Below are 72089 nucleotides of genomic sequence, written 5' to 3' on the forward strand. Positions count from 1 at the left end.
CTTTTTAAAGTGTCTCAGGCTTCAGTAAATACATACATTTAGGTTTGATATATATTTACAGGTTGTGCCTTCTTATGATTCAATGAGTTAATATGCCAGTACAACGGCTTGTTTTAATATCAGGGTTGAAGGTTCTAACTTCAGCTGGGCCTACTGAGAAGTTCATTAATTTAAAGTTGATGAAATGTGTACCATTGCATAGGATTGCAACAAGCATTTACTCTAAAAACTGGTATGTGTGTTATTAAGTTTTGTGAATTATTCACAGTACATGTAGTTTAACAATCTGGGAATAGGGATAATTTTTTTAGCGCCTAAAAAGGAGAAATTATTTTTCAAAATAGAGTGAATTATTGCAAGTTAGGAGGAATTAGGAAGGCCTTCTGGCTTTGACAAATTCAGAGTGGCAGAAGCTGGGGACTGGGAGAGCTGCAGAGGCTGGCTCGGTCACGCTGCTGAGATGCTATCTTTCCCGTAAACAATGGAGTTGACATTTATGACCTTTTAAATTAGGGCCTTGCCTCTGTGGAATGCAGAATGACCTTGCTACACGGGCCTCTAAAGCTGGGGTTTCTGGTTTCTCCATAACAACATCACTAAAACTAAAGAACTTAATTCCAAAGGGAAAATATAGAAAAGGGGTTTTCTTTGAAAGCCCAAACATCATGTTAAATGCTTTGCAGAACTGATACATTTGTGTTATTTAACAGAAAACGAAGTGTTGCATTAAGTCTTAGACAGAAAACAAGATGCAGCCTTTTTCTAAAAAATTTTTAAGGCTACATGCCTACGTGAGAACGCATTGCCAATTAAGACCTTTTTTTTTCACAGTGGAAATTGTAGGTGCCAAATTAATATGGAGTGTCATGTAACGATTTTTACTTTCAGAAAGGTAAAACTACGGTGGCTTGATGTTGCAACAAGATGGTAACAGTTAAGTAATGGAAATTTATTTTTGTGTATTTGGTCCTATCATGAATTGTTCTTGCTGGTCCTGTATGTTAGAAGAGAGACAGTAAAGTTATGTTTGACAGCAGATTTCCATTGACTGGGGATCTACTGTCAAAAAGGAGGGTAAGGATTTTAAACCTGACAAATTAAACAGGCCCAAATATTGGGTTTTGGGCTGTAGTTTTACAGTGCATAAAGTACATGACATGGTGTTTGTGTGTCACCGCTTACTCACATATGCTATTGAAATTTGCCTATGCTTTTTGTGCTTGATATACAGCAAGTATATCTGATGGCTTGACGTTTTGTGCGTTTTTTTTTTTTTTTGCATGTTTTCGTTGTTTTTGTTGCTGCTTTTGATACTATTACAAGTTTACCTGTGTTGTGAGGGGATGGTCATGACGATGCCCATCGCTACGCAACAATTGGTTGAACTTGTTCTGGTTACTAAATTCCACAGCTAATGATATTTCATGCTGTGAACATGAGAGACAACACTTTACCAGTGCATGTCTATTTGGCTATAATTGTATTGAAGGGAAATAAAAGAGATATACAGGATCAAAGTGTGTCACCTGTAGTTAGTCACGTTACTGCCCCTTCCCTTAAAGGAACAGGCAGCCTTACATTTATGTATCCTTGATTGGACCTAAGGATGAAATTATAGATCTGTGACTCAAGGTGGCCTAATTTCTATATTACATTAGTTTATGATGTTCTGTTTCCTAAGTAGCATATGGCTCTTGTTCCTAAAAAAAAAAACAGATTTTCATTTTTTTCTGAAGAAGGAACTGGAATATTACCTAGGAGTATCGTATATGGTGTAGTCACCAGCGGTAGAGTTAAAATGTGTGTAACTCCGGCCTTTTGTGTATCATCCGTACTCTTGATGTTGTGTCACATGCCTGACTATCACCCAAATAATTTTTGTTCTTCCTATAGATTTTTTTTTTCTTCTTTTGTTGCTTCTCCCCTGACCGAAGTCGCATCATGCTTAGTTATTGTGGATTTTAGTTGTGTCCTAGTTCCAATTCCCTTTTCCGTATTCCTTTCACCAGTCAGCCCATTTATTATTGTAGGTGTATTGTACACACTTCCAGACGGCAGTGATGCACCAGGGCTCCCCATATTATGTATAATTCCCTTTTGTATGACCAGACTGGTTTCCAAGAATTTTCCTTAGGCCTGCTTCAATGTTTTCCAGCCTGACTGTCAGAGTAGCGATAGACTGGTTAACTGACTCAATATTATAGTAAGACAAGTTTTCCATCTCAAAAGGAGATATCTTACGTTTACTTTTTGAACATGACGAATTTTCAATGTCTATTTTTAAAGTGGTTTTTACCCTTTTGTTCCTGCTGCTTTAATTTTTGGTGGGATCAGATGTGTTCTAATCATGCAAATATCAGGACCCTCTAGTTCTTGTCTTTTGTTTGCATATTTGACTATTAGCCTGTGTATTGCATATTGCACCTGATGTGAAAGTTTTCTACATGCCCATGATAATCTGTACCATGTGATTTCTCTATTGAGATGTTCTAGATAAGGAATTTAGGAACACCTAATCATTGAAAAAAAAAAAATGTGTTTGCCCCATTACACAATGCCACCATATGTGAAGACATCCATGTAGACAGAATTCTCGTGTAGTTATCTAACCTTAAATGATGGAGGCTCTCACACCGAAACCCAATTGAAAAGATTAGAGACGCTGTTTTACCTACTGCCTTTATATTTGTATTGCTTTTTGAGAATGACAGTGTATTCTAGACCAAAATTGTCCCATGGCATGTGGCCACTCCTTTGAAAGACCGCAGGCCACCTGTTTGTAGTCCCCTTGTTATACAATGAACTGTTTAAAGCATTGCACTTGCTTCATCAGAAGGCGTTCAACATCAGAAAAGATGGAGGAGCTGGTTTTGCCACAGAACCAGAATTTCAGTGCACAAGAGCGCCTGTCATGTGCTGGTAACCTCTGACAGTGTGCAGTCCCTTGAGGCCCTGGGCCTGAGTTTTTGGCCACACACCCCCCTTTCCTTTGCTCCAATGGAAGTGCAGTGCACCGGCGGATCCAAGATTGACAAAAGGCACTAATTCTAGGGCCCATGGAAGAACAGCCCGAGCGTCCTCTGACACTGAATGATGAGTGTTGGAGCCTGAGAATGGTCCCAGGTCTGCACGAGATGACCTATGCCCTTGATCAATGGAGAGCACACTACCTGTAGTGCCTGCCGCAAAGGAAAGATACTGGCGCACTGCCTTGAGACATTGAGACTCTCGAGTGAGCTGTGTGTGTTTGCCAGGAGGGCACTCCAACTAAGCAGTACTTTTCTCATGTAAGGCTTGAATGAAGAGGCCCATGCAAAAGAAAACAACAGAAGAAGATTTGATGGACAATAGAAGCCTGCCAGAGAGGCTTTTTGAACGGACTCTGGGCATAGGTGGTTTCACAAGAGGTTTCCGTGTGATTGTATAGAATAGGTGTTAAGGAGACAGATCGTTTTGCTGGCATTGTTTTAAAGTACTATTCTGTTTAGTATAAGCAGAATAAAGTCCATTCTCTGTGGAAAGAGTACCCCCTTTTCACCTTAGAGCATTGATGAGGGTCACCACTGTTTCACCTGAACATACAAGAATTACTGAAATTACTGAGCCCTAAAAATGTTACTAGATAATTTTGGGATTTGCTTTTTGCTTAGGGTTGTGAAAAACTATTATTTCATTTGCAATAGTGGTTACTACTTTCTCCCGTTGTTTATATGTTCTTAATAACGTGTTTTCTAGTGTCTTTTCAAGCATGACATTGTCATTTATGGGTGGGATCGTTTTTCTCTACTCAATTGACTTCTGCACCCGCTTCCCAACCTATGTCTTTTCCTACCACTGCTTCTTGGTACTCTTTTCACCCTATCCTGAACATGGGCAGGTTAAAAGATTAGAATTCGTAAGCAATTCTTTTGTACAGCTTCTGCATCAACATTAGTTAGTAGTGAACATCACTAATTATTGGGTGTGTGATCTTATGCCACCTACTACAGACAGAGGTATTCCTTATTTTGTCCCGCCATATGTGGCCTTTGTGCTACTACATGTGTAAGGAAACATGTATCAGAAAATGAGCCAAGTAATAGGATGATGCTACAGCAACATCTCCATGACTTCATGAATATTGACCTAGACTCGGATTGATGAGAGTATAGTTATTGCCTATGTAAGGGCAAAAGGAGGGTCTGTGGTACTTTAAAATTTGGGACCGCGTAGGAGGCAGTGTCATGCCCCGGGATCCGAATCGATAGACGGTCCAGTATATAAGGACCAAAGACGCGTACGAACGCGCTTAGCGTTCTAGCTGGATGCCTGGTTTCCGTCCTCGCTTAGCTTGCCTGACTTCCGGATAGTACTTCCTGTTTCCGTTGTCGCGCTAGTCGGCGCCGAGCCTTCTCGGGTTCTGCCCGTGTGTTTTGAGTCTTTCTGAAGAGACGTTATTGCCGTCATTTGCGAGCCTCTCTGTCATCTAGAGGCCCGCGTTTGCTCACGAAGCATACTGAGGCGATTCGCGAGCCTCTCGTCCATCTGGAGGCTCGCTCCTGCTTAAATAGCATTTTTTGATTCCCGCCAATTGCGGCGGATTTCGGAGTGAGTGCCAGTAATCTACCTCCCCCAGAGCTGCTGTGTCGTGGGGGTGCTCACTCCTGGGTGGTGGTTGGGTGTAGACACAAGCATATTCCCCGCACTGTGCCCTCGGTTCCCTCACTAAGGAGAAGCGTTTCCAAACTCCTCTACAGTTCATTACGCCCAAGTTGGTTCATATCTTCAGTTGAGTCCACACACTTCCTTTCCCTCCTTGCACCTGTTCAGCCATTTACCCACCTCCCTTCAGTGGTGCTGGTCTCCCCTGGAAACAGAAGACCGACTTATCCATAGGGGACGCTAGCGTGGACCACGCCATAGTGACCAGAGTTCTTCTGAAGCACGGTAACAGCGCTGTGCGCTACTCTTTTGTTCTTGCACTTAGGAATTTAACACGGGGTGGGTGAATATAATTATTATTGTTTTGTCTTTCTCCCTAGGAGTTATCCTATTCACACTACACCTTTTTGCTATTACATTCCATGTGGAAATAGAGGGACGCAGTTGTATATCTTCCTAGTGAGTAAGAGGGGGAAAAGAATTGTGTATCATCATTAATGTTCTAGGTAGACCATTCACTGTATTGTTTGTCTTATAGGGTATATGAAGTAGAAGTCGGTTTGCTCCACGCCTGCCCCCCTCGTCCTTAGTCCCTTACTAATCCAGTGGAGGTGGCATCTCTTATGCTAAACAAGACCCCCGTGGTATGTGGATTAGGGACTTGTTTCTGCCTGGGAAATGCATAAGGTGATATGTAGTATAAAGTAGAATTTTCTATTACAGCACGCACAGAGAAGAACCACGTCCTTGGTACCAACCAGCCACACCTCTGAAGTCACACCCTCCTTCCCTTGTTTTGTTACCCTGTTTTCCCCTGGCGTGCCATCCGGTTCTCTAGGGTTTGATAGAGACGGAGGGCCGTAGGGGAGGACGGAGACTTACTCTTCTGATTCCTGACGCTCCTGCAGAAGATCCTGCGAACCCTTACAGGCAGGGCCCTACCCCTGTCTCTTCCGGTATTAGCAAACCGCGAATGGCCAATGCGGTATGTACAAGTGCTTTATATAACGTTTCATTGATAAATGCACTATGCATACGATATTATACATCACTACGTGGGTTCCATCTTAGAGCGGTGGCCATCTTATGGTTGCCCTCACATAGGCTACATATTATGAAGCAAATACGAGCCTTTAGAGCACATGTGCCTTCCTTTGACTTCTCTATGACCTGGGCAGCTTGGCTCTGCTGCCCCAGGTCAGTCCGGTCTCACGAGCTCCCCGTCCTCTGGCCACCTGTGATTAGCATCAGGGCTTGACACACCATAAAGCCTTTACATTAAACACGAGCCTCCAGCTAATCTCTTTCACACCTGACTGTTCCTGCTTTATGGCTTGTTTCCCAAACAGGAGATGCTCATGTTTATTGGGGCCTATCGATATCTGATGTGGGAACTGAGCCTCGCTGGGTAAATAATTGTGGGCTGGTTGAACAGGAATATGGGATTGTCACCATGATTCTGCCTTTTCTTTGAAGCCAAAATATGTGAATGACCACTTGTAAAACAGGGGCGGTGTTGCCCAAAGCGTAATATTCTGTATAAAATAGAAGACTGGTTTTTGTTCTGCAGACTGCCTCATTCAGTTGCTAAGGCTTCTGTGCGACGTAGTCTCACTCATTTGAGTTTTATAAAGATGTCTTTTTCATATTTCAGCTTCTTCTGCCAAGTTCTTTGTTACATTAACATGAGAGCGTCTTTTATAATACTACAGCAACAGGATAACCCGAAGTCATAGGGTGCTATCCCTGGCACCGCTGGGGTCCTAAAATCCCCGGTACTTCAGAACGCGATAACCATTAAAAAACCGGTACCCCCTGCCTCTCATAAGCGTTCTCCTGGAACAGGTAAAAAAGGCCCAAATATACACAAAGCTTGATCTCAAGGGGGCATACCATCTTGTGCGCATGAGGGACGGCGACGAATGGAAAACCGCCTTTAAGACCAGGTTCGGGCTCTTTGAGTACCTCGTCATGCCGTTCGGACTATGCAATGCCCCTGCCGCCTTCCAATACTTCCTCAATGAGGTGTTCCGGGAGGTATTGGATATCTACGTGGTCGTTTATATAGACGACATACTCATCTACTCCAACTCAGAGGAAGAACACGTACAGCACGTATCCGCGGTTCTCAAAAAACTGAGAGAAAACATGCTATACTGCAAACTCAGCAAATGTGACTTCCACGTCACATCAGTGGAATTCCTTGGGGTGATGCTGAGCCCCAACGGACAGGAGATGGCGGAACGCAAGATCAGACCGGTGGAGGAGTGGCCGGTGCCCCGAGGAGTAAAGGAAGTCCAGAGATTCATAGGCTTCCGCCAACTTTTATAGGCGTTTTATTGAGGGGTTTTCTGGCTTGGTTGCCCCGATCACGCAACTACTAAGGAAGTCTCAGGAGTTCGTGTGGGGACCGGAATCACAAAAAGCATTTGTGGCCCTCAAGAAGGCCTTCAGCACCGCCCCGGTGCTAGCTCACTCGAATCCGGAATTACCCTATGTGGTAGAAGCGGACGCCTCTGATGTGGCGCTGGGTGCCATTCTATCTCAGAGGAATGAGGTGTCGGGTTTGCTCCATCCTGTGGCGTACATGTCTCGTAAATTGAACGACGCGGAACGCAATTACCATATTGCGGAGAAGGAACTACTCGCAATAAAGGACGCATTTGCTGAGTGGAGGCATTTGTTAATGGGGGCCAGACACGTGGTTACAGTGTCTACGGACCACAGAAACCTCCAGTTTCTGACGGCGGCGCGGCATTTATCTCCCCGTCAAATGAGGTGGATGATCTTTTTCTCCGGTTTCAATTTCCACATCACATACCGACCCGGTACGGAGAACAGGAAAGCGGATGCGCTTTCGAGGCAATCGAATGCCAGGGATCCGCAGCCGGTTGCCGAACATTCCATCATCCCTCCAGGAGTTGTGATAGGGGTGATTCAACCACAGACGTTCCTCAGGGGGGTCCAGAAGGGGACCCATACCTTCATGTGGCGGAGGTGGCTTCACAGTCACAAGGAGTGGCAGATGAAGGACGGGATTCCGGTGAAAGGACGATGTATGTTGTTACCCACGCCTAGGCTTCGAAAACAGGCCTTCACCTGGTGCCACGTGTCTCCCTGTGCCGGCCATCTGGGTGTCGAAAAGACGGTAGCGAGCCTAGGACGGCAGTTCTGGTGGCCTGCCATGAGAACAGACGTCCGGAATTGGTGTTCATCATGTACCGTTTGCGCATCCATGAAATCGGACCACAGAAGATCGCAAGGACTCCTCCAACCCCTTCCTACACCGACCAAACCCTGGGAAAACATATCCTTAGACTTCATTGTCGGGCTACCAATGGATCAAGGAAAGACGGCCATACTGGTGGTGGTGGACTATCTCACGAAGATGGGGCACTTCCTCGCTTGCAAACAGGTACCTTCGGCAGGAGAGCTGGCGTCATTGTTATTGAAGAATGTAGTGAGACTACATGGCCTACCCAATGTGATCGTGTCGGACAGGGGGTCTCAGTTCATGTCGCACTTCTGGAAAACTTGGTGTTCGGCGTTACACGTCAAGTCTGCCTTGTCCACGAGTTATCACCCGCAGACGGATGGCCAGACGGAGCGCCTGAACCAGTCGCTCAAACAATATCTACGTTGTTTTGTAGAGCAAGGGAAGGATGAGTGGGTGGACCTACTTTGGATCGCGGAAATCGCGTACAACAACGCCACACATTGTTCCACCAAGGCCTCCCCTTTTTATAGTAACTACGGCCATCATCCCTGGTTCTTGCCGTTTCTGCACCCGGTCAGGGAAGACAGATTGCCGACAACAGCCAAGAGGGTGGCCCGCATCAAGGAGACCTTGATGAGTTCTCGAGTTGCCCTGGAGGGGGCTAAAGCCACGTATAAAGCCTTTTCTGATAGGAGGAGAAGGCCTGGACCGGTCTACAAACCTGGAGATTATGTCTGGGTCTCTACACGGCACATGAGATTCAAGAAAAGTAGCGTGTTCCATCCCCGCTTCATGGGCCCATATAGGATCCTTCGATGCATCAGCCTGGTGAACGTGAAAGTGTGCCTGCCCCAGTCCCTGCGGATCCATCCCGTGTTCCATGTTTCCCTCTTGAAACCCGCGAACGCGGTGTGGCCTCGTACGCCGGTGTCGGTGACTGTGGATTCGGAGGTGGAGTACGAGGTGGCTGGTATCTTGGATTCCAAGTGGCGCAGGGGCAAACTATGGTATCTGGTGGCATGGAAGGGGTACCGACCCGAGGAGCAGTCATGGGAACCTGCGGCGGGGGTTCACGCTCCTCGTCTGGTATCGTCGTTCCATCGTCGATATCCTTCCTCTGCTGGTCCTGATGGGGGGCGCTGATGGGAGGGGGATGTACTGTCAGGAATCCCCTCCCGCACATGGATTCCCTCCTACGATGCCACTTCCGTGAACCTGGTGCGCTTGGAGGAGAGCGGACTACAACTCCCAGAATGCCCTCCGGCAACAATTGCCTTATGCAACTCAAGGGTTCTGGTTACATAACACCAAGGGTAACGCCTAGTTTTCATGTTATGCAACTCAAGAGTTCTGGTTACATAACACCAAGGGTAACGCCTAGTTTTCATGTTATGCAACTCAAGAGTCATGGTTATACAACGGCGAGAGTACTACTTAAGGAGAAGATCACTGGGACTCGGCGTCTGATATTCTGATCTTTGCCGGAGTACCTGGTTGAGGTACACGGACCCGTTGGAGAGTGGAGCGGTGGAAGGAACCTTCTAAGGAGTGGAGGAGAGGTGCTGGCGTGTGCTTCCTGCCCATGTCCTGTCCCGTTCTGAGAGCCGTATTCAACGTCATTGGGCACAAGTACCGTTGGTAGAGCCGAAGCTCCCAACGGCCTGACAATTTGGAGAAATCGAGGTTGGTGCGAGCCGAAGCTCCCAACCCTCGTTACTTGGGTATCATCACTTAAACCCGGATACAAGAGACGCACACTAGGAGGTGTTCCCAGCGTCTTTGTGTTGTGGCAGCACTCTGGGGGAAACTGGTAGAGCGGCTGTTCCCAGGTGGTAGAGAGCCCGGCCGGGTGACTCCCACGTGCCCCCCCCCGTAGATTCCACAACCTTGGAACTACCCTTCACAGCGGTCGAGTGGCATTGTCGGCCACTGCTTAGCACTGTGCCCTCCGTTGGAGCATACCGGGACCGGTGTGCATGCGGAGGATGGTTAGAAGAGCTGTGAATGGGTATCGTACTTTAACTGGTGATTCCAGTACCGGTATTCTTTGTTGTCTGTAGTTGTTTATCTGTTTATTAAATCATCCTTAACCTCCCTTTCTCTGGTCCGTTGTCTGTTTGTCCCAACCCCGAGAAAGCCAGGACGTTACAATTTTATCATTCTGAGTTCAGGCATACTAAATTTGAATTTCTACCATGTTCCCTGAGTCAGTTAGGATTATAAGATGTAATAATCAAACTGCTCATTCTGGCCTATGGAGAACAGTAACCTTGCAATAGTGGAAAACGAAAATGGTTGTTATTCACTATTAGAACATGCCACACACACCGGGGCATGTCCTACCTTATACATACAATGCACCATGCCCTTGGGCCTACCATAGGGGTGTCTGATATGAAGGAAAAGGGAGGTTTAGTGACTGGCAAGTGGGTGCACTTGCCCAGTCAGCATGACAGTACCAGACTGCATGCAGGCTCTGCAATGGCAGACCTTAGACACACTTTTACAGGCTGCTTCTGTGGGTGGCACAACCAGTGCTGTAAGCCCACCAGCAGTATTTGGATTACCAGCCCTAGGCACTCCTGATGCACTGTACTAGGGTCTGACAGGTAAACCAAATCAGCCAATCATGGAATCACTAATCCATACATCAATTTACCATAGAGAGCATATGCACTTTAGCACTGGTCAGCAGTGTTAAAGTGTCAAGAGTCATAAAACAGCCAACAACAGGTCAGAAAAAATACAGAAGGAAGGCAAAAAGTTCAGGGATGACCCTGCAAAAAGGGCCAAGTCCAACAAAGATAAAAGTATTTCAAAGAGAAATGGAGGGAGGTGTCAAAAGATGCTTGGGTTCTAGAAGCTGTAGAGGGTTTTCGAGTAGAGTTCATAACAGTTCCTTATCAGGAAAAATAACCTATGGAGTTAAGGTTTCAGAAGGAATTATTGTTAATAGTGGAAAACGAGGTACATATGATGTTAGAAAAAGATGTAGTTATTCAAGTGAGGGAGCAAAGTAAAGGATTTGTAAGTGCTCTTTTTCTAGTAGAGAAAAAAGGAAAAGGTTGGAGACCTGTAATAAATCTAAGAAGTTTGAATCAATATGTGACTTGCCGACATTTCAAAATGGAAGGAATTCATTTATTGAGAGATGTTCTGCAGGAAGGTGATTGGTTGGTGAAGTTAGATCTGAAGGATGCTTACTTCATTATTCCAATTGCAGAAGAGAGTCAGAAATTTCTTCAGTTCAGGTGGAAGGGTCAGTTGTATCAATTCAAAAGCCCTCCCTTTGGACTTTCATTTGACCCTTGGTGTTTCACCAAGTTGATGAGGTCAGTAGTGTTTTTTTTGCGAGAGAGAGGAATAAGGATGATAGTTTATCTAGGCGATATTTTGATAATGAATCAGGATTTTGTTGTTGTAAAAGAACAATGGAAGTTTGTAATGAGCATTTTGCAAGATTTGGGTTTTTTAATAAACTTAGAAAAGTCAGTTTTGGAACCTGTAAAGAAGGTGGGTTTTATGGTAGACACAGTTGTGTGTCAGTTATGTCTCCCGGGGAAAAAGGTGAAGAAAATAAAACAGGAATTACAAAAGGGTTTCTTTGAGGAATCTGACAAGGGTAATTGGTCTGTTGAATTTGTCAATTCAGGCAATTTTTCCAGGACCTCTACATTACAGAGCTTTACTGCATTTGAAGAAAACAGGGCTGTCAAGAGGTTTGTGGTATGGAGACATGGTAGATGTTTCTATGGAGACGAGAGAAGAATTGATTTGGTGGAGAGAGAACATGGAAGGCATGGAATGGAAGGGTGATTTTTGGGGTTTGCCCAGATTTTGTTTTGGAGACGGATGTGAGCAACTTAGGTTGGGGCACAGTTGGTCTTGGAAAAGAGACTGGTGGGGTCTGGTCTCTTTAAGAGAAGGAAAGTCATATCAATTCTCTAGAGATGAGAGCGGGATTGTTTGCCTTGAAGAGTTTCAAAGAAGGTTTGGTAGGAAGATCGGTTCTTCTAAGGATGGACAATGTATCTGCTGTATCTTATATAAACAGACTAGGTGGTACTCGGTCGAGAGATTTGGCGGAGTTAGCGAACGAAATATGGGAGTTTTGTTTAGAACACAAGATTGATTTAAAAGCGGAATATCTTCCAGGTGTATGGAATGTAATGGCAGATTGGAATTCAAGGAATATGATAGACTTCAGCGATTGGAAACTGAGAGAAGAGGTTTTTATTCAATTGATGGAGAGCATGGGCCCCTTGGAAGTGGATCTGTTTGCGTTGAGATTGACAAATCAGCTAAAAAGGTATGTGACTTGGAGACTGGATCCAGGTGCAATAGCAGTGGATGCGTTTCAACAAGATTGGAGAAGATGGAAATGTTATGCTTTTCCCACCGTTTTCAATGATTCAGAGAGTTCTGGTTCAGGTGAGGAAGCAGAAATGTCAGCTAGTGTTAGTAGCTCCTTTTTGGACGAGTCAAGCTTGGTTCCCTTCAGTGATGGAGTTAGCGGTGACAGAACCTCTAGTAATTTGGGCTTTCAGAGGTCTTTTGAGAAACGTGGAAGGGGAGGAACATTCCTTGGTGGAGACAGGTTCTCTCAACTTTCTAGTTTGGAAGATATCAGGGGTTCAAGAGCATACACAGATGTTTCAGGAACGGCTGCGGAGTTATTGTTTGAATCTTGGGCACCAGGAACAAGAAGGAGGTATAGAGGATTGTGGAGAGTGTGGTTTCGTTGGTACATAGAAAGTGATTTGGATCCCTTGGAAGCAGATGATGTTCAGGTAGCACATTTTTTGGCTGGTCTTTTTGAAAAGGGTATGTCTTATAGGATCGTTAATTGTTATGGATCAGCAATTTCAGCTGGACATTCCTTAAGTCATGGTATGACTATTGGTAAGAGTCCTTTAGTTTGTAGGGTCATGAAAGGTATTCGGGTGAAAAGGCCACCTGAATCAAAATATAAATCCTTATGGGATGTGGATTTGGTGCTTAAGTTATTCATGGCCTGGCCTAGTAATACGTTTTTGGATTCTAGGCAGTTACCTTGGAAGTTAGCTACTTTGTAATGTATCATTTCTTTAAGGAGGGTTTCTAATGTAAAGGCTTTGGAAATTTCACATCAATTTTTTTTAACCAAATGGTGTAGTATTTGAAATTTGTAAAAGGACAAAGACTATGTCAAGTTCTGTGTTTTATCCAATGTTTGATGAGTGTCCAAGTTTGTGGGTGGTTAGATGTTTAAAAGAATATGAAAGCAGAATGTTAGAGAAAAGGGGAGATGGAATACATCAAGTGTTGATTTCTTATGTGAAACCGTATAAGGCAGTTTCAAATGCGACAATTGCTAGATGGGTTAAATGTTCCATGAAGGAGGCTGGTGTGGATGTATCTAAGTTTACTGCGCATTCAGTACGTGGAGCAACAGCAAGTAAGGTAAGCATGTTAGGTGGTAGACTAGAAGATATTATGAAGGCAGCTGACTTGTCTTCTGTTTCTACATTTAGAAGATTCTATTTTAAATCAGTCGAACATGTTTCTAAATGTGTTTTAGAAAGCTTTAAACATGCATAATGCTAGCCTCCTGTCTTGACATAAAATTGCGATTCTAATAGGTTTACTGACTATAGAATCGGGATTTTATTAAAGACAAGGAGGTTAGCATTATCCCTCCAACCCTTCCCAGGGGTGTAAATGATTTGTGTTTTGAAAATAGAAATGTTATGTGATTTGGTTTAACCCCTTAGATGCGCATGACGGAGCGGTTCCATCATGCGCATCGGTTGCGCTGCGTGGATGACGGAACCGCTCCGTCATTGACCCGCCCGCGCACGAACCCTTCAGCACAGCCCGGTAATCCGCGCCGCGCTGAAGGGGTTAAGGAAGTTAAGTGTGATTAGAAGAATGTTTAATTCATTATATGTTTTTCTTTTGTAGAGAATTAATTTTGGATAATTTTTGTTTGGATTGATAAGAAGAGTTGTTTGGAGAAGAGTTGGAAGAGGCAAACGAAAAGAGGAGGAAGATGGTGGCCTCATGTTATTTATGGTTTTGAAAGTTCTTTTTGGATTGCGATGTTATAAAAGATTTCATGAGCTTTTAAAGGTGTTGCTCAGAAGCGGGAAATATAGGTTTAATGCATACTGCTAGCCTCCTTGTCTTTAATAAAATCCTGATTCTATAATCAGTAAACGTATTAGAATCGAATTTCCCTGATATTGTTTCAAACATTAACTGCAGCAAGCACAAATACATCCAGTCTCTTCTATTAGGCAAAACACGTATAGAGCGTGTCTTTACATGTTGAAAACTGCCCCGGTTTGCAAATGTGGGCCACCTTTTTAGCTACTTTGTTGTTGACCAGTCCCCCTTTGCTTGTGATCATGGCTCTCCTTTGACATAAAAGCTGGTAGACATAGTAGAGCACAACCCGGTCCTTGAGGAAGCCAGGTCACTGCAGTGAAGCTGTAGTGATATCCTAGAGAGACATTGATGCCCTTTCACCCAGAGTTGAAATGGTTATCTTGGAACGCTAAAGAAGCTGGCACCAGAGTTCAAGAGATGGACTAGCTGAGCCAAATGCTAGACGGGGGGTGATCCTGGCTTTTATGCTTGCAATGAAAGCAGGGGTGCGGGTAGTGGCTCTAGGCATGAGAGGATCTTTGGTCACACATCGGCGGAGCACCATTTCCCATCCAGCATTCCCGACCTGCTACATGGGGAGCGGACATTCTTTTGACCTCTCCCCTTACTGTCACTGGTACTCTCTTAATCTTGTGCTGAACTGGAACGGCTCCGGGCTTAACTACTATTGTGTGGACATACCCTTTCAGTCAAGCTAACTAAGGATGCAGCCTAACCCTTGTGGTCGTACCCTGTGCGTCAGACGCCCGCCCTCCATGGAAGTCCATGCACCTCAGTCGGGGTTTTCGGACACAGCAGAGAATAAAATCTGTGTCTAGAAGCCCAGCAGTTGCCTGCTATTAATTAAACGCATTAGTTTCAGCACGTGCCTTGCTAATGTCTTCTTGAACTTTAATTCTAGGACTAGGGGGGTTGAACTCTGCTCCGTTTGCTGAGTTTGCAGAGTTTTTCGCTCTCCGCGCAGCTCGCTGAGTTCTGAAAAACTCCGCTCCCCTCCACGTTGCAGAGGTTTTAGCTCACTTGCACGCGCCAACAGTAAGTTCACAAGTATGGAAAATTTAATCCTAGACTGCTTCCCAGCAAGATTTCTCAATGCGGATAGTCGTGTCCATCGCATTGAGAAACCCGTTGGCATTGAGGAAGCTGCCGCCCTAGTAGAGCTATTACTCGAGTGGCAGAAAGAAGCTGTGCGCTCTTGTCCTGCGCGAAATGACATTTGCGCTGATTTTCCAGCGCGGGACAAACACCCAGTGCTAAAAATCAGCACAAACTGCGTGAGGTAACGCACTTTGCTGCACACAGAATGCCGCGTAGCTTGGCAGAGATTTTTTGTCACTTTGCAAACTCTGCCCATGCTTACTTGATTCCTCATCTTCAGCTTCTCATCCCTTTCACTTTTGGAGTCCTGGTGCCTGCTAGTTTTGGTTGCTGTCTGTCTCCCAACCTGCATCACTGCTCCTCAGAAGGACACTGGGGACCTGTAAGACAAAGTAAAAACCCTTACCAACAGAAGATGGTTGCTACAAGGCAATAAGGTGCAAAATATAAATGCTGTACTTAGTATAAAGCATACGTTTTCTGTGCATCGCTATTTCTGGAATCTGAAGTTCCTGAAAATTGAAAAGACATTACATGTGGTTTGGAAAAGTGCACTGTTTCAAGATTAATATTTCAAACCTCCTTTCTGGATTGTTTGAGGCTCTTGATTTGGATTTCCTCTTGTCCAGCCTCACCTAATTATTGACTGATAGTTGGAAGCATTCAGGGAATGATTAGCTAAATCCCAAGTTCAGCGCCTGGTAAAGGGCCCTCCTACCTGAGTGATACAATAGATAATAAAGAGGGTCGCAACAAGAGTAATTATTTTCCCTAAACATTGCCCTCAGAGTGTCTCACTTGATTGTATTGTCTGTTTTTGTCTAGGGGTTGCTGAACGCCAATGTTGTTTTCCCTTACATCCAAGCCTTAAGTGGGAAAGAGGGAGGTTGTGGGTAAGTTGGGCTTTAGGGGGACGGAGTTATCCATTAAAGACCCTGCATCAGAAGTATCCTATCGTTTATACAATAATTTTCTCTGTTTGTTAAATACACTTACGCCCTCGCCATGCACTGCTAATTACTTCCCATTTTACATCACTCATAACATCTTCTATGACATCATTGATAACATCAATGCAACATCTGACATGATATCTTTGATGTCAACACTGTGCATTGCGGGGGTGCGCATTATAGTTACTTTAGAGCACAAGTTATAATGAATTGAGATAACTATAACTGGTGAATTTAATTGGCTTTGCTTTGTTTGAAAAACCTTTGGATTTTTCATTGAATGTCTAGTTTTTTTCTGTATAAAATAACACACTACATTTCCTAACTATAAGGTCACTTTAACCTTTTTTGGTTCAGCTAATAGACACACACACACAAGGAACGTGCAAGCTCTTTTTATCAACTATATAGAATAGTGTGAGCATGGATAACTTGTTTGGTGTCTATGCAAGATACTCTATAGAGTAGTGTGTTTCTGTTTGTGTGTGTGGTTGTTTTCACAGTTCACATTTTCAGAGCAAGATTACATCTTTACAATTGGTAGGTGATAACCATAGAAGATGTATGAGATATCCACCTTCAGTTAGTGTTTTAGAGAGCAGAAGGTTCTCAATCAATTTTGCTTATGGTGAACAAGGTGAAATTTACAGAAGCTTTACATTCATATACATTACTGTGTACACACTCTGGATAGGTAATATATGTGAACAAAACTCTCCCACTTTACTTCAAAAATACATTGTTCATCCATTGGCATATTTCTGGGTCTTTGAGATGTCCTCTATGATGACCGTTAATAGAGTGGGACTCGCGAATTAAATATATTTTTGCAACCACATACAGGCAGCATATTTCAAACACCATTTTTTGTGAAAATAGCATTGGTAGTTAATAGTGCAACATTGTTAGCTCACGACCTATAAATGTTTGAGAAAACAGCACCTGCAAATAATACCTTCATGCAAGCCCCAAACGTGACAGTGATCCCTTCCTAGCAAACTTTTATGTGGTGACACCTAAGTACTGTGGAAAAAAAAAGAAAATTCTGCCAACTGAAAAATAGTGTTTGCGGTTTACTATTTGTGGATGGTGCCTTGTGAAGTTTCATATGAAACAGGGTGAAAAGGTTAATACAACAAACACGATCAGGATAGTGTGAAAATAAGTGGTACCAGTGATTAATTCTTGCCAGTACCTGGAAGTGGTGCACACAACACTCCTTTTTGGGCACTGGGACTGATTTTTCATCATCAAACTATGACTCGAAACAAGTGTGAAGAAGGCAGAAATGGGAGAAAGGGGCGGAGACACAGATAGGAAAACCGTCTTTTGTCAAAATAATAATCCTCTCCACTTTATCGAAGTTTATATCTATATGCAGTAATGCTGCTACAAACATATCAATAGGGCACATATATAAAGGTGAAGTGTAGAATACTGCTTTATTGTATGAATCTTGCTCAAAAACAGTTGTGAATCGCTCCAATACCCTCGGGTCAGGCTAGCGCTATATAAAACTCCTTAATAAATACATAAATAAATAAGTATAGATACTTCAACTCTACTCACCTTGATGATATTTGTATTGCGATGTGCCTGTGTTCGGACTTCAAGTACTTTCACATTCTATTTGAGCTTATTAGGAACCTGTCATCTTGGGAATACATACATTTTTAATTTTTTTGTCTATTGTTTCTATCATACTTTTCAATTGGGCCATAATATTATATGACAAAGATGAGAAATGTTTTATCTGTTTTTCTGGAAATATATTTTTCTTACTTTTTCTTTTAGTTTATCCTTTCATGCACACCTCCCCTACCATGCACAAGTATAAGGTAGGATAGCTTTTCTTGGTGTTTGGTTCAGCTGGGGCTAACTTATGATATTTCTGCTTCCCATGCCCCTGCCTTACCCATGTTTTGTGGCTTTTTTCGTTTTGAACAATCTCCAATGAAAGGGATAACCCAGTATTGCATATGATAACTAGGTATTTTATGCATACCGTAGGGCAAGCTCGACAATAGAGTCTCTTGTTTCAGTTACAGGTTAACTACTACGACATGTAAGCAACAGTAAGTACATAATTGAATTATAGGGATAGAAGCTGGAGATGTAAGGAGTAAGCTAATTTATTGGCAATAACTATCCCTTTTTTGGGGGTTGATGAGTATGCTAACAAAGAAGTTTTGGAAGTGGGTTCTTGGTTGAGGGGGGCGTAAAACCTTCTCAAGCAACAACCACAGTCCTTGTCAGGGTGAACAACAAAAGTCACTAAATCAGCCTGTGCTTAATCCTTTGGTAGCTTGGCATAAAAGCATTCAGGCCTAATTAGATGCACTGTGTTATGTAAAATGTAATAAATAAAATAAAACCAAAACACCAAGAATCCAATCAGTAGATCCAGAAGTTTTAGATAAGTTTAGGGCCTAAAAGTGCCACTCAAGGCATCTGGTCCTGCTAGACTGGGGGGAAAGTCACAAGTTCAGGCCAACCGTGATGGAGCCTGGGAGGGATACAGGGACCAGGTAACGCCACTGAAAAAGTAGGATGTGGCCTAACAGCTAGAGCAGTCGACCTTGAAGCTGGGGAACTGGGTTCCAGTCTTGGCAGGGATGCTCAGCATCCTGTGATTCTGGGCAAATCACTTTGGGCCAGATGTATCAAAGGGTTTTACCCATTCTGTGTCTGGGAAAATCTGTTTGTACATATGGCCTTTAATCACCCCATACCTAACAAAATGAATGTGTCCATCTGTAACGCAACTGGTGCTCATGTAAAGTGCTCTGCTACCGTCAGGTCGAGTTCACGCTATATACAACTCAAAAAAGAAAACGAATCTTCTGAAAGAATGCCGTAAACAGTCCCTAGTGGAGGAGGCCATGAGGAGCAGGGAGAGTGTTGTGGATGGTCTTCTCTGGGTTGGTCGTCACTGTAGCATGAAGAGCAGACCTGGCATTGCAGACGGTCATCGTTATAGTACGATGATCTGGTTGGACATCTTGGAGGGTCGTTGTTGGAGCTACGCACTGGCGGTCATCGCGGGCTGTTGTTGCTGTTGCACAAAGTGCAGATCTTGCTTTGTCAGACATTGCTGGCGGTTGCTGCAGTGTGAATAGTCAGGTTCACTGGAGCTTTGCGTTGCCAGTGGTCAGGGATGGCAGAGTCTCAGTACAAATAGGCCTGCTCGCAGTAATAAAGAGCCCAAACTTCAGGATTTATCTTTTTTCTCCATAAAGGAGTGCACTCTGATGCCAGCTAATTGTCCAGGACCTGGGAAGGCATCTCTTATTGGGTCAGGGACTCACTTTAGCAGAGGCCAGCAGGGCTCATGCTGGTCCAGTTGCAGGGAGGCCTCTATAGCTGCTTGTGTTCCTGTAGGTCAGAACAGGTCAGCCAACTGACCCTTGGAGTCAGTCAGGTAGTACTGGGATCAAAAAGCAAGGCAGGTCTCGAGCAGTAGGCCAGTCTTTAGCGGGTACAAAGAAAGCTTCAAGCAGCAGGGAAGTTCTGTGGTATTAGCAGGGAAGTTCCCTGAGGTACAAAGTAGCCCTCAAGCAGCAGGGTAGTCCTCTGAAGTACAAGGCAGTTCATCTGCAGGTCCTCCACAGGTCCAGGAGTGTACTGATGAGTTGGCCTGAAGGTCCAATATTTATCCCTGGTGCCAGCCTTTGAAGTGGGGGAAACTTCTAGGCTAACCCCACATCTGGTTCTGGAAATTTCCTTCCGTCCCCTGCCCAGGCTCCAAGTTGCCTAGCATGACAATTGGCTAGGGTCATGTTCTTTTGAAATGAAAGTGGAGAAGGGAACAGCTCTACCCCACCTATCCTGGCAGGATTGCCCATCGTGCCAACACCTAAACCCTATTGTCTCATGTATGGGAGAACTACACAAAGGTTCACTGCCAAGCTATTCACAGTCATGTGACCAAGGACACGGGCTAAAGGCACCAACTAGTTAGGACAAGAAAATGCCAACTATCTAAAAATATAATTTTTAGAATTGTGAATTAAAATCCAACTTTACCATTAAAGATCATTTTAAAGTATAAATTATTTTGAGACCAAACATGACACATGTTTCCAATCAAATGTTAGCACTTATTAAATGTAATAAGGTACCCAATGTTATTATATGGGAGAGGTAGACCTCACAGTAGTGAAAAACAAATTTGGGAGTTCACTACTAAGCCATGTAAAACTTAAAACACATATTCTACTTTTTACATACAATCCACCCTGCCCTTATGGCTGTTAAGGGCCCACCTTTGGGGTGACTTATATGTATTAAAAAGGGAGGTTTAGGCCTAGCAAAAAGTTTATTTTCCACCTCCATCTCCTCTTCCCTCCCAATCTCTCAGCACCTTCATTCAGTAATCCGGTCCTGATGATGATCCTAAATTGCTGGGATCGAAACGCCGTCGACATACCAGCGCAACTTCCGGCGCCTTATACTATGGTCCACTAAAAAGCTTTGATAATACATGACAAAATTCATGTGAATAACTAACTGTGAACTATAAGACCCTCTGTATATATTTGTCACTTCTCCATCTCGCGTCGTCGCTGTTCTATCACTTGTCACCTGCGCCGTCCACCTTTCAGTGTCACGAGCACTTGCGTGCACATAGTTTTTGGGTTACTTATGTATTAATTGCTTACAGTGCTGATACAACTGTTCCCAATTTCCTTTTTTCTTTAAAACCCTGTTTCTTTTATTCTGCAAATGTCTTGTACTCCTCCAAATATATGATGCCTTGGGCACGTTTAAATGAACTATGAGTCTTCCTACCTTGTGTTTTGCAATGTTTTGTGCATGCTTGATAACTAATCCTCTCAAATAATACCAGTTGAGACATTGTCGTTTGTTTATGCAGGCCCATTAGAAGCATTACAAACCCTGGGTACATGTAGTACCACTTTACTAGGGACTTGCAAGTACATTAAATGTGCCAAAATAGGGTGTAATTCAGTTTTACCATGTTTAAAGAAGAGAGCACAAGCACATTAGCAGTAGTAAAGTGCACAGAGTACTAATGCCAGCAAAAATGAAATGCAGAAAACAGGAAAGGGGAAGGCAAAAAGATTAGGTGCAAACCACATCAAGGATATCAGGTTTAACAAGCAGCCAGTGTTGGTGCACCTTACAATAAAAGCTGCATTCATCCTTTGTGATCCACTTGTCTTCTGTATTTTGATGTGAAATACCCTCTTGTTTGGCTGGTGGTCCAGTGTGGTCTTCTGCTACGCTCCAGATCTCCAGCTCCTTCAACTCCATCAGCCTTTAACAATGTCTGCTCTTCTTGCATGGTGTAAAATATTAGGATATTAGTTGAAGGGGGTGAGAACCTACCTCAAATATTAACCATAATCCTTGTCAGGGTGAACGACAAAAGTCACTAGATAAAACTGTGCTTAACCCTCTGGTAGCTTGTAACAAGCAGTGAGGCTTCACTTAGAGGCAATGTGTAAAGTAGTTATGCAGTACTCAAACAGTAATAATGAGAAAACACTACACAAGAAAAATCCCAACACAACAAAGGAAATTAGAGTAGATTTTGATAACTACAATGACATGAAAATGATGAAAATCCAACAAGTAGAACTAGAGATATGAATCTTTACATTTTGAATTAGTAATAGTGGCAAAAACCACGAAGCACCCACCGTGGATATCTGGGCATGCTAGACTGGGTCAAAGTCAAAACGTAACGCTGATGCAATGGAGTGTGGATCAGATACAGGGACCAGTTTCGTCCTGAAGGAAAGTTTACCTTCTGACATAGACATTTTTCTGAAAGGAAAGTGGTTGTCGACGAGTCATAGGCCGAGCAAGCTGGATCTGAAATGGGGTTTGATGACAGGGGGCTGCTGGAGAATAGGTTCTTGGTGTGGTCATCGATGAAGTCAGAAAAGTTTAAAGCATGCAAAGTCCGATATCCCTACCCAGGACGGCCTTGAAAGGTCACAACGTTGATCCAGAGGAAGCCCTCTACGTTCAGACTTAGAAACTATTCTCGAAGCCAGATCTTCAGTGAGGGCAAACCAGCAAGTTCAAGCCAACTGGTGATTCAAAATCAATGTCTTCAGCTCGATGGCGCTCCCAGTCTCCCGTCGGTTCCCTGAAGTGAAAGTTGGCAAAAAGTTTCCAAGTCCCAGTCTTTGCAGTTTGTTCAGAAGAATTGCACTCTATCACTCAGCCAAGGGTCCAGGACCTGGGGGGTACCTCTTATGGATTATAACTCACTTCATCAGAGACCAGCAGCAGGGTCCAGGTTCAGGTAGAACTGGTTAGCTAGGCAGTTGCAGGGAGAGTGGCCTTGAGAAGCTTGTCGTGTCCCCAAAGCTCAAACATGATGCCAGTAAACTGACCCTTGGAGTCACTTCTGAGGTCCTGCTTCAAGGCACGCAGGTCCAGTTTTCCTTCAGAGTTCAGACAGCAGGGCAGTCCTTCATCTGATCTCCACAGGTCCAGAAGTGTTGTGAGCATTGGTCTAGGGGTCTATTTTATGCCCAGTGCCAGCCTATGGGTGTGGTAAATCCTAGCCACTCCCTAACCAACGGGGTAAATGTGCCCAGGGGTGAGACTACTGATTTTTAAAGCACATCCTGTCCGATATTCTGTAGACTATCCCACAGTGCCCTTCTCTACCTAAATCCAAAATGGCATAACCATCCTTCTCCTGGTCAAAATTCCTTGGTCCACCCAGAAGTGTTATGATAATGGGCAAACCCTCCCTTGTGGCCACCCCAAACCAGTTCTGAGGCAGCTCACCCTCCGACTCGGTTTAGACCCAAGCTGATTAGGAAAATAAAGGAACCAGGCCTAGGTGTGAACTACTTCTGCGAGTGAAAGGGTAGGTACCCTTTGGGGCACAGCTCTCCAAACCACCCATCTGAACGAGGAAAAACAACTTCCCCACCCAAGCCGTTTGTCCACTGTTTGGGAGCGATACATATCGCTCCACATGAGAGCCATTAATAGGGAGGTGAGTGATACTAGGCGCTGGCAGAAAGGCACATTTAGCTGCGATAGGAAAATTACAACTTTCTAAAAGTGTAATAAATAACATAGTATAATAGAATATGACTTGATCATTAAGTTGGATTTTAAATTACTATTAATAGGAGACCTTAAGTCATATTTCTAGCTGCTCCCAAAATGAAGTTAAGCATTATAAATTGTTATAATGTAACCCAGTGTTTTTCTATGAGAGCCTTGCCACATTGAAAAACAACTTTAAAGATTTTCACTGACAGGACAGGCAAAATATTAAATATACATGTACTACTTTTTAAATATGATGCACCCTACCCTATGGGCATTAAGGGCTAAACTTGGGGGGGAGGGGGGGACTTATATGAAATTAAAAGGAAGGTTTGGCCCTGGCAAACAATTTATTTTTTCAGGTCAAAATGGCAGTTTAGAACTGCACACCCAGGCTGCAGATAGAGGACTGGAGACATGTTTTATAGTGCTACTTTAGAAGTTCAGTAAAGGAAAGCAAAAAACTGGGGGAATACCATGCAAAAGATGGCAATTTCTAACACATGGTAAACAGTAAATCTGCACAGGACATAAAATAAAGTAGAAAAATGGAGCACATGAAAATATGTACAGCTCTGTGACCTGTGATGTGACTGAAAATGGTCCCTGTATGGCTGAGAATGCGCATGTCCCTGCCCACATTCCCCATAGTGAGTCTCTGGATGTATTTTTGATATTTTGTCTGAGCACGATGAGAACATGCATAACAATGGCTGAGACCCAGAGATTGGTCCTGTATCCTTGAAGGGCAACCTGACTTTACCATGGACAACTACTGAAAGCTTGCTGTGCTAGCAGCAATAAATTATAGTAACAGAACAGCCTTTTTGCCAATACCTGAAGTGAAAGTGTTACCTACTGGTCGTTCTAGTCTAAAATGGGCCCTCACGTTTGGAATTCAGCTCACTCTTTTGGGTGAGTGCTTTAATCCTAGTGACCATGTACCATGTGCTACCTTACATACCCAATGCCACACTAAATTTAGGATTTATTCTCCACAGAAAACTCTCACTGGATTGTGGATAAATATTCAGCCCTCAGTCCTACACCTGTGATGCCAATGTGGCACCAGGATTAGGTCAGTATTATACCTTATCTCGTTTGCCTTCCTGACATAGGAATTATGTGCCAATTAACACAGAGTCATTCATTCTTTCACCTCTAGGTTGCCCCCCCATACGTCCTGAAGAAGACTCGCAGCGGAGGTACAAGTCACCCTCTATACATTAGCGGAGTCGAAACGTCGACGCCATCCACTCACCTGGTACCTGTACCTTTCTCCCCTCCCCCGTTGCCTGATGTTACATTAATGCTTCCCTCCCTTGCTTAGTAACACAGGAAGCGCTTGTGGTAGTATGGTCCATTTTTATTATCCTCTCCCCTACACTTTTTGCGTATCTCAGTGCTTCCTGGGTATGACTTTTTAGTTAAGGGGGAGGTTCGGAAGATATGGGGACAACAGAAGAAAAAAAATGAAAGAAAAATGAGCCTGCCACAGCAGGGATACTATCCTCGCTGGTGCTTCGTACCAGGTCTGGCTCTTCTTTCTCAAAGGAAGAGGGTCCGTTCTTCTACACGGGAGGGAACCGGAAAGAACAAAGAAAAGAAAAAATCAGACAGCTGTTCTAGTGGTAGTACAGGGGTAGTGTGCTCCCATCACCCGTGCTCTACTCTTGTGAGGTGCCCAAGTGCAAAAAGGGGATAATGGTGAATTAGGTTGGAGTGGCCCGTATTCCCGCCCACCAGCTCCTTAATGAAAAAAACTGGGCTCGAGGCACTTGCCTGAACCCACGACCCTCCTGGGCTGTGGGAAGGAGAGTCCCAGCCTCCGCTTCCCTCGCTGGAGTACCGGACTCGCGGGCGTTGCTTCTGGAGCGGTCTCCTACGAGGTGGTCCTCCTTGTCCTGGGATGATCCTCCGGTCTGCGGCGGCTCCTCCGGTCTGTGTACAAGTGTCGCCTTCTTCCTTTTTCAGCTCCGTACCTTCCACCTTCTCCCACGCTCTCTCTTCTGGATCCCCAGTCTGCAGCGTTAGTACTCCTGGCTCACAGCTGCTGGCCAGGACGTTCCGGCTTGCCCTGCTAGAACGCACAGTTCATTTCCAGCCGAGGACATAGCGGCCACCATGTTGGATTAGTCGGGCACTCAGTCGCAGGAGGGAATCCATCACACTGCTTTCTTTACAGGAATGGACGTGGGGGTCATTTGGATACTGGATAGCGAGAAAGAAAGTCCACATTCGCCTGTAGTTTTCCCTGGACTTGTAAAGTACGAAAAGAAAAAGGTTGTAAGGCTAGGAACCAGTGGAGTACTTTTGGGTTAGAGTCCTTGTGTAATGAAAGCCAGGTCAATGAGGCATGGTCAGTAAGGAGAAGGAATTGTCGTCCCAGGAGGTACTACTGTAGGGCCTCTATTGCCCACTTAATGGCCAGACATTCTTTTTCTATGGTTGCATACCGTGTCTCTCTGGGGAATAGTTTCCTACTTAGGATGAGGATGGGGTGTAGATCCCCCCCTTTCATTGGGCTGGGAGAGGACAGCACCAAGTCCCCTGCCAGAGGCGTCTGTTTAGAGAACAAAGGTATTATGGTGATCAGGACAAGCAAGGACAGGGGCATTACACAGAGTCTTTTTCAATTGGGAGAAGCTTCGTTCCTGAGGAACGACCATTGGAGGGGTTTCCCTGACGTGGCTTTACTCAAGAGGTCGGTGAGGGGGCTAGCGATGTCTGAGAAATGTGGGATGAGCCTCCGATAATAACTTACCAGGCCTTCAAAGGAGTGGACATCTTTACTGGTGACCAGACGGGTGATGTTTGTGATTGCCTCTAGTTTGTTTACATGAGGTCTGATTTTACCTGCCTGTATGTCATATTCAAGGTACTCGATGTGATCCATGCCAAAAGTGTTTTTCTTGGGGTTGGTAGTGAGACCTGCTCTCTTGAGGGCATGTAGAACAGCTTCTAGGTGGGTGAGGTGTGTTTCCCAGTCAGGACTATGGACGACTATGTTGTCCAGGTAAGCGACGGCGTATGTTTGGTGGTCATGCAGTAGGACATCCATCAATCTCTGAAACATGGCCAGGGTACCATGAAGGCCAAAAGGAAGGACTTTGAAATGGAATAAGCCCGAAGGGGTAGAGGAGGCTGTCTTTTCTCGGGCATACACAGAGAGAGGGATTTGCCAGTAGCCCGTTGTGAGATCGATTGTGGACATAATTCTGGCATCTCCCAATCGGTCTATAAGCTCATCAATGCGGGGCATGGGGTGTGCATCAAACTTGGATATAGTGTTAAGTTGACTGAAGTCTATGCGGAACCTTATGCTTCTGTCAGGTTTGGGAACTTTAACGACCGGGGAGGACCAGGCACTGTGGAGGGGCTCAATGATGTCTGCTTCCAGCATGGCTTTTATCGCATGGTCCTGTGCCTGTCTCCTTGCAGCTGGAATGTGGTATGGTCTCAGTTTTATCGGCCTTGCCCCCGCTGTATCTATCATGTGTTCAACTAGGATCGCCCATCCTGGTGTCCGGGACAGTACGTCATAAGTAGGCATTACGTAGGGTGAGCAATTGGAGTTTTTATTTCTTTGACAGCTGTTCTCCCAAACGAGCAGACTCGTTCCTTGTGGGAGAGGGGCCAGCCAGAGGGATGTCAAGGGGCTTGTGGAGGGAGTTGTGAAGCACTGGTACGTCTTTACATGTAGACGCCGGTAAGGGGCCTTCCAAGGCTTTTAAGAGGTTCACGTGGTAGGTCTGACCTGCTTGGGTTTTGTGCGGGATGGCTGTACAGTAAGAGACTGGGGTAATCTTATTCAGAACCTTGTAGGGACCTTGCCACATGGCTAACAGATTCTTTTCTGTGCTGGGTAGAAGAATAAGGATATGGTATCCTGCTTTAAATTCTCTCAGCTCAATGTTCTTATCGTATTTATTCTTTTGTTGGGTCTGGGCTTTTTCCATATTTGTGTGGAGCTTGTCCTAGAGAGACGCCAGGGTATCTCTTAAGTCCATGCTATATTGCAACATGGGCTTGCTCTCATTGTCTTCCTCAACCCACTGTTCGGCCGCCATATCAAGGTGTGTGCGGAGTTTCCTCCCGAACAACCCCCTTTTTCGCAGCTGTCCGTCATTTTTCAACCTCCAAATCAGGTCCATAGTAAGTGGCCTGAAAGCTTAGCCCAGAGTAGTACATCCTGGAACTATGTTGTACATCACTGGCGTAATAAGACTCTGGTCAAGAAGGACAATACCATTCTGTCCACTAACAAATCTCTGAAAACTATATGGCCCCTCATATCCCAGCCCTAATTTAACTATACCTGTTGGAACTTTGCACCTAGATTCAATGTGTCAGCTTTTTAAAGTTTCGGTTCGAAAAATGCTGGTGTAACTTGGTAGGGTGGAAGGATTGGGCAGAATTAAAAAAAAAAAAAAAACTGAGAGATCACCTCATCTGTTGAGTCCAGTATGTCTCTGAGATGCAAGAAATGGTCTTATGAAGAGCTGGTGTAAAGTGATTTATTATAATACTACTAAAATGTATAGGATACTATTATATATGATGAGCTTTGCATGTACTTCTTTTTAAATAATTTATATGGTGCTACTGAACCTATACGCTACAGACAGCACAGGCAGGCAACAGTGAGCAGCGATTTATGAGCACTAAGTTAATGAAATTCCATAAATATATGCACTTTGGAAATCGCCATCACATAAAAATAGGTATAGAGCTGTGCCCGGCGCTTACCTATGCTTCTGTAAAACCTTAAACCCATCTCACTCCTGCCCTTCTTTGCCAAAATCCATGAATATGCAACTCACAAGTTTCATCGAATCCAATAATCTGCTTCATCGCTCCCACTCAGGATTTAGAGCAGCGCATTACTGCTAGCTACAGAAACCTTGAGGCGCTGTGCAGATGGAAGTCAAACCGCAGCTTTGATATTGCTGGTCCTTAGTCTTCGACACCTTAGCCCACGGCCTACTGATTCAGAGGCTGGAGTTATGCAGGGTCGGAGGCAGTGCACTACGGTGGCTAGCCTCCTTCCTACCAGATCACACTTTCCAAGTCACCCAAAGACCTTTTGTGTCAGAGACTCAATCAGTAACACAAGGTAGAGCTCTATTCTGAGCTCTACCTTAACATATACATCCGGTGATGGCTAATGGCTGCCTGAAGCTTAATGCTAATAAAACAGAGATCCTCATTGTTGGTAAGTCCCCTTCCATCTGCACGTTGGCCTAGTGGCCTGATGCTCTGGGCCAGATTCCTAAACCCAAATCTTAAGTCAAAAACCTGGAGTATGGTTTGACTCCAAATTGTCTTTTGAGAATCAGATTAACAGAGTGGCCCAGAAATGTTTTGGAACCCTCAAAATCTTGAGAAAGACCCTGGGCCTGCTTCTGACAGAGTCAATGAAAACCATAATACAAAACCTGGTAACCTCACAGTTAGATTACTGCAATGTTTTATACCTTGGAGTAGCTAAAGGGAATTTGAAAAAACTCCAAAGAGTGCAAAACGCGGCAGCACGTTTGGTTCTAAATCTTCCCAGAAGGGCATCGGTATCTGCTGCCCTTGCTACCCTCCACCAGCTTTCACTGGAGAATTTATTTATTTTTAAAGCCCTGTGTTGTTGCCACAACATTCTCACTTCGAATGGCCTCAAATATTTGCGCTCAATGATACAACCCTGACTTCCTTCGCGCAATGTGAGATTCATGAAGGCCAATCTAGTGTTGATACCCCGGGCCTTTAAGGCTAGGCTAGGTGCTCAATCTTTAACCTATCTGGCAGCCAAGGTCTGGCACTCCGTACCGGCCGATTTGAGAGGAAGATCTTCTGAAATGATGTACTGGAACAGACTTGAAACATGGCTGTTTAGTTCACCTTAGCTCGTCGTGGTGAACATCTGCTCTCTATAGTATAGCTGCTGCAGCTGAGGTAAGCCAGGCCCTAGTGCAGTGACATACTGTGTGGTGTATCCAAATGCTTTAGAAATCACTTTATTATTATTATTATTAGTCAGCTGTATTTCCATGTCTTGATGCCATCACCTGTATATACACATCACAGCACGATTGTATTATGCACTATTTCACACTCCGTAACCATTCCTCATAATGCATCAGCAAATGCATCATTCAGTTTACAAGTTGTTTTGCAATTGCATAATTATGAATACTGAATATTTTTTGCTATATAGAAGTAACATCGCAGTATTTAATTCACCATGAAGTTGTGGCAATGTAATTGTGTAAATATGAATATTGAATATTTTCTACAATATACTAGCAACACAGGTAACATCTCTTTTAGAAAATAAAATTGATAATGTAAAGTCTTTTTTTAATGGCTATGGTTTACGGCGTATTTCTTGAGTGAGTAGAGCACAATGTGTAAAACTTGACAAAGGCTCTATAGCTGAAATGTGTTGTTTTTTGCACAAATAAATTGGTGCTAATCACTCGGTGTGCAGCTTCCTCATTCTGGATTGTGGGTGACAATTTTGGAATATATTTAAGATTATTAATACATAAAAATATGCATTTTTTACATTGTGAGAATTTAGTTTACAACTTCAGAAAATAATGTTAATTTAGATATTTGAAAGGTGGCCACGATGGCGGCAAGAGCAGTCGCAGAGCTTTAAGCTCTGCTCTGCGGCTGCCGAAATGATCCTGATTCCTCATTGCCTGGCCCAATATCCCGCACGGATATAACGTCGGACACTCAGCTGCACCCTCCCAAGCTGGGTTGAGGATCCCGGAGGATCCACGGGACTGCTTTGGGCCTCAATTCCTGATCGCGTGGACGGCGCACCTCCACCATCATAGCGGCCCGAGGCTGTTGGGAGCGATCGAGACTTCTGGGCGCGGATCACTGCCTGACTCCTCCGCACCTGAGCTTTTGCCTCGCCTGTTCCGGCGCTTTCAGCCACCAGAGATTGAGGCTGCCGGCGCCTGAAGCGAAGTGTCCGTGACCTCCGGCCTGCAGTGATTACGCAGCCGGGATTGTTGCGTAGCGGAGAACGGCCGCTTGCAGCCGGCCGTGGAGCAGAGGGATCGTCAGGGATGGCAGAGGCCACCTGCGCCACTGAATGGGTCTCCCTTGGCACTAATCTCCCTATACGCCCCAAACACAGGGCAGTCCAACGTTTTACAAAACACTCACACCTTCCTTGCTGGCAGATCCAACAGCCCCCGCATATTGGAGTGGCGATTTCAATGGAGTGTGGGACCTGGACTTGGACCGCTCCCGCCCTCCTCTCCTAGGGGCGCAATCTATTAAGCTAGCACAACACATGTCGGAATGGGTGTCCAATATGCAGGTACATGATGTATAGCGCAGGCTACATCCCCAGATGCGCATCTAGTCACATTATTCGGCATTACATGACTTATATACTCGGATAGACACAGTATTTTGCTCTGATAACGCCCTCCGTAGTATGGTACACGCTGATTATTTAGCGTGTGCGCTTTATGATCATACTCCGTTACAATTGACCTTGGCCTGGGGCGAGCGGTGCCCTGAAATTTCAACCTGGCGCCTACCTGGCACCGCACTCACTGATCCTTCCTACCAGGCCGCCCTCCTAGCCTCTATCACCTCCTATTTCACAGACAATGAGGGCACTGCCTCATCGACAGGAGTGGAGTGGGATGCCTTTAAATCTGTCCTCCGAGGACATGCTATTAAGACCACAAAACACTGACCGCTGCACTCCGCATGCACGAGTTAAGGATACAAGACTGTGAGCAGCGTATCCCGACTGATCCTCAGACTGGCCCCTTACTAGCCCAAGCTCGCCTGGCATATAGAAGCGCGATGGATGACCTCTGCAGGCTAGATAATAAAACGTACTTAGCACAGAGGCATAGGGAGGGGTACAAGTCAGGAAGGATGCAGGCGTAGCTGCTGAGATCTAATACTGCTCAGCCCCCTATCACTGCCATATTCACGCCAGCTGAGACCCTGGTGAACACACAAGAAGCCATTAACCACACGTTTTATGAATACAATACAACGCTATATGCTGCCCCGGCCATGCAGGACCCCACCTCCATTCAGGATTTTTTTATGGAGGTACCACTTGCGCAGGTCACACCAGCCCACCACGATGCCTTGGAAGAACCCGTTGCGCTTGACGAGATCACGGACACAATTGGCCAACTGGCATCGGGCAAGACGCCAGGGACGGATGGGTGGCAGGCGGAATTCTATTCCACTTTCTCCACACAGTTGGCGCCTAGGCTGGCCAAGGTGTACACCGAAGCATATGAGAAGGGCGTACTCCCGCCCACTTTAAGGGAAGCGACGCTAGTGATCCTACCCAAGTCGGGCCGGGATCCTCTTCAACTCGCCCTTTGTTGATGTTGAATGTTGACTATAAGGTGCTTGGGAAATTATTGGCAAATAGGCTGATCACTGTCGTTCCCCTGTTAGTCCACGAGGATCAAAACGGCTTTATACCTGGGCGCAATACGGGTCTGAACTTACGGCAGCTGTTTACATTGTTTAATTGGGTGCAGAGTCAGGCGAATGCACCCTGGGTCACCTCCTTAGATACAGAGAAGGCATTCGATACTTTAAGTTGGACATATCTTGAGGCGACACTGGCGACATTCGGTATTGGTCCCAAATTCTTACGGTGGATACGACTGCTGTACTTCAAGCCGCAGGCTAGGGTAAAGACAGGCTGCATTTCTCGTCGCTCTTCTCAATAGCGAGGGGCACACGCAAGGGCTGCCCCTTATCACCGATTCTTTTTGCCTTGGCCCTGGAGCCACTGGCGTGCAAACTGCGACAACGAGTTATGGACTGGGGCCTACAGGTAGATAGTCGATGGCACATTGTGTCATTATACGCGGACGAAGCGTTAATATATCTGTGCGGCAGGGCAGTGATACTGTAATCCATTATGGACCTTTTAAATCAGCACGCGAGTGTCTCCGGACTCCAGGTTAACAAAGTCAGTAGTGTTCCCAATGAAACCGATGACATTGGCGCAAAGGCTAACGGCGCCAGACAAACCATTGAAGTGGGCATTTGATACTTTTAAATACCTGGAGGGACCAGATTTATCATCTGGGGACGGACACCGTGGATGGAAACCTCAGCCGGGCGATAGCACGTGCCCAATCGACTCTCCCATTTTGGCTGTCCCTGCCCTTGTCACCTAAGGGCCGAGTGGCCATTTCAAAGATGTTAGTCCTGCCCCGCCTACTGTATTTCTTTTCTACACTCCCCTACCGTCTACCTCAGAGAAGTTTTCGGGAGCTGGAGTCATTACTGGTCTCCCTGATTTGGGGAGCCTCAAGGGCTAGATAGGCTCTACATAAATTATACCTTCCATTGTCGGACGGCGGCCTGGGTGCCCCAAATTATCAGCGATATTACGCGGCAGCTCAATTACAATGGCCAATGCGGAGGCTTGCCAAAAGAAACCTCACTGAAGTGTCCACGGGAGCCATGACGGGATATCCCGATGTTACTGGAATGGATGTCGGGAACGACTACTCCGACCCAGAAACAGCAGGGCAACATAATAATGACAACAGCTAGACGGTACTGGGCCAGATATGTGATGCCCAAGACCTGCCTGGCGCCTTACACTCCCAGCCTGCCTCTAGAGCTCCTTCCTGGCCCATACTCCTGCCATGGTCGACCGGAATTGGGGGTGTGGCGAGAGAGTGGGTTGGATACATGGGGCGACCTGTACGCAGACTCGCAACTGCTAACATTTGAAGACTTGGTAGACACTCACAGAGTGCCGCAGGGTTCCATTTTACTGCATGCATTGTTGTCACACCAATCCCGGCAAATGTGGGATAATGACCGGACAGAACCTACCACATCTCATTTAATACAAACACTGCTCACACATGGCCGCGGTCGCCATGCCATAACAGCCATATACACTTCCATCACATTGGACGACCCGCCCGCATTGACGGCGCTGTGGAATGGCGAACTGTCCACGACCCTTTCAGACAAACAGTGGCTATAGTGCCTTAACCACCCCAAGAGTATTTCGGCCAACGCTAGACTAAAATACACCCAGTTCAATTATCTGCACCACACATACCTCTTCCCCCACAGATTGGCACGCTTGTTTCCTGCCGCCATAGAACTATGCCCTAGATGTCATGATCAAGGAGCTGCATTCACTCACATGGTATGGAATGGTAATGTTATTCAAACATTCTGGTCTGAGGTAGCCGCTGTACTCACTGAGGTAACAGGCACGCGGGTGGCGGTGGAACCCCTTCACTTTTTATTGGGAGTCACGAGACATAGCTGGTCTCACAAGGGCCTGAACAAATTCCTGTACCTCGCTCTAGGCCTGGCCAAACGTAAGATTGCTATGGCCTGGAATGCACAAACGGGCCCCAATGTCAATGCATGGATGTATGATCTTCGTAGAGCGTTACTCTCTGACCACACCAATCAGCTGGAGACTATGGCACGTGCGTCAGCACCTCCACGAGAGACCCCTATACAATGGCGGGAATATTTGACCGTGATTGAGACTAAATTAGCTGTACATCCCCCTTCCTCATAGACTCGTTCCAACTGTGCATCCCTCCACCTGCCGCTTCCCTTCTTCTCCTGGCCCCCGCACCAGCACCCCCCTTATACTTGTCATTTACGTTAGTGCATGACCTAACCCATCTCGGCAACCACATAAATGTTACTCACTGCTCCGCTTATTTGCCAGATGCACCCACGACTGCGACTCCACAAAGAGATCAGATTTAGTTTCCTTTTTTTCCCCCATTTCTTTTATATCCCCTCTTCTCTCTTTTTCCTGTGTTCTTTTCTGTTCAAGTTAAAACTTAACTTGCAGTTGCATGTACCTCACAGGGGAAGGAGTTTTGGGGAACGATGGCTAATACATTATTTGGTAATCCTGATCTCATTGGCTGTTTTTCAATTATGCAGCGCGGCAGAGTGAAGTGGCATGCTAGCCAGTACTGTGGACTTCTATGTCTCCAAAAAGAGTGTTTCCTTATGTCCTCACCACTACCAATTCAATGTATTGCTATTACATAATGACAATGCCAGACTGTATCGTCATGCAAAAGTTCTTGATGTTATTTTATTGAAATCAATGCAAATCATTTTTTTTTTTACATATTTGAAATAATTAATTAAAAATTAAGACAATAAAGCTATTGGTTCTTACTTTGCTCTACATTTAAAATACATATATAAAAGTAATTCACAATAATATTTACCATAAGCATTTTTTACTAATTTGTTTTTAAGTTTAGTAAACTTTTTAAATTTTCCATAAACTTTAGCTCAGGGAGATCTTCGTCCTGGTACATAAAACTGAGATTAGGTTAATATATCTATACTAACCTCTATAAACTTACCTCGGCAATACAGTAGTAGTCAATATCATTCACTCAACATTTTTGCAGGACGATAGCTTGTCACGCCATACTGTGCTGTACATTTGATTATAGGGAAGTAAAAAAAAATATTTGGTTTTGTAGTTCAGATAAGACAAAACATTGAGCATTCCAGATATCAAAAGAAATAAAAAGCATTTTTATTTAAAAAAACATCTTTGATAGGAGTCATTTAAATTACTTATCAGTGCACTTAATGTATAGTTTGCGAACTTACTTTTGGATTGCTGTTTTATTGGGACTATCAATGCACTTCCACCTCCTATGTTAGATGACTCAGTCATCAGCTTTTGTGGCTGGGGTCAGCCCCCTGCTTTGATATCCCACAGAAATTAGTAACACTACAATTTTTATTTGCAATGTGATTTACTTATGCAGTTCAGTTAATATGAATTCAGCTAACTTGATTATTATAACATGTCTTCATTTATACATTCACTTTATTTTTACAGAACCACCTATATCAATTCATGGATATTAATATGCAAATTGTTGTTTTATTGCATAGGTAATTGTCAATGTACTTCACTAATCTAAAATAATATAGCCAGATTTAACGTTCTTTACAAATATCTGAACAGTACTAAAGATTTCAAAACAAATGTTTAAAGCAATCTGAAATGGAATTCTGTCTGCAACATATAAAGTTTGATACAAGCTTCTATTGCATAAGAATGAATTATATACCAACACCCCTGGAAGATACTATGACTCCAATGATCTAGATTTGATTTCACAGTGTTGTTAAATAGACCATTTCAGTCAGTTGTTTCATATGATCACTACAGAGGACCTTTCACAGCAGGAAATTTGGTTGGCTCCTGGAAGAGTAGTTCTGCTTTCGGTGACCACCAAGGTTCACTGGTAGAACTACCACAAACAGATCTGAAGTGTGAAAATGTTCCTGTGGTGATGTTGTGTACAAATCTGAATTCCAGAAATACATTTAAAAACATATTCATTCCTCCTTCATAGTAGATCATTGAAATATCGCCTTTACATTTTTGCACAGGAGTAAAAGCTTATTACAGGGTCAAAGTGCATTTAAATGATGTACACGATTACAATTGTCCGACATGCAAGCACAACCTTATGCATATTCTAGATAAAAGCAGAAACAAATCAATTTTCAGTGGTTAGCATATTATTGTTGAGCTCAAGTTCAAGAATTAAATACATTTATAGTCAGTGACTTTCCATTAGAATACTGCATCACCGTATATATTCTGTAAATGTCCCTATTAGTTTAATGAAAAGATTCATTCAGATAAATAATTTAATAACATTCATAAGCTCCTGTCTGGGGGCCGTCTAGTTATGGTATTTTCCCAGGGAATAGCAAGAAGTATCTTTTCATTATTATGTTAATAAGTTCTTTGGTCAATCGTTCACTCAAAAAGGTGTATCGCTGTAACTTGAGGTGGACATGTCATTTCTCTACAATATTTGTCCATGTTTGTTAGAACTGGCTTCTGCTAAAATCATCCTTACCATTTACCAAATGGTTTGATAATCACTTAATTTCCAGTGTTCCCCCTCATGTTGTGGTAAGTCATTGCTAACGTGGGTGGTGTTGATTTCTTCAAGTTACTGGCAAAGACTTTCTTGGCCACCACAAGCATCTAAAGTATTAGTATTCTTTCTAGATTACGTAGCTATTCCCAAGTTTGTCTTCTCAGGACTAAGAATGCTATCCCTTGTTTCTCCATAGCTGGAAAATCAATTATCATTTTGATTGCTCTTAAAACTTTTTTTCAGCAATTTACTCATTTGGGACAATGTTGCTACAACCTCTCCAACATTTTTCCTTAGTGTTTAAACACATTTTCTTTGGTTTCTCGTGTGAAATGCCAGCATATCCTAATTTTAATCAAAGATTCTCTGTGTACCACCAACTTGAAGATCCACTTTTGAGCTGAAATAACAGAAGCAGATAAAAGTTCAGGTATCATAAGGTGCAAGTATCGTTTTCTTTTAAAAACATCAGTGGATGGAAACTAAATCAATGACCCTTGTACAGAAAGCTTGTTTACCTTCATTTGCGACTGCTGTTTCATATCGATCCAATCCAGAATGCCCACTTGATCTAAGTGCATTCTAGGTACAAGTCCTATCTAAGACACATTCGCAGACATGTACATAAAGATATACATGTACACATATATCTCTACGGACGAACAAAGAGGTCAACACATCAACAATAAAATCCGCAGCCTGGGAATACATTTATGTGGATATGATAAAATACTTTTGCAACCTATCAAGTGGGCACAACTTCAATAGATACAGATTTAAAAGTCATCAGAAAACCCTTAAACACATCAGTAGTGAAAATGGCTGTGACTCTAATGCAAATCTGTGGAGAAGTGTGGCTCACTGGTTAGAGTAGGCAGACCTGGAAGCAGAGGTCAGCCCAGGACCAGGGTTCAATTCCCGGCTCGGCTGGGTCTTGAGTCCATAAATTGTCCATGGACTCGATAATTCTCGCTCCAGTGCATACTCGATTCATGGGTTCACACTCTGCGACTCCGGGCAATAGCTTGCTTAATCTCCACAATGGCCCCTCGCGGCGGGATGCCTGGCTTTCACCTTGTGGATGCCCTGCTGGGTTATCTCACAGGGGAATACCAGGACGGGTTCCCTATGCAAGCGCTTAGAGACCGGTTGGTGATTTGCGCTATATAAATATCTGTACATTTACATTTTACAAATCTCTCTCATACACATTTAAAAAGGGTTACAGAATGATATCTATCTTTAGTGCAATATTTGCTAACGGGTTGCATTTCTTGCTTTCTGAGGACCATAGACACAAAAAAGAACCACAAATCAAAATCCATACATTAGATGATATAGTTCTCCTTGCTTTATCATACTGATCTCTTCCATTTAACATATTGTAAACTTCCACTATGACGCCTATTTTTCTAGTCTATAAAGTTTTCAAGCTCAGGCACACACTTCCAATAGTATCAGTCATCATTATCATAAAACTTTCTTTGATTATAACTTAAATATTAATAAATGTGCATAAAAAACAGAGCAATTTAAAAATGTATAAAAGCTCCTAATTGCATATTTGTTACCTATTGATTATTCATGCATGGAGTTGCAACATCGCAAAATACATTTTAAAAAGTAGTCTACCACCGAACAACCCTCATCATCACCTCATAGCTTTAAAAAGCATAAAGCTGGCATACAACGTCTAAGATGTTTCAGTTTTACAACATCAATTAAATACCTTTTGGTATAAAATAATGAAAACCTATGAAAGAATATAAAGTGCAGCAATATCTGGTTTGACATGCCAACACACGGCAGTTAATAATGTTGTCCGATGCATAGTGATCCAAAGGGAAGGCAAAACCAAGTTTGTATGGTACCTGATCTGAACCTAAATAATAGAGCGGGTTCTTTGTGTGCAATATTGCGTAAGAGGTAGGGCTCTGTATATAGTGACATCTTGAATGAAAAAAAAAGCCCCCAACTGCCGAATTTATAAATGACCGCCAAGCAGGTGGTTATTCATAAAGCATTGTCAGGAACCGCTGTCACTGTGGTTCATGTCAATGCAATCCAGGGTGTGGTGTGGGGCTGTATCAACATATTGCAACCCTGCGCCAAACAGTATTTCTTTTTCAAAAAGAAAATCTGAAACTTTGACTTTCTGAAAATAAAAAGAGTAATGCTCCCCTTGCCCTGGGATTCATCTCGTATGGTGGGGTTAGCATTATTTGGTTTTTACTGTTCCACTCCACCAGGATTTACTTGGAAGTTACGGACAGTAAAACAATGGCTACATGGCCACTTAATTCCTAATTTGTTGGGTGGATATGTAGCCATTTCTCTGACAACCCTCGCTGAGTCGGCTTTCAGAGAGGTTTGGTTAAAGAGGTATCGGAGTAGTCACCGCTGTAGCCAAAACGACGTGGGACGGTGGACCTTCATGTTGGTGGTCACGATTGCGATGGAGTATACATATCACCATTTCCTCAATATACCAGTTCCTCATGGCAAATATAATTTGAGCTACTGGTGGAAATGGAGAGTAGGAACCAACAGTACAGTTTTTTCCTCAGTTTGTAGTGTCATAGTGTTCAAGTACCCCCATTCCAGCGGCCAGGTGTCGATAGGCAGGCACTGTGTTTTGTAGATATTGAGGAAGGGCATTAACGGTTTCCCACCCAGTAAGAGAGTAAGACTGAATAAAACCACTATAGATATCGATAATTTTTGACGCACAATGGAATTATCAATGCACCAGCGTTGGGCACGGTCAAAAGTGATACCATCATTAACTTATTTCCCCAGATCAAAATGGGTAAGTGTGCATTTTCCCACATTCTATTTATGTAATTTAGAATAATGAATGTCCACGTCCAGATTAGACATGAAAGAATCAAAAACAGATACCAGTTTGCCTAGTCTAATGGGGGTGCGCACCAGCAGGATAGCATCATCTGCATACAGCAACACCGGGGCAGTTAGGGAGTTATTAGTGTGCACAGTCAGACCTTTCCCCAGTAGTACTGTATTCAGGTCATTAACATATAAAATAAACAGTAAATGAGCCAGGGTACAACTCTGGCAAATGCCACATTCCATTGTGAAGGGGTTGGAGCTCTGCACTGACCCTAGTGCTCAAATCACTGTGAAGCTCAGAGAAAGTTAACCAGAGATGGATCACTCTCTATACCCAAGAGCATCAGCCAAAGTTTCAACCGGTTGACACCGTTGAAGGAGCTTGAGAGGCTCATGAAGGCCATGTACAATGTGCAGCGCCTAAACATGGTATGTGCGCTGATGATAAGGAGAACATTCAGAAACTGCTTCATTGTACCATAGGCCATTCCTGAACCTTCACTGAGAAAATGCTCAAGGTGCCTTGCTTAGTGGCCCAGTGCTTAATCCTATAAAAGACAGCTCTACCTAAAACCTTAATGGTGAAATCTATAATAAAAAATTGGGTCTAAAGAACCATGGTTCAGTGCACTTGCCTTTTTTTTTTTAAATAGGCACGATAATAGATTCAGACCAAGAAGTAGGCAAACTGGAATTGCTCAAGTTCTTAGAAAGGTTGGTTAACAGGGGAGCCAATAAATTGATGTTACATTTGAGGAGATCAATAAGGATGCCATCCGGCCCAGGGGCCTCATTGGATGGGCAGTCATGTAGAGCATCAACAAACTCAAGGAATTCCAACTCAAGCTTGAACAATTTTGAGTTGCCACAAATTGGGTTCCTTCGATTGCTACTGTTGGCTAATAAGGAATACATATTAGAAAAAGGATTAGCCCACTGCCCAGCTGGTGTAAGAGCGCTTAAAGTTGTCATATGGGAATCACCATTTCTTATTGAGTTGACTGTTTCCCTGGATTTAGCAGCTTGGACTAACTGATATTTATTCTACTCGTTCTCCATTCACCTGTTATATAGGGCAATTCAATATTTGGCACAGTGAGCGGCAAGTAGGTTGTTGTCCAAAAGTTACCTGGATGGAGCAAGTCTTAGGCATGCATTTGCTACAGAACAAGCAGCAACAAACCATCCAAGGGAAACTTTTTTTCAAGGATTGGCCATTTTCAATATAAGGCTTTTAGCACATAATTCCCCAAAAGCAAACAGGATGGCTCCACCGGTTTCCCCTACCTTGTCTAGAGAGGCACATATCATAAAGCTACATTTCAACTAGTTCAAAGTATGTACAAAGGCATCAGGATTTAGCAATATTGAAGTATTGTGCAAATTATCATATTTTGGGATCAAACTAGAAAGACTCTTGGAAGACCTGTTCTTCTTTTATGCAAAAGACAGCAAAACTGCTGTCAGTGGACTATGATCTCCATAATTCATGTTCATTAGGTGAGAATAACCAACACATCAGCCTGCTAGAGAGACATATATAGTCAATTACAGATACGCATCCTCTGGCATAAAAACTGAGAGTAAAACATTCACTCGGGTCAAGCCTTTCATGGATATTAACCAGGTCATGTTTGAGGAATATTTTTTCAGCTCTAGCCTCTTTAATGCAACTGATATGAGCTACATCAGTAAACAGTGAAATAGGAGAGTGTGCCAAAGGGGAGACGCCCCAACCAATGTGAGAGTGAAAATCTCCAAGATGACGCAATTAGTGGGCTTGTGGGGAGACATGAGCGTAGTTAGCGTATCATCCATAACATTAAATAAATCACAAAATGTATTAAAATTGGAATGGACGTGCTCATTATAGAAATTGACATGATAAAATTTGAGCTCATTACTACCATTAACATAAAAGGCCTGAATCCCATCATTTGTGATGTGCCTGTCTGTCATTTCAAAGCATTGGTTTCTCAAATCCTTAACCAATTTGCATGCTTTTTCTAAATTTTTTCAATACAACTCAAGCACTCCCTTTTATTTTAATCTTCTCCTTATAAACAGCTCACTAATTCATTTCTGATAATCACTCACTTCATTAGTGAATGGTTTCTTTTTCTCCACAGTCTCTAATATTACTATTGTAAGAATACCTACTTCCGCCAATCATAATAATGTTCCTGTAATTTAAAGAATACTACCCCAAAATATATTTCTTAAATGTTCTAACCCATTTAAACATTTGACAGGTCTCCTAAAGTTATCTCAATTCAACTCATTCAACATAAAAACTATGCCTATAATATGGCTACTTGTACGCTTATATGGACTTATATGATGTTTTGTAATATAAGACATTTATTAGAAACGTTCTCAGATACTTCCATGTCTGTTTTATTATTTTCTTTGTGTGTCTATTAAAATCATCTCCTTTGTTGCTTTTCAACTTACATGTCACAAGTTTACACTTATAGTACACCACAAGTTTCTATTTGTAAGTAGCTGTTGAGTGGGTCAGCTGTATGTTACACTTAATATTTCCTATGAGCAGTAACAATTTCTCTGAAAACATATGAAATTTAACTTTTGTGGTGCTGGATTATAGTTGTAATCCCCCTGTCTCAACTTGACCATGAATCAAGAGTGTTATTTGTTTCCATATACAGAGTATTTATCAATAAATTCCTAATCATGTTGCTTGTTACTTTCATTTCGTTTAAACATACTCACAAGACGTTTCTCTTGTAATACACAGTCAATTTCTTTTTATGCAAACTTGTTTAGACAGACAAATATGTGTTGGTCTTCCTGCTTTACTTTTGATGAATAGTTTTTATTATTATTATTATTTCTATTTTCTATTCAGAACCATATATATTAAAGTACAATTTAATATCTCTGGATACGAGTTTGCTAATATATTCACAGCTGTGGAGCTGTTTTTCAATGTTTAGAGGAGAATATTTATTTCCTATTTATCATTTAAACCTTTCGGATATTGAGTGCATAGTCTTTTTATCCAGTAGATGTCTCGTGCAATAGGGTATTGACTCTATCTCCTCCATCTATGAATTCTGGAATACCAACTAGGACTTGCAAATATAGCTGAGGTATGTTATGCGACTTGTCTTTAAAACGTTTTGCAGTAGCTAATTTTGTGTTGCATGTTCTGATGTCGCTTGTGTGTTCCATAAGGCTTACTTTCACTTTCTCTCTGTTTTTCCTACGTAACATAATCACATGGACAAAAATGTGTATTACATGTTGATTTGCACTTGATTTAAATTTTTTCTCCTGTATGTAGAAGTGCCACTTTGTCTCCCATGATAATATTATTGCAGTGGCCTCAGTCAAAACATGAAAATGTACCATTCGTGTTTGTTTGTGGTTGTTGAATTTTGATTACCAAGTCCATATTATTCCTGCTACTGATGTATTCAAAAAGGTTTTTGCTGGCTGTGCAAGTTTGCAGTTTCGTGTCCGACAGAATGAAAATAATTTAAAAACTTATGTTTGCAATGTATTTCCTTGCTCTACTTTCCAAAATGTGCATTTTTCATAATCATTTGTTAATGTAAAATAGGAATGATTTACAGTACAACCTGATCAAACTCAATTTAGCAGGATCTGTTAATAGCTCAATTTAAAGCTGTCTTCAAATATGACTTAAGAATTATCTGAAAGACCCACAAATTGGCCTTCTCAATATATGGGGAAAAGAAAGATTTCGGATGTGTTGCCATAGATGTGCCAAATATTTCCAGGGAACATCTGTCTATAAATGTGTATGACAACAGAACAATTGACAGTAAAAGTTATACTTGATATTAAAAACCAACACAAATTTATTCACAGAGAATGAATTTGATGGGAACTTCTGTGGAGGAAACTAGGAGAATGACTTTTAAAACGAGATGTAATTCAAGTAGTGAAATTCAATAAAAGAGTATTTTCTTAGCTTTTTAGGAAGTTTTTTGTTAGTTCTAATAGACTGATGTTTGATATGCTACATAACAAAAATAGACGAACAACTCATGTATTTGCAATGTAATACATGACAGTCTTACAGAACCACTGGGTAATTCTGAAATTGATATTTCACAATTCAACTCATTTTAAAGCTGTCTTCAAAAGTGTTGTCAAAATGATTTCACAGGCCCAGAGATTACATATGTAATTAAGGGAGAATAAATATTTTCATATATCTGGCAATGGATGTTGCAAAGATTGGCAATGTAGAGTTTGCCTAATATGAGGATATACATGGTAATAATGACCCAGAAATAGAACTTGGATTTTTTTCAAAGACAAGACTCTATTGTTCAGGTTTTGCAAAACATTTGTGAAAAACAGAAAAAAGCAGCACTATAAAATGATATATCTAATTGCTTACACTATGCTACTCATTTATTCCTTTAAAGTACGCACACATCAATGTTTTGTATTTTGTGTGTTTTGTATTTGTATATTGTGAACACTTAGACAGGATTTACCAGAGCACAAGAACGCATTGGTAAACTGACACATTCCCAGTTTGTGCTTCTGGGCACTAAACTGAAGTGGATGTGAGCCTACAGAAGGACTGCTAATCTGTTGAGCAAATGAAGTGCGTTCCTTGAGCCCTGCCTTTCCATACTTTTACCTGCAGGACCCTGTATGGTTCATAGATTGACTGAAAAACTATGTACAGGCTCCTCACTAGCAAGCCCCTCAATATTTACTTTTCCCTTTCCAAAGATGCAGGCAATCTATATCTCCGGTGAGACAATTTCACAGTTTCAAGTAATGCAGGAGATGAAATAAATCTAATAAAGAACATTCATGACTCTGCACTGGCAAATGTGTTATATGTTCAGCCATGCCACAATACACAGGTACAGGTACAGTATTTTCTGAAGCTGGGAAATTGGGAATATATCTCTGGTTTTGCACTTCTAATTTATTGTATTTTTTTGATTGTGAGCTATAGAGGGAATCATTTATATTCTATCACTATCTGACAGGACAACCTGATACTGATTCCTTATCACAGGCAAGTTTTGCAAACACACTTCCCAATCCATTTTGCTGATTAATTACCTTCTCCGCCAATCACTTATGCTTAATTTAACCATAAAAGCAGGGTTTGAAAAGGTGGTACACGCTGATGGCACAAGAGTTAAGGATGGTATTTGCACTGTGAAAACTTGGCGCAATCTCGAATCTCTGCTATGTCCAGTGGGATGGACCTTTATCACGAACTGAGGTGAAAATCATAAATTCAACAGAATATCAATGACAGTGAAGCAGATTTAGCCCCACAGGAATGACAGCGATGAGTGCATTTGCAAACCATAAAGGTTTATTAACAAATTAGTAAAGTTACAATCTCTTATCAAATCAGTTAATCATAAATCAATAGTCACCTGAATATAGCATATATGAATATAAGGCAATTCAATGTGGCTATTTGCAAGTATATACTATTAAAGACAGCATATGAAAAGAGTGATAAAATTCAATTTCCTTGAAGGGGAAACGCCCCAATGCTAAGCTAAGGTTGTGGGAAAGTGGGGAATTTCTTCAAGGCAGCAGATGTCAGCAAATATAGCATCGGAAATAGAACCACATTAAGATTCCAGTCAAGAAACGGAAGACTGCATTTGAGTCTATGACCAGAAATATGAGAATCATTGGGTCTTGAGAGAGTTAAAACATAACATTTCGTCTAAGAGATACGTTCCACAGGTTATCACTAATTAAGAACCAATCAAAAATCAGTGTTCCTGCCCTTTTAATAAAATCACTAGAATGCAAGATCAGTGATCACCCAGAGGTCTGTGGCTTTAGCGTCCAAGGTGAAGAAGCCTCAGGGGAAAAAATCTCCCTGTATGAAGATGACGTTCTCCTTTGTTACCAAACCCTCTTAAGTCCCTCCCGCTACTCTTTCAAATATTAGACAAATATGGAAGCTGTTACGGATATCACATCAACTGGGATAAATCACTTCTCTATCTCCCACAGGAGAATATTGTGACTCCACTGCTTCCCCATAGCCTGATGCATACTACACGGAGCTTCAAATACCTGGGTATATTTCTGACACCTCACCAGAAGATATGTTATCACTGCAATTTAGGGAGGGTTATGCTTAATTGCCGAGAGGACATGGCCAGATGGCGCTGAATGCCTCTCACGCTGCTGGGAAGAGCAGCAGTCTTTAAAATTATAGCATTTCCCAAACTACTTTACACCCTCCAACATGTATTACCCAATTCCCTCAGAGATATTCATGGCAATAGAGGGAGAACTGCGCACATTACTGTGGAGTAGCAAACATCCCAGAAAAGCCCTAGCCATGCTCCAGTGTAACCAATACAATGGCATAATTGCCCTACCCAACATCCGTGCGTACCATAGGGCTTCCCATCTTATTAACGTCAACAACTGGCTCCCCCCCTGAGATTCCATGTTGAGGCTGGAACGGTCCTAATGGGCATCAAAGTCTTGCCTTCACGAGGAACCCACAATCTCCTGACAGCTACAGCAGTGGCAATCGAGGCCTTGGCTTGTGCCACAAAATCCACAGGATGGAGGGACAACCCCACGAGGGAAACACTGTTGTGGCTGGGGAAGTGGCTTCCTGAACCTTGTAAACTGAAGGGCTTCAGGACCTTGGACATGATAGGAATTTAAAAAATTGTTTATCTCCTGGCAGGTCGTGACATTATGCTGTTCTCTTCACTCCAGCAAGAGTACAATCTGCATGATAAACAATTCCTCAAATGCACACAATTGCAACATGCATGGAGAGCTGAGGGGCTCACAGGGGAGGGAATCCCACAATATGCATCTCTCCAAGGGAGGCTCTTGATGGAGGAACTAGAGAGGAGTTCAATATTTGCTACATATAGGACTCCTTTTAATAATAAACCAGACACCTTGAAAGGCCTGCAAGAGAGATAGGTGGCCGACATGGGAGAAATGGATGATATCGATTGGGAGGCAGCTGTAATGCACCCCGACAGGTAGCAATAAATGCACGGCTCAGGCTGATCCAGTTTAAAATCTTGCACCAATTCTACTACGATAGGCGACAACTCCATGCCATGGGGAGAGCCTTGGACCTGTGTTGTCTGAGATGTAAAGACATAATAGGTTCCTTTTTCCATACGGTGTGGTTCTGCCGCCCCAAAATACAGGTCTACTGGAGAGCCATTGCAGGGGAACTTATGGACGTGTTTTCACTAGCCCTCCCAATGGAACCCAATTTTTTCCTGTTTGGTATCCACAATGACATAGATCTACCACAAGCCCAGTTGTTGTTCTGCAATTTAGCCCTGGTGGTAGCCAAAAGGGACGTGGCCCATCACTGGGGCACTGAGGAGGGTCCTATGTTGCTGGACTGGAGAAAGGCCATGGACATGTACATGATTGCTGAGAAAGCTACCTATATCAGCAGGGGCTGTCTCAGGAATTTTCATAAGGTCTGGAATAGTTGGATATCGTACTATGCCCTGGAAGATTTGGTGAATAACGGGGAGGGGAAACAAGAGGGCATTGGATGAGAGGCACCGTATACCTTGTCAAGCCTGTTGGTTCCCATTGGGTGGTGTTTTTTTATTCCAGTGTGACTCTGATGACTGCAATCGGCTATTGGAGGGAGGGGGTGTTGTAATTTGCTTGTATTTCTGTGTTCTGAGCTATGTCAGTGGTTGTCCTGGTGACAGAATGTGAGTCTGATGGTTCCATGACAGACTGGCATTCTGACTGAGGAGACACTGGAGTGCGGACCTGTTGGCAAGTCCTGTCGGTGGTTGAAGATAATAAAGTCTTCCTGTGGACTACTGCTTCCTTTGGATTTATTACTGGCGACGAGTTGCTTGATTGGGGACAAGCTGCAACCACCGATTCCCCTGCGAACCTACGCTGGATTGATTAATGTTTTGGTCTAACCTTGGATTTAACGAATTAGCTTAATTGCTACTCTTTGGACTTACTGACCTACTCAACTACGATGTAATTTCGGCGAAATTTGGATTATAAATGGATTTTTCTTCGGTCTCGAAAAGTGTTAAGTAAACGTTGCTGCCTTCAAACGTTGCTTACTTTCAAACGTCTCACGAGGCCATCGTTGGTGCTGACTCCATGGCAACCCCTCTTCGCACGCGTCTCGTCCTTCGTTCTCTGACTCAGTCTTGAGTTCTAACGCTGTGACATTGACGCTCACGTTACGTGGGGTGAAGCGTCATCAAGCGTGGCGGCCATCTTAGATTGGGCTGTTTTTTCACACCTCGCGTCAGTGAGCGTGACGGCCATTTTGGATTGGGTAATTCTTCGTAACCTGCGTTTTTTTCAAATCACTTCACATTCTGGCATTGTAATTGCGAGGAAACTTTGAGGTGAGACAGTTATCTGGATTTTTGTTGTTTTTCTGGTTATTTTATTTAAGTTGGACATTAATTGAAATATGGCCACTTCCACCAGCATGTCCCAACCCCCAGCATTTTTATCTGAAAAGGGTGAACCCCTTCTTCCTTGGAAGAGGTGGCGGAACCTATTTGATTCCTATTTGGTGGCAATTGGGGGAGAAAAGTTCTCTGCTGTACGGAAACAAGCTATATTATTACACAATTTAGGTGTTGAAGGCAGGAACACCTACGACAGCATGGATCCTCTAACTATTGGTAGTGGAGATGGAGAACCATCAGATGTCTATGAAATGTCCATGACAATGTTAGAGACATATTTTGGACCGCGCATAAATGTGGTTTTGGAACGTCATAGATTTTTCACAAGGATTCAGGGTCCTACAGAACGAGTTGGAACTTATATTGCTTCCTTAAAGACATTAGCACGCACCTGTGACTTTGGCGAATTGTCAGACTCCTTGGTAAGAGATCAACTTGTGCGGTGCACGAATAGTTCAAGGGTACAAGGGAAGTTACTGTCTAAAAATCCCTCTCTGACTGAGGCAATCGCAATAGTGGAAGGTGTTGAAAACACTTCCTCCTGGGTGAAAGAAATTAGAAAAGACAAAGAGGATGGTAACCTAGCTCATAATGACAGTACGAAGAGAGGTCAAGGAAGTGTCCACTCCATGGCAGAGTGTGACGATGAGACTGATTTCCCTGAGGGGATCGCTAAAGTGTCGTTGGGATCGAGGAATAAAAACACTATGAAGAACACGCAGTCACATGTTGCTAGTGGTAAAGACAAAGACATCCAACAAAAAAATGAGCGTGATCCTCGACAACAGCGTGTTTTTGATAGGGAGAAGAATAGCAATGACATTAGGAGGGTACGCTGTTATAGATGTGGAAGTTTTTCACATTCCTCTAGTTTTCCTAACTGTTATGCCAGAGACTCGATATGTTTAAACTGTGGTATCAAGGGGCATTATGCCCGGGTTTGCAAATCATCTAAGAAGGGTCATAATGTAGAAAGTCCTTCTGATATGATTCGTACATTAGTTATATCCAACATTTCAGAAGTAGGAGACAAGGTGGATTCGGGTAGGGTCACCATGCCTTTTTGTGACATTTCTGTTGATGACAACAACTTCACGGTCATGGCTGATTCTGGCTCGCCTTTCACACTGATTGGGAACAAAATTTGGGATGAGGTGGTTGGGTTGGATAGCGTGATGTTACAACCTCCGGACATTTCTCCTTTTAGTTATGGTGGTTCCCGTGTGGACATTGTTGGATATGTAACTGCTAAGATTGGATTTAAACAGAGGGTAATAACGGGGAAAGTTTATGTTGCTGTGAGGGGAGACAATCTGCTGGGGTGGAGGCATCAACGTGATTTGGGTATAATTTTAAATCCCAATGCCAGTGACCCGAGAGATCAAGTAATGTTGATGGATGAATTGTGTGAGAGGTTGAGTGGGAGAATTTCAAAGATTGATGATGAGGTGAGTAATGAGAAATATGTCAAAGACTTCCCGGAAGTGTTTTCGGATAATCTTGGTTGTTTGAATGGTTTTGAACATCGGATTATTTTGAAGAGTTCAGCTAAGCCTTGTGTACATAAGGTACGTAGGGTGCCAAATTTAATGATGGAACCATTGAAGATGGAACTTAAAAGATTGCTGGATTTGAAGGTGATTGAGGAGATTGAGGCGTCAGAGTGGCTGGCCCCAGTGGTTTTGGCACCCAAGGATGGGGGAACAGCGGTGAGAATGTGTGTGGACTTGCGCGGATTAAATGAGTGGATCTGGGTAGATCGACAACCCCTTCCTAACATTTCTGAATGCATCAGTTTGTTAAAGGGGGCCAAGGTTTTTAGCGTGTTGGACTTGTCCTCCGCGTATCATCAAGTTAAACTTCACAAAAGTTCCAGGCATCTAACATCTTTTGTTACTCCTTTGGGGGCTTACCAGTTTTTGAGGATGCCTTTTGGGCTGGCTTCAGCCGCAGCTTGTTTCCAAAGAATTATGAAGATGGTACTTGGAGATCTTTCTAATGTCTTGTTTTTCCAAGACGATATTTTAGCTTATGGGAAGTGTGAGAGTGAGCATGAAAGAGTTTTGAGATCTGTGCTGTGCAAGTTGAAGGAAAGAGGGCTCACTCTTAAAAGAGACAAGTGTCGTATAGGGTTGAAATCTGTGACATATCTGGGACACGTTATTTCTGGAGAGGGTATACAACCCAAACTCAAGTTGGCAGAAAGTATTGTGTTGGCCCCTGCCCCGCAGGATAAGGAGCAGGTTAGGTCTTTTCTGGGCATGGCGGAGTTTTACTCCAAATTTGTGAGAGGGTTTGCCAGTGTGGTTGAACCAATTAGAGTTTTACTGAAGAAAGGGGTGCATTTTGTCTGGACACCTGAGTGTGAAAGAGCTTTTGAGTTAGTTAAATCAGAAATTGGAAGGATGCCCACTTTGGGTCATTTTGATGCGAAATTAAGAACCATTCTTACAACAGATGCGAGTCTCAAGGTTCTGGGAGCAGTACTTTCGCAGGTGGAGGATGGTGTAGAGAAGGTTGTGGCTTTTGCCTCCAGGGCTCTCAGAGATGCGGAGGTTAACTATTCTTGTATTGAGAGGGAGGCGTTGAGTGTGTTTTGGGCCATACATCATTTTAAGTTTTATTTATGGGGAATTCCTTTTGAAGTAAAATCTGACCATCGCCCTCTGGTTCAAATTTTCTCGTGTCATCACAGTGATCATTTGACTCCTAGGCTTAAGAGATGGAGTGAAGGTTTGCAGGAATTTAATTTTCGTGTGCACTACATTTCTGGCTTGAGTAACAAGTCAGCTGATTGTTTGTCTAGGTTGCCAGCGAGTGGTGAAGAATTTAATAATGTGTCTGAGAATGTGAATTGGGTGATGGAAGATCCGCTCTCAGAGGAAGAGTGGTTGGCTGGTGCCGTTGAAGATGAGGCATTTGTTTCCCTGAAAGAGTTTGTAGCTAAAGGCTGGCCAAGTTACAAAGATCTTAATCCTGTTGTGGAACCATTTTGGAGTGTAAGGGATGATTTATCTTTTTGTGGAGGCAAATTGATGAGGGGGGATAGATTGGTTCCGCCTGGTGTCCTCAGGGATAAGGTGGTTAATCTGGCCCATGAGGGACATCTTGGGAGAAGTCTCACGAAAGCACGTGTTAGGGAAAGGTACTGGTGGCCAGGAATGGATCGAATGGTGGAATCTGTTGTTAAAGATTGTCATTTATGTGCTATCAATGACAAGTCTCATGTGGCCAATCAGGTTCCCCTTTCACCTGTGGATGTACCAGATGCAGTGTGGACTAAGTTGGGGTTGGACATCATGGGTCCGTTGGAATTAATGCCGTCTCATGAGAGGTTTGTTGTACTTTTGGTAGATTACACATCAAAATGGGTGATTACCAAGTGTATGGCCACGGTCAATTCCAAGTCAATAATTGAGTTTCTTAAGGATGTTTTTATTTCTGAAGGGGTGCCCAGGTTTCTGGTTACAGACAATGGTGTGCAGTTCGTCTCCCAAGAGATGCAAGTTTTTCTTGAAGGTCTTGGGATAGTTCATCAGAAGACTGCATTATATTCTCCACAGGCCAATGGTCTCACGGAGAGGATGAACAGGGTTGTCAAGAGTTGTGTTCAAAGGGCGCTTGATTCCAAGGCTTCTTTGAGTGATGTGTTGAGGGAAACCTGGTGGGCTCATCGAACGGTTCCCAATGCGATTTCTCAGAAATCTCCTTTTGAAGCTTTAAGGGGGAGGTTGGCAGTTTCTAAATTGAATCCGGTTTGGCTGCCTAAATGGGTGAGCAAGGGTGTATGTGAAGAGGAGAGGAAAACTAGGCTTTCTGAGTATCAGGAACGATACAAGGTGCGTTATGATGACAAGAAGTCCGTGAAGAAGAGGGTGTGGAATGTTGGTGACAAAGTTTGGGTGAAGGGAGTGAAACGTTGTCACAAAGGGGTGTCTAATCTATCTGGTCCTTTTGTCATCATTACAATTAAAAAAAATGTTGTGACCTTGGACAATGGTTGCACTTGGAGTATGTCTAGGTTGGTTAAGTCTGATGGCTCGGTTCCGGGTGCAGCCAGTGTTCATGGTTGTGTTTCAGCAGAGGGAAATGAGGGTTTTGGGAGGTTGCATAGACGAGGGCACATGCCTTCAAAGTTTAAAGATTATGTTTTGTATTAGTGCTATTTTTTCTTGTGTTTCTTGAATTTTAGTTGTTTGTGTAAATGCTAGGTATATTGCTTTTCTTTCTTAGTTCATGCATCTTGTTTTCTGGGGGCTTGTTTTCTTTTGGTTGTTGGTAAAGGGGATGTGTTGTAATTTGCTTGTATTTCTGTGTTCTGAGCTATGTCAGTGGTTGTCCTGGTGACAGAATGTGAGTCTGATGGTTCCATGACAGACTGGCATTCTGACTGAGTAGACACTGGAGTGCGGACCTGTTGGCAAGTCCTGTCGGTGGTTGAAGATAATAAAGTCTTCCTGTGGACTACTGCTTCCTTTGGATTTATTAGGGGGTTATTTTTGTTGAGGTCGAAAAAGACATTGCGTACTCCACACATGCATAAGCAGCATCCCGTATAACTGCAAATGCCTCTTGATATATGCTATGTCATATTTGATTTTTTATAAAATATATGTATGTTTCAAAAAACAAATCAGTATTTTTGAGGTATTTAGGGTCATCCTCTTTCCTACATATAATACAATGCCAGATTATTCCATCATCGCAGCCTTCATGATATCTCGTAAAGGAGTATCCACTCGTCTGTCTCCCATCACCTACAGGTGCTGAGAATCATTGTGCAACCAATTAATTTAAACTATATGAACTTCAAACAGAGAGCTAATAGAAAACAACATTTTTAACAAGAACACAGTGACTCTGATACCTGAAACAGAAAAGAAAATTATGCACATCAGGTAAGAATACAACGCTAACTTGAAAATGGTGTCCTGCCCCATGTAACACTCTTGTCAATATTAAGATACACATCACAACTGTAGCTACAGTACCATTGAACATATACGGGAGGGTGAATCTTGTAAAAATGATAATCTTGCCTAAATTAACTTCTCTGTTTAATTCAATCCCACTTTCTTTCAATATCAGAGATCTTGCTACCCTTCAAGGTAAAATCGGGTCATTTATTTGGGCCACAAAAACCCCGAGAATAGCGTGGAAAAAGCTCAGGAGAAGGCTAAAGATAGGAGGATTGGCCCTTCCTGACCTACTTTCTTATTGCCATGCTTTTCATTTAAATTTTTTTTAGAATGTTAGCAAACAAGGTGGATTCTTCCTCTATGGGCCGTTTGTTTCAGGCATTGTTGCATGATGTTCCGCAAGGACAGGAGTTTTTCCTCTATAAATTTGGGGACCCCAAGTTTTACAAAAAAGTTCGACTCAAGATCCTATCAGCTGCACTAAAAAACTGGGGGTATATTAGGAATATATTGCGAATACCATATTACACGTCACAGGCCCCAATTTGGGACTCTCCGGGTACCCCGGAATGCCTTCAGGACCAATTGTCACAACCACTTAGATTAGCAGGCATCAGGCTGTGGGGAGATCTTCAGAAAGATTCACAACTCATCAGTTGGGACTCAATGTCTAATATAACCAGTGGGACACTGACGAGATTTAAGTTCTATCAATTGTCCGCATGGTGGGCAACACAGTCATGGAGCAATGAAGATTTGAGCACAACCATTGACTCTATTTCTAGAACAGGATCATGGAAATGTGAAGTGTCCTTCTGGCATGGGGCTTTTATAGATACAGGGGATCGTCTAGATTTAGAGTTGGTGAGACGATGGGGCAGTGCTTTCTCCGAAAATGGGGATGACTTACGGAAACTCTGGTGTGACTCCTTTTCTATGTTACAGGCTGTGGTTAAACCAGCGAATCTCAGGAGAAACCATTTATACACCGCTTATAGAGTGTATTGGACTCTGGGTAAATTATCTAAGATGTCTGCAATGATCTACCACTGCCCCAGATGTAAGTATCCAGCTGCTGATGACCTGCATATATTTATGGATTGCCCGAAGATCGGCTCCTTCTGGACTGAGGTATGTGGTTTCCTGGAGGATGTGTTGCACATGCAGATTGAAGTAAGTGCAAGGCTAATTTTTTTCGGTCTTTTGCCGGACTATTGTATCAATGCCCCAGCCTCGAAGTTTGCATTCTATGTAGTAATCATTGCTAGGAGGGAAATTTGTAAAGCTTGGAAGCTTGAGGCACCTCCTTCCTTTGTGGACTGCCTAAAGAACATCATCATGACTAGTCAATCTGATATGGCCTGTGACAACTCTAGCGCCAAAAAAATGTGGGCAGCACTAGAGGTCTGGAAAGGGAAGTAAGATCAGTCCTATGATTATGCCGGAGGTCTGTCGGTCCGGTCCTCCCCAGTAACAGGTGGTGCCCCAGGTGTTGTGAACGGGAGTGGAACCAGGTTGCAGCCATACCTCTGGGAAGACTCTACCCCTCCTTCAGGCCCACCATTAGGGCGGTCTCCAATAAGGGCTTGTTTGAAGGGTGGGGAAATATTCCATCTAGAGCATTTTCCAATGGCATGTATGAGGACTAAAAAAAAAAAACAACTGTAGCTACAGCAAAAAAAACATATAAATCTCTTGTTTCACTAAATCCAAATGTAAAATAACGTGCACACATATAAGTAATGGTTAATCATGTTGCAAGTTAATATGGTATTAAGTGCAAATAAATGATCACCACTTTGCATTACCAATTTCTCCCTTCTGAAGGCTCAAAGAGCCATCGCATAAAACATACACCATTTTCCTATATGACAATTAAGGCACACATACACTCAGCTCAGGTACACCAATTCTGCGCTATGCAGCACTTCACGCCAACCTGATGTGGTCCAAGGGTGCGTTAAGCACACAGCAGTGGACTTTAAAAACTGAATGAGCCTGTAGGCCTCACTCCAATGACACAGGTTAAAAAGGACCTGTTCAGTCCTACTGATCTCTTAACAGTATGCTGCCACTACCATGCTCATACTGCTTACCTCCTGGTGAAGGCAGTAGCCTTCCACTACTATGAGGGTATCGCTTTGATCCAACAAGACTGAAATCTTTGAGACAGGTCTATGTCATGGAACACAAGTATGATCCATGTTCACCTATGACGGAAGAAAATCAGCATTAGTGATCCAGACATCAGTATTGTTGGGCACTCAGGGCAAGGGTGCATGCCAATCACCGTGCAAAGGACCAACAGACCTACAGAAGGAATTCAATCACAAAAAATATCACACACTAATTTTGAATCACTACAAACAGATCTCCCATAAGTAGCTTACTCTTGTCTTCAAATTCATCTGCATGATTCACTTTTGGAAACAGTAACCCCATTTAACAACTACCCACCCTATTAGAAAATAACTGGAAATAAGCATTGGTCCCACATATAGAATACATTCCAGGGATCCCAGTGTCTCTTCCAGCCAGAATATGCTGTATTATTATCCTCTACTCCTTGTACACATTTACTCCAAGTACCTTTAGTGGATTCATAACTCATCATTTATATCTTATAAAACATTACTTCCCTTTCATTTCAATGTGCCAGAACAGAGGGCATGGTGCTGCTCTTGCCTTGGGAAGGGAGTTGGCAATTGGGCATGGTGAGAGACCAAATGCACCACATCAGCCAGGCTTTGCAGTACTCAAGAACCATATCATCTATAATATTCCCATGCACAATTACAGGCACAATGGGAAGTCTCATGGCTCCATGTGGGCACAAACAAAAATACTTCTCAGATTCATCAGTACCAAACGAAGGGTAACAGGCCATTTCAAGGACGTAGATGCATACACTTTAGCAAGATGGGTCTTCAACGTCCCATTAATCTGTTCCACAATTACTGAAACCTCAGGTTAGTAACTACAGTGGAACTGCTGGTCCACCAGTAAAGCAGCACACAAAGGTTTAACTTCCTCAGTGACTGCCATGGTCTGATTCCGGAGAAACCAGGATCCAAAAAACGAGGCATCTGTCAGCAATAATTTGGCCACAGTAGGAATGCCGTTCTTGTGGGGTATGTCTCCACCAATCTGGAAAAGAGATGAAACACCACCAGTATGTAAAGGAGCCCATTACTAAAAAGCATCTCGACAAAGTTGTGCTGCGTGTGATTAAAGGGACTACCTTATCTCCCTATGTGACTTGTGAGGACTGAAGTTCTCCTTCATGCAGTCAGCTGTTGGCACGTGACACACCTGTTAAGCTCTTCCAGAAAGACATCTTGAATGTTGGGTACACAAGTAGGTCAGAATGAGACAGCCATTGTTAACCCCCTCATCATTTTCATCATCTACAAGTACTAGCAACAGCGTGGCAGGACTGAGTGAGGAGCACCTCTGCAAAGTAATGTTCTCCACGGCAAGGATAATGTGCTTACACTTGGTCAGGAGCAGAGTATGAGTCAGTAAGATCTCAACATAATGTGGAACCAGGCCTGCAAGAGGGTAGACCATAACAATTTCCTCACATTCCTGAATGCTGACCAACTGCAGCCATCGCCTTTAGGCAACCCAGTAACACTGTGGTTACTGGGTCAAGAGAGGCTGAAAAATAAGCAACATGACGTTTGGAATTTTCATGGATTTGGGTTAGCACTGATAGGGAGCAGCCTTCCCTATTAGACCAATACAAAATAAATAATTTATCATAGTCTAGTATTCCTAGAGTCGTGGGCTGTAAAAACTCTCAGCTTGAGAAAGACTTTCTAACAGTTGTTGTCCCATGGTTGCAGATTTGACTCTTCTTTGTGTGTAAGCTTCTGTAGAGGTATGGCTACTAGGGATAAGTTGTGAATCCACTGATGGCATTAGCCTACCATTTCCAGGATGATCCGACTTCTTTCTGTGTTTTGAAGTGGTTAATTGGCAATATGCCAGAGATTCTCTATTGAGACACCATCTTTGCTGTTTCCCAATGTGATGTCCAAGAAACAGGGCCTCTTTCTGACAGTGCTGCAGTTTGGTTGGGGACACATATCTATTCTCAGCTAAGTGATTCAACGGGGCTATGGTATCTTTTTGGCATACTTCTTGGATTGGCAACGCTACCAATGGGTTTTCAATATATTGAATCAGAACTCAATTACATGACAGCTTTAGGGACTCCACATTGTTTATCAAGATCTTGTTGCAGATTGAGGGTCTTTCTAAATACCCTTGAGGAACTCTGCACCATGCCAGTACTTTATTTTTTTTTAACTCAAACGCAAAAAGGAACTTTGTGAAATGGAATAGAAAAGAATGGTTGGTACAGGTTGATGACTGTGAACCACTCAGCATCACAAGAGACCTGAAACAGTATTGCAGCTGGATTCCATTCCACAGGACAACAGGGGACAACAAGATTATTAATCTTTCACAGGTCCTGTACGGCGCACCCCTTCTTATTTGATTTTTCTATCCCAGTAATAAGGGAATTGTAAGAACTTTCTAAAATCTCCTTTAAAATGCCCTGCTCTAACATGGATTAAATCATTGCTGTAATTCCAGCCACCGCATCTGGTAAGACATTGTTTGTAGCATTCGTGGGAATTCAGCATTTTGTCTTAGGGCTATTTTTACAGGTTCAACACTTTCAATCAAGCCAATGTCTGTACCAGAATAATCTCACAAATCCTCCTTTGCAGAGTCTTTTAAGTCTGGTCGTAAATCTTATTATATCAGAGCAGAGAATAACCTGACAATGGGCTTCTGCGTGTTCAATTTAAAGGTTGCATCTTCATCATGGGTCTGAAGCTCAATGCCACATGAGGGAAAACAGATCACACATTTGAGCTTACAAAGCAGTTCTCCTCTTAACACACTCACAAGGCTTCAATAACAGACTACAAACTGATGGTCTTCTTCAAGGGGACCTATCTTCACAGGGACTTTAACTGAAACAGGATTATCTGGTGAGCGGCAATGCCTACAACTTGGATTTGTTTTCCCGTGAGGGGTATTTGGAACTTCCACTGTACATATAGTAGAGCGGGTAGCATCAGTGTTGATGAAAAAGGAAACAGGATGACCATTCATTTCCTCTTCCATATATGGACCACTGTGGACTACCTCTAAAGTTGCACAAAGTACGCAATCCTCATCCCCTCTCAGGCACTGTCATTGTGATTGATCAGACCTTGGGTCCTCAAACATATTGAAGACCGGAAACTGTTGAAAACAGTCTGAACTCTGAAATGGGCTAGCTGGGTTCTGGGGTTATAGTTTGCATTAAAACCTGGGGTATTCAGATTATTCTGCATCAATGGTGGTTGGGGTATGTTAGTATTAGGGTTTGGAGGTATTTGCATTGGTACATTTTGAGCTGGCATAACATTTACTTTTTGTACTTGATCTGCACTCCCATTTCCAATGCCCCAATTTGTTTTATTTAACATAGCTGTATAAATTCCTGAATTCAAATTAACTGCCACTCTTCTCCCTCTACCATGTGGGACACCATTCCCACCTTCCAACATCTAAACACAACTTTGATAACCAACTCCTTGCATTCTATTACCAGCTTCTGACCAATATCGGGAACTTGCCATGTATGGATCATTCTGAAATACTTTCTGAGCCAGCTTCGTCCGAACCGACATGAATTTCTCTTTCTCCTCTGTGTCGCCTCTAAATCATCACTGCAATGCTTTGCATTGCACAAGATTTTGTCTAAAGGTTTTGCTTGACAACAAATCACATTCTGAGCTAATCTGCAGTCGCGTACCAAGAATGAACTGGGACACAAAATTGCTAAGATACCCCGTTCTGGATTTTGTAATAACACTGGTCTGATGAAACACTTGCATGAACTACTCATAATAGGCATGCACTGACTCTGAGTAGTTCTCCAGATTTATAGAAAATCCATCTCCTTCTGGGGAAGCTTGGTTTTTAGGAAATGTATCATCTGACTATACTTCTCCATGACTACAGTGGAGGAAGCTTGTGTTTGAGCAACCCTTGGTGGTTCTGCATCCGGTCACTGCACAGACACCTTACATTCAGCCCACAGTTCGACTGGCACCACAGTGTCAAAGATGGTATTCAAATCCGCTCACAACACCTCTGAATTTTTCAAAAATCTGTCAACCTATGTGTACCACTGATCAGAGCTTTTTCTCCATTTAGAGATTTATTGCTAAACACGGGAAGATCACCACAAGTCCAAGACACATGCACGTATGTATCTCCATGTACTTCTCACAAGGGGAAATTCCAAGGTTCTGAATCACTTTTACTATCTTCACCTTCTATCCCACTGTTGTTGCATTTCTTTCTTTACGCACTTGCCCAGCACTTCTTAATCTTTTTAGAATTGCTCAATTTCCTAATACTCCAAACCAACTTCTTCAAATGTAACTTCAAGCTGGCTGTTCTCATGTTGGCAAGAGCTTCTTCAGTTACGAAAGTTTTCAAGTTCTTCTGTAAGGTGTGACTTTTGGACAAATCAACCCCAAACTTCATTGTTATTGCCTCCAAGGCTTCATGAGGCCCACCAATGCTGCCTAGCAGCCTCTCTGAACAGGAACAGGAGTGCTACCTTGGTATACACATTTATGAATTCTTACTGTAAAGTGCCCTTTATGATTTCTATAAAATTTTATCTTGGTTTTTACCACATCTAAGGTCCTAGTTTGGGATGCTTCATTTTCTGGAACGTCTGACCCAGAACTGTGATCTACGTGTACAACAGGCAGACTCACATCTGGAGCAGGTGTAATTTGGGGTCTCCTTCCTGGACCTACAATAGTACTAGTACTGGGGGCGGAAGGAACAGTTATGGCTGGGAAAACAAGTGGAGCTGTAATGCAACAATAGTGCTTAGGACTGTAAATGGGGGCTACGGGACAACAATAGGCAAACCTGCAGCAACGGGAGATCCCCTGTTCGGGAGTCTCTGTTCAGAAGGCGTACTCACAACTTTATCAACTTTGGAGGATGGTCCTTCTGCTGCCCCTACCCAATTCCCTATAACTGGTTGAATTCCACCTACGGGTGAAACAATGTTTTACGGTGATGGTCATGAGACCAATATGTCCTCTAAGAGATTATCACCAGAATCAATGTCAAAAGTTTCATTGGAGTTTACTTCAGTCTCATTCCCTCTTATGCTTTCTTCTTTCATGTTGCTAATAAGTACAGGGTATCTCTTCAGTCCCTCAATCATATCTTTCCTCCACGCTTGCTGTTCTGCATCCCACTTTTCTTCCTTACAACCCTTAACTGTACTCTTAGCCTTATTCTGATATTTCTCTTTTACATTTGCTGCATGCTGCCATGTGTTTAAAGCTTTATATTGAGCTCAACCCCACCTCACATTCTCAGTTATTCTCAGGTTGAAAGTGCTATAAGGAGGAAACTCCAGGGACCCTTTGTTTGCAGTGCTCTCATTCTACTGTTTAAGCAAGATGCACATGTGTAGACCGACATTGGTTGTCATGTAATGAGCAGGTGTACCCTCTGTAGAGGCTTCCTCATCCTCACGGAAGGGTATTATCACTTCATCTATAAACAAAGCCCTTAATTTCTTGAGAAATGTCATCTTTACTCTGTGAGTAACAATACCATTAATTGAATGTGAATCGAAATACCTGTCAGTCCTCAATGAATCACAAAGCAAAACACTACAGCAAAAGAACAACCCCCAATCTCAGTATGACAACACAGAACTGTCTTCTCCTAGTGCAGCACTCACTGACGTTAACAACCTATGCCATCAAAGCACATACACCTGCCAACCAATACTGGCCTGGCACCTTATGGTGCAACTCACAACACGTTGCAGCAGCTTTCACTCAGCATCAATCAGCTAGTGCATGCAATTATTTTATTAAAGAAAACAAAATTCTTGTCTTTTCCACTAAAACAAAGTTCAGAGTAAAAAATGACCCTATGGAAATCTGGAAATACCATCCTCTTGGTGCTATCACACATACAAAATGAAATCTCGACCAGCGGGAAATCACCCTGACCAGTGCAGTCAGCTCCTTTGCACAAAAGGGTTAACCGAACACCAACATCGGTTAATACAATCTCATAATAGAATTCTATAGTTACTATTGCTGCATGTTTGGACGATATAACTTCATGGTCTAACACCACAAACCTTTAACAGTCAAGTTACAACAAATGATACTCAATGTATTTTACCGGGATATTAAACTACCACGAGTCCGATAACCAAAATTCAACTCCTAGCAAAAAGTGTTTTCTCTTTATAAGCACAAACAAAATACATAAGGCAGTATCACAAACCTCACAAAAACACAGAGCTTCCCTAGGCTCCAAATGGACACCACACAGTGCAGCACACTAACTTTCGCAATGTTCAACAACAAAATCAAAGATGAATGCCGGAACATTGCCAATTTTCCAAATTGCACCATTGGAAGCTAGGGCCCGGATTGGGCTGGGGCAGATTCAGATGAATTTTGGATTGAATTCTAACTATCTATGCCTCAGTGAGAACTGTCCTCTGCTACCATCTTGATAGCGTGATAGATATGCATGATGTTGGCACCGCACACATTTAGCACAAAGTTGAATCTCCGCTATGTCCACAGGGATGGACCTTTACCTCAAATTAAGGATAACATAATGCATTTAACAGTATATCAATGATAGTGAAGCAGATTCTAACCCACAGGAACGACTGGGCACCTGGGCCCACTCATGTCAGTGTTAAGGTACATATCCTAACTAAAGCTATAGCAAAACAGATAAATTACTCATTTTCTTAAATCTAAATGCAGAATAATGTGTGCACACATATAACCAATGGTTAAACATATTTCAAGCTAACATTTTATTAAGTGGAAATAAATGATGATGAATTTGTGTCATAAGGACCATAATAGTTACAGTATCTCCCTGTAACAATGACGATCAATGCCTTCTGGATCGGTTCGATGCACAAGAGGGTCCACCTCTCGATAGCCTCAATTCTGTCTGCTATTATAGCACATAAGTTTGAGGTGTTCAAGTGAGGGAAGGAAAGCAATGGAAATAAGCACAACATATATTAATCACTCCACACATTATTTAACATAATAAATATGTTCCCTATACCTTTAGCTTTACCTGTAACAAGACAAAAGAATATATCTGCCCTTGTAATTCCAAGAAGAGGAAGAGGCTGTTTCAAAAGTAGTGTGTGTGTCCTTGTGTTTGTCTCATGACCAAGCTAAAAAAATTCATAGTATTTCTATATCGGGAAACCTATACCCAGCAAAAACAAATAGAAACTGTGCCTCACAGGGGAAGAACCAAACTTCCTGGATTCCACTTGACCCCCTGTTAATTTTAGTAAAACACAAAACAAAATAAACCAAATGTGAAAATCTTCACAAGAGAACAGTTTTCCAAGAACATCTCTCCTTAAAATAAATAAATTACTTCTGGTAAACAATCCATGTATATTTCATCATACATGAATAAACATAAGAAATAGTTATTTCTCCATATTGTTCCAATAGGACCTCTTGTAGGTAAAGCAATGTTATTTCAAGGAGTTTGTAGAAAGCAAAATCAAAGTGTTCATCTCCTCATTTAATTAAGAAGTAACTTCTGTGTCCTCACAGTTTTAGCAAGCCAGCAAATAATTTACTCCTCCCAGATTTATGTCTTCTTATGGTGAACTTCACACCTATTATAGCTTTATCTGATTTCAAACTGAGGAACTTGAAAATGTAAAAGAAAACACTCTGTGAAACTAAATATAATTAAATACACCTTTTCAGAAAATCAGCAATGTATTTGAAAGCACTCCCTAGATAAATCTTTACTCTAATGTCACAGAGAAGGCACCAGCTTAGACTTTTAAAATTCTTCTATAATGCATGAACAGGAAACAGTGCAAGCACGCTTACCACCTCACAAGTCCAAGGATTTTCAGGAAAAACCAGCAGAGATGCCGGATAGTATTCAAAGATGGAATAATCTGCCTCTTTCCTCAACTGGAGGCTCTTTTTATAGCTCTTCTGGGTTATGGTGAGTCATTACTTAAAAAAGGTCACAGAGCAAGTGACCTCTACAATGATTCATGGGACATGTAGTTCTAACCTTCTCCATCTGGAATTCTGCTTCTGTGATGCCCTATGAATTCTCTCATAAACTCCACCCTCTTGTGAGCTTATGAAATAATGACAGTAACTTCTGTTCTCCAGCAATTTCTACTGGTAAATCTAATATTACGGAGATGTATTCCTTTGAATCAGCGTTCATGTCCTTTTTACTACAGACACTTGTTTTTGTTGTAACACTCCCACACCTTTTCTACACAGCACTGTTTACCTGATAGGAGGGGACATCACTGAGAGAGATCAATATAGTTATGAAGTATTCTTTGTCAGGACCGGAGGTGGGGATTATACTCTACTTTCTCTCTTTATTTTACTCCAGCAGACTTTAACATACTTATATAAAAACTATCTTTCCCAACAACCTAAGGCCTTTGAACCAATGAAAATCCTCTCTTGTCCCTCATACCGAGTGGCTCCTAGTGTAATTTCCTCTTTCTTTCCTGCTCCAGCAGGTAGATAAGTGTTTTTCTGTACTTCTCTGATATATTTGACTTTATATTGTGCATTTACATAGTTACTTATTGCTTGCAATGCTTATTGGAAGCAGAGTGTGTTGAGTCGCAGGAACGCGCTTCAGTGCTCCTTTTGTGGCTGGCAGTTATCATCTTTTACTGTGCCCGGGGGCTGCATGAGTGTGCTAGACACAACGGGCCACTAGAGGGTGCACATATGGTATACGTGGTAGATGCATCGCGTTGGTCCACGGGTGACGCTCTCCTTCTCAGTGATCTCTCGATGAGCTGCCATTCCCGTGGAGCCTGTGCCTTGTATTTTACTTCCCCCAGGCTGTATCTTTCGGAAAATCAAAGCGGCAAGATGCTTGTTTACGAACAGGTCTGTATTAAGCTTTTAACTCTGCGAATGCAGTGTATTGACATGAATTACTGCTGCTAAGGGGCCCGGCCCAGACAATGCTATTTAGACTTTTCTAAATTCAATACAGGGTCTTGGTTGACCCCACGGCAAGTTCCATTGCGCATTCTCTAGCATGCCCATATCCACTGATGTCACCCAGTACTATATTGTATCCCCCACAGAGGGATTATGTAAATAAAGGCAACTAAAGGTTGCAGAGACAAATGGAGGCTGAATACATTGAAGAGAAGTTCCTCTCAGTGCTCCATCTTGACAAATAATTTTGTGAGGCAGTGTACGCCTCAATCCAGTAGGCTGTCGCCTCAGTGATTGTGCCACTTGAAAGGCGCCTGATTAAAATTACTTACTCATGCCTGGTGCCTTTAAATGTGTCAGTTAATACACCCCACCCCAGGGGGTCCCTCACAACTCCTGACCAGGGTGCCCAATGACTGCACAAGTGAAAAGCAGATGCAGGGGTCGATCTAAGTGCATTTGAGAGGCTCAAAAAGGCCTTCCTATCCAGACCCCCATGTTCCCTCCTTCCCAGATGGGGATGATGATGACTCCCATGGCGATGAGGCAGGACCCTTGGGACCATGGAGCCCATTCCCTAGTGCTACTCCCATCCCTTCGCATGATGACCCTGATAGTTACTCAGATATGCTAGATCCGGATGATCTCATCCATCCCAGGTCCGTGGAATGGTCCACTTCCACCAAAGTAGCCAAGTATGTAGCGGACCGTCTCCGCAAGCCCCTGGAGAAGAAGGTGCACACCCGTTTACGGTCAGAATGTCTGAGTTCTTCCCTGGCAGGAAGAGTGACCTTCACACTAAACATTGATGCCAGAATGGCCATATCTTTTGCAAAATATATGAAAGGGCATAGGTCCTGGAGGTCCTGCAAGTACAAACTCCTCAATGTCATAGGGCCTTTGAACAGAATTATTGACCTAGCGGAGGATGCCGGATTCAGTTAACCTTGTCACCCCGAGGTCCTATTTGGGTGGGCACAACATGTAATAATATTTCTGGCCAATGCGAACTGCGCATTGTCCACTGAGAGGTGGCGTTCCTGTCTAATAAAAGTAGATACCAAGCTGGGGGGCCTTGCTTCCACCTTCCACAGAAGCAGGGGCAGTTGCCCAAGGGGGGCCGTTTGGGGAGGCATTTCTTAAAGAGTTGGAAAAGTTTGATTCCACATTCACGTACCTGGATAAGGTACAGGCTTCTATGAAGAAACTTTTTTACCCTCTCATTTTTGCCCTGGTCGGTCGTGGCAGGGGGCACTCGACGAGCCACTTCTACACACAAGCACCTTCCCGAGGCCAAGGATATCACAAGAACCAGTGGCAAAACCCAAAGCAAGACCAGTCCCACCAAGGGGAGTTCTTCTGCTCCAAGAGAAGCCAAAGAAGTTGGGACGCAAGCAGCTCCTCCAGAGGGCAGTTTCACAGAGCTCAATCAATCTTCTTCTTCCCGACAGAAAGTGGGTCAGCTGGCACTGTTTCTACACAACTGGGAAGTGTTGACCTCAGATTCGTGAGTCCTACAGACAGACAGTACAAGGCTTTCACATCGAGTTTCTACTGTTCCCCAATACAAGGCTGTGTCGGTTGGCTCTTTCCAAGACCCCAAATCTCTTGATAAATATATGACATTACATGACAACGCATACATTTGCAATGCAAACTTTACAACACACCTTCCATTACAACGCATGATTTTACAATGCAAGCCATTAGAACGTATGTACATAGGCATATACAAAAAGTACCATTACAACAGATTCCATTACCACACATACCAATACAACACATGCCGTTACAACAAATATTAATTATCCTATGTTAAACGAATATTGATGGTACTGAAAAAAATAAGAGAAAATAAATAATTAAAAATTATTATATCACAAAAGGAAATAAACATTTGCAGGATGCACATCACTCAAAGTAATAGAAACAACGTGGCCGAACCCAGAGGTAGGTGTTTTAGGTTTTAACTTATATTGACTCAATATGATGTACCAGAGCACAGACATCCAATGGATTTGTAAAATGAACCCTCGCCCACCTACCTAGTTGGTGGCATGCTTCATCATTGGGTTCCCAGCTGGGCTGCCGAATGCAACCCAGCTGTGCTTCAACACCTGACTACAACAGAGCATTTTTTGTTGTTGTTCAGTGAGGTGTGTGCTCAGAGGGTGGTGAGGTTAAAAATGTCTCTAAGAAATAGCCAACCGAAAAGCTTTATTAGTAGGGTCTTAGGACATGATTAAAACTAAGGTAGGGATATAGTGAAGATAAAAAATGAGTCTTCAGTATCCTTTAGGTGTAGGTCCACCTACACCTAAATTGGAATCCTCTCCTCCCCTTTTTAATCTGTTCTAATGGCCTTGCACTCCAATACATGGTCTCAGGTTCTCCTCGGAGGAGTTCAAGGACTATCAGCCACAATTCACACAAAAAATGGCCTGAAGCAAGGCTGTCTTTTTAGCACCTATCCTTTTTTCTCTTTATGTGGCTTATCTCCCCGATTGTTTCTCTTCCCAAGAGGGCGATGCACCGAAGATTTGTGTCCGCCCTTTTTCATGTCTAATGTATGCTGGCGATATTATAATTATGTATCTGATTCATATTGGATTAAGTAAGAATTTGAAGGCTTAATAAAAATATACAGTGCCTCAATACTTGAAGATAAACCTCTCGAAATGTAAACTTTTGATTTAAAAAAACAAAAAGAATAGGAGAGTGCGTAACTTTGTCTGGAGCATAGGATCCGAGAAGCTTGAGGTTGCAGAGTTTTATCTCTATTTGGGTAAAATGATAACTAGTAACACAAATAACAAACCCCATATTGATCACTGTTCCAGTAAAGCCATATCACACGCTAATGGCCTCCATAGATTTTATAATGAAATGGGCCATAGGCATTTTTTACACATGTTGTCTGTCTTTAAAGCAAGGGTCCCGCCAACCCTCCTGTATGCTATTGAATCCATTCAAATAGTTGAATGGAGTTTCCTTGATAAAATAGAGGGACAGATTTTATTTAAACTAAATAATTGTAATACTCTACTCCCGACTCCAGCTATGCGTCTGGAATTTAGTCTGATAAATTCATTAGCCCAAGGCTTAACCAGAGTAATCAAATGGGGATATTTGCTAAAGAATAGTGACGCGAATACAATAAAGAGCTTCCTAGGTCAAGAGATCTTTGGTGAAATGACTAATAAATACTCATTTGTACCTTAGCAATATATCTTTTTAGCAAACAAGAAGAGCTAGTGATCTCTCTTTCACCCACGAAACTTAAAGCTTTTTCAAAAAGCACAAGCTGCACTATTAGTTATCAAAGAGATCTTAAGAACTTTCGACTGAAGGGAAGATTGAGGACAATAGTTAACTCCTGTAATCCAAGAGCCGCCACGAAATATTTATCCTGGAATTTGGAACATAGGGTTCGTCATTTTTGTATTTTATTCTGCATGAAACCTTTTACCCCTAAATGATTTAACGGCAAGTTGGTTTCCCCCCATGAGCACAGGAAGACATTGTAATCAGGGCACTCAGAATATAGATAACATTCTGTTTGCATGCCCAGTCATATTACCCCATTGTATAGCTCTACTGCGTCCTTTGTTTATACAGAATAATATCAAAACTGTTGCTACAGCTTGTGAGATTCTCCTTTCCCCGAAGGACAAATTAGTGTGCATAAAAATCTTCAAGCTTTTTAAGGTGCTTTAAAATTTGTTTTTGCCGTATTTAAATATCTTTGTGTTAGACAGGGGGGTTTGGGCACAATTGTTTTATTCATATTTAGTCATACTACGTCCTACCTGTGGATCCAATTATTTGACTTTATGCCACTTATTTTTTTGGTTCTTAATGAAATTGTGTACCCAAATAATTTTATTTAGTTGTTATGGTAAAGGAATTGTAACTGCATCCAACTCCATTATAATATTGTTCTTTATCTTCCCTATTGTCTTTAAAGTGTTCCTTAATAAACCATGGAACTTTGCGCTGAACTGCTGCTGCTAGATTGTATGAAGTCTTTCTTTTTTTCGAGCTTGATTATTTCTATTTTTTTTGTCATTTTCCTTTTTGTACTGCTTATATTATATACATAATTAATTCTATTTATCTGTTGAGATAAAGGAAGTATATTTGCATTTTACTGTCTAATTCCATTGTGATACTTGGTTTCTTCTTTTTAATTATATTTTTATTAGTATCTCTTATTTTCTGCAGAATATTGCACTTAACTATTGCTGCTAGGTCTAAGGTTGATTTGTTATAACTATGTAAGCTTTCTTTTCTCTCTTCTTCAAGCTATATTTTCGGATGGTTGTCACTTTATCTGTAGAAAATTGTACTTTCATGAAATGCTCCTACATCTTTTATCCTTTTAAAAGTGAGTGACTTGTTTCTTGTTTCTTATACGAATAATATTTTATGGTAAAGGTATTTCTGCACAATGTAAAATGTTTATCTAATCGTGTGATCCTCTGGTAACTTTTTAAGTGGACCTCTTTTTGAGTTCCATATCTTAACAAAGAATTGCATTGTGTAAAGATACAGCAATAGAATTCTCATCTTCTGTCGAAAGCAAGTGGATGTTTAACACAAATCACCTATAATTTAAAGCGAAAAAATCCCAAAACCTAAAATTAATTTAATTTTTCTAATAAATTCTAAAGACTTTGGACATAGACATCCAGCTATCGAATTTGATTAAAATACCTGAAGAAAATCTCATGTAAGTTTACGCTCAACTACGTCTATGTTAATGTTAAAAAATGATTTAACTCGGGAAAGCTCTAGTCAGTGGTAGGGAAGGTGGTAGTCACTGCTGGGAGGACACATTATTTTAACTCCACCGGGTGCTTGTCTCATGGAAGGTGTTGCTTAGTGTTGGAGGCAAATTTACTATCCTAACTCCATCGGGAGCTTGCCTCATGGAAGGAGCTGGTCAGTGGTGGGGGACAAAATTACTGTTCAACCTCCACTGGGTGCTTGACTCAGGGAAGGTGCTAGTCAGTGGTAGGGGGCAAAATTATCATTCTAACTCCACAGGGGGCTTGCGTAAGGAAGGGGCTGGTGAGTGGTGGAGAGATAAATTACTACTTGTAGCTCTGCCGAATGCTTAGCTCAGAGAAGGTGCTGGTCAGTGGTGGGGGGTAAAATTACTATTCGAACTCCACCGGGTGGCTGCCTCTGGGAAGATGCAGGTCAGTTGTTGCTTGATGAAATGTATTCAATTAAAAGTTGAACACAAAGTCATTATACTTTTTTCACAGGTTCAATACAATAACCGTAAAAAACAGTACGCACAAAACCATCAGCTGGTTATGTTACAGCCAAAACTAATCAAAACATTTCTCATTACTAACCATAAAGCAAAATAAATAACAAACTGCTTTTTTTTTTAAACTAATAAAAAATGGCAAAAAATGGCTAATCTAACAATGATTTTCAAAAGCTCTGTTAATGTCAACTTTTCTTTTTAGACCTACCCAACATCACCCAGAATGAGAAAAATAAGTCAGTCAGATCACCTGGAGAAAGTCCAGCACAAGGACAAGCAAGCAGACAAAGGGACCTTACTAAGGTGAAGCAAAATACATTAACTATTTAAAATGTATATTTTTCTTTTCACAGGAATCAACTACAAACCATAGTACAAAATACCAGCTGGTTAAATCAAAGATTAAACAACATGTTCTTAGAAAAGTGAATAGGCACTTAAAGAAATATTAACCAGATTTGTTTACAAGTTGTAATCAATAAAGAATTTCAGTTAACAGAAAATCATAATAACACTTTAACTTCTTTTTTTTCTTAGAAACATATGGCAACTGGAAGACAGGGAACATACGTCAAATACAATAGAGGCAATCAATTACTAAAGCACGGTGGCTAGCTTTATTGTAAGCAGAGATTAACTGAACCCAGGAGTCATTGGAGGTGTGTGCAGTATTACTCGTCCCATTGCGCAGGCAGAGCTGTTACTCTCGGTGACACTGTTGAAAGTACCACAGAGCATAACCACTCTGCCTCTGCAATGGAGATCGAGGTTAGAGAAAACATGAATCAAATGAAAGTATTTGCATCCACCTCCAATGAACCCTGTGGCACAGTTTTGAGGGAGGTATCCCAAGACATTCCTATGCATGTAGCCAGTTGTATGCCCACAATTCCTAATCTACGTAGAATTATCCAAAGGAAAAAACAGGCAAGTAACCCCCAACTTGTAACACCCCAAACATACTCTGAGATTAACATTCCTCCTTAACTGACTGTAACCGTTACTAATGAAACCCTTCTTTTGCATGTCAACCAAAACCCTCAGAAAAGGATGCTAATCTTTAGCACACCCCATAACCTTGTAAAATTGTAGACTAGTGATATTTGGATAATGGATGGGACATTTAAATCCACACCCCATCCATTCACCAAAATATATACTATTCATGCCAACATTAATAACACTACAGTTCCTTTAGTGTACAGTTTACTCCCTGATAAGCAAACCTTAACACACACTGAATTTTTAACAGTGGTAAAATCTAAAACACTGAATAAAAGTCCTAGAAAAGTGATAATTCATTTTGAATTAAACATAATTAACACCATAACCAAAATGTATCCTGATACCTAAATTCAAGGATGTTTTCTTCACTTTTCACGGGCCTACTGGAGAAAAATTCAAAAAATATCCTAAATTGAGGATTACATTTCAGACAGTACACTGCAATTTGAGTTAAAAAAACTAACAGCATTATGCTATGTACCTCCTGACAGTGTGGATGAATGCTACACATCAATTACCCAATATGAGTATTTTACAACAAAGACAAATTGGCGCCATTACTAAATTAGTTTGAAGAGACATGGATTGGCCATCAAAGCAGGTCAGATTGCAGGAGGAATCCAAGGTGTCCTGTAAAATGGTGAAACTGTTACATGACCTGCTTAGAGGGAGGAGCAAAGACTAATAATGCCATAGAGGGATGACACAACTCCTTTAAGAAATCAATCGTAAAACCTCACCCATACTTTTATCATTTATTTGAAACTTTTGGGGAAGGAGCAAAGTTTACAAGAAATGAGAATAGTGCAATCATTGACTAGTAGTCTGACCCCACATATTTCCAAAAGAACAAAATAAATGTCAGGGCGACTATTGGGACACATTCAACAATTTTCATTGATGGTGGCTTCAGACTACCTAGATAATCTTGCACACATACTACATTTCTAACTGACACTAACACCTATACTATCTTACTTGCCTGTTTTGCAATTCATTTTTAATAATTAGATTGGCATTTTTCAGAATATTTTTCCAAATTAAAGAAATGTCAGAATTCCTACTTGGAGTTGTCTTCTTTCTTCAACTCTTGGTGATTTGTAAAGTTCCACAGTTCGCCAAGAGTCTTCAGCACTCCAAGAATCCAAAATTATAAATCCATAAACCACAATGCAATCCAAATCCCGTGCAAAACTATCAAAAGAGACACAAATTGCCTTTGTCATATTTTCCAGGACAATCACTGCTGCAGAATGTAAGCTAAAAAAACTGCATCCCAAAAAAAAAATCCTGAAAAAGTAAGGGTTTTTTGCAAAAAACGCAACAACAATGTCCAACAGATTTGCAAAATCAAAAAAAAGTCCAAAGTCCCTAATGCTGTAAAAATCCTGCATAAAGCAAAAATCCATTAAAAATAAATTCGCCGAACCAAGGCATCCATGTTCTCCAAACTTCTGTGTGCTCAAACTGCTGTGAATAAAGTAGACTTTATTTAAAAAAATGCATCGCAAAAGAACTTTAAAAAAAGATATTGCTTTCTTTACGCTTCGGTTTAAAAGAAATCATAATCATTCTTTGTACTTATTTTTTTTAAAACATAAGTGTTAAAAAAGCAATCATACTGATGTGGGCCTACAACCGCTACCTGCATAAGAATCAAAATGGTGATTAAAACAATCAAATCATACATCTAAGTCATAACATATATCTAACTACCTCCCTCATCCATTCTTACAATAAATTATGCTACCCACAATCTCTGTTTAGTAAATAAAATGTACCTTACCTGACCGCAGCTCCTCCTAGATCCAAAACTTTAACTGCAACGCTCCACCAACTGTAGAAACAAATGCACAACCATAAACATCAACTCTGAAAGGAAAAAGGGACAAATTCTCCCATTGACTTCAATGGAAAGTGTGGGAAAGCACTGAAAATACGTTTTAAAACTGTTAATGCACTGTTTTGAAAAAGTAAATAATAATATATATTGAAACCTATTTTTAATCCAGTATTATATATCTATTTAAATAAACAAATCTTTTTATGTCTACATTTTTCAATTCCAATAGAAACACATTTCGATAAAATTCTAGATATCATTTTAACATTTTCTGTATATATTTTAAATTATATGAGTTTACAGATATTCATGTTTACCTATTTTTATGTAACACTCTATTTTTAAGAGTGTTACCAATTAATTTTATATTTTTATACATTAATACTGAGGTATGAATCCACTCCCCACCCAAAACCCCTATTTCCCTTGCACCCCGTGTCAGAGTATGGGGGAGTTACAACCTCATAAGTATTGATTTAATTATACTAAAATAATTTAAATTAATATTAAAAATAAAACAAATGAATACCTTAGTATTAATACACCCACCCACAACCCCCAGATCCCTCGAATCCCGTGCCAGAGGATGGGTGTAACCGCATCATGAGTTTTGATTGTAATT

The sequence above is a fragment of the Triturus cristatus genome, chromosome 12 (genome assembly GCF_964204655.1).
Source record: "Triturus cristatus chromosome 12, aTriCri1.1, whole genome shotgun sequence".
Lineage (NCBI taxonomy): Eukaryota > Metazoa > Chordata > Amphibia > Caudata > Salamandridae > Triturus > Triturus cristatus.